This window comes from Peromyscus maniculatus, chromosome 5 (assembly GCF_049852395.1).
Source record: "Peromyscus maniculatus bairdii isolate BWxNUB_F1_BW_parent chromosome 5, HU_Pman_BW_mat_3.1, whole genome shotgun sequence".
NCBI classification, from domain to species: Eukaryota; Metazoa; Chordata; class Mammalia; order Rodentia; family Cricetidae; genus Peromyscus; species Peromyscus maniculatus.
In genome coordinates, this window is record NC_134856.1 from 49,799 (window position 1) to 121,887 (window position 72,089).

Consider the following 72,089-nt stretch of genomic DNA (forward strand, 5'->3'; position numbering starts at 1 on the left):
TACTGTGTTTCCAATAGGGCCAGTACAGTGAGCAAGCTCAAAATAAAAGAACTGTACTTCCTACTCAAACGGGGCATATCTAGTTCAACTCAGTATTAGAAACTAAGTAAAACAGGAGCTTCTCTTCAGTCCAATACACTGTACTTGCTGGGAACAGACGCGAATGCTATTTGCACTGTGTATGGCCAGAATGGCACAAGAGTGGTGTTCTTACCCTGAATTAACACTTGCTGCTAGACTTGAAACTGAATGTGATTCTACTCCATTCTGGAAGTTTAATTGAACCCTAGTTTGCCATACAAGAAAAGCTTCTGCTTTTGAGAAAAGGGCATTCTTGCACTCTACTGTGTTGCTTATAGGGCCAGTACAGTGAGCTAACTCAAAACAAAAGAACTGTACTTCCTACACTAACGGGGTATATCTAGTTCAACTCAGTATTGGAAATTAAGTTAAACAGGAGCTTCTCTTCAGTCCAATACACTGTACTTGCTGGGAACAGACGCGAATGCTATTTGCACTGTGTATGGCCAGAAGTGCACAAGAGTGTTGTTCTTACCCTGAATTAACAGTTGCTGCTAGATCTTGAAACTGAATGTGATTCAACTCCGTTTAGGAAGTTTAATTGAACCCTAGTTTGCCATATAAGAAAAACACTCTGCTTTTGAGAAAAGGGCATTCTTGCACTCTTCTGTGTTTCCTATAAGGCCAGTAAAGTGAGCAAGCTCAAAATAAAAGAGTTGTGCTTCCTACTCAAAGAGGGTATATTTAGTTCAACTCAGTATTGGAAACTAAGTCAAACAGGAGCTTCTCTTCAGTCCAATACACTGTACTTGCTGGGAACAGACGCGAATGGTATTTGCACTGTGTATGGCCAGAATAGCACAAGAGTGGTGTTCTTACCCTGAATTACCTCTTGGGGCTAGAACTTGAAACTGAATGTGATTCAACTCCGTGTAAGAAGTTTAATTGAACCCTAGTTTGCCATACAAGAAAAACACTCTGCTTTTGGTGTCAGAAGATGGCTAGAGAACAGTGGATACGAATGACAGAAACAATATTTTTTGAAAGGGCATAAAAGCCCTCCTCTTCCTGTTGCCTCTTTATAACCCTCCCAAAAATGCAAACATTGTCTGCAATATACTGACAGAGTATCTATGCATACAGGTCAGTAAGGTCCCTCAGTCAATCACCAGTGGTGTATTCTATTTAGAAGAAATTTGAAGGTCAGGGCCACCAGTTTGCCAACAACACAACTGCATTCTGGAACCCAGTGAACCTCTGTGTTGAGCGGTTACTCACAAGGTGTAAGAAGGAAGGCTCATAGGTCTTTAGACTAAAGAGAACACAGCATTACCGCCCACATCCCTGGCTCTTTGGAGTTTTGCGGCAGAACACAGTTACTCCCGGGGCCTGTTTCTCATGGGTGTGTCAGTGGAAGAGGACTAGATCTCTGCACTAAGTGGGGGAGAGTCAGCTGGTCAAGGACTAAGCAAATAGCGAGGGACTTGTTTACTGGAAATGGGTCAGGTTTTCTTTAAAAAAGAAAATGTAAAATCTCTTAGGAATTTGATACTTACATCTCATAGAAATACAACACAAAAGTGCAGACTTATATTTGAGAATTACTGTTAACCCTTTGTGTCTTGTTTGAAGCTTCTTGTATTTGTCTAAACTACAAGCCAGAGTTTTGGATCTCCTTTGATAAGAAGTGTGTATAATATAAAGTAGTTTTGCATATCCCGTGCTGCACATGGGCTGGGTTTTTAGAATTTTTTAAAAGACTTTAAGCAGAACCTTGTAATTTGTGTAAATGACAAGTGTAAAATCCTTCCATAAAATGCTTAAAAATATGCACTGTTTCAAATAAAACCTAGAAATGCAGCATCAAAAAAAAAATGGGAAACAGAATTCTCAATAGAGGAAACTCAAATGGCTAAGAAACAAAGAAATGTTTAACATCCTTAGCCATCAGGGAAATGCAAATCAAAACTACTCTGAGATTTCAGAATGGCTAAGATTAACAAAGCAAATGACAGCTCATGCTGGCAAGAATGTGGAGGAAGGGGAATATTCCTCCTTTGCTGTTGGGAGTGCAAACTTGTACAGCCACTATGGAAATCAGTTTGGCAGTTCCTGGGGATGATGGGAATTGATCTCCCTTAAGATTCAGTTATACCACTCCTGGGTATATACCAAAGCCTGACATCTTCTTTAAATGTTTAACATGTGTCTCATAACTTAGAAATTCTGCTCTAGCTTATAAATCCATAATTTGAATACATGTGATCATATGAAATCATGTGTGAGACTATCCATACAACTTTATTAAAACCCAAACCTGCGATGGGAGGCCAATATCTATAATCCAACCATCCAGGAAGCCATGGCAGTGAGATCATGAGTTCAGGGCCCACCTGGGTTACCTAGAGATCTTGTCCCCCAAAAGAAGAGTAAATAAGCAAGTGAAATGGTTGTGCATAGATTGGGTAAGGGGTTAGAATGTGTTGTGCGCACACCTGGTTGACATTCTACAATAAAAGGAGACAAAACATGATGTGAAGTGACAGGGCTGAAGTGACAAGGCCAGTCACAGAACATTCTACTTACATTGAGTTGGAGATAAGTCCCAATACAGCAAGAAAAAGCAATGTCTTGGTTGCTTTAAAATGGGGCCAAAGGTAGTGAATGACAACAGAGGGGCCTGATGAAAAGCCTTTGGTGGGGGACTGAGGGTTGTTCTGAATCTGATGTGGTGGCAGTTTTGTGCCTTGATTTTATTTATACTAAAATGTGATTTGTATGTTAATAAATAAAGTTGCCTGGGGGTCAGAGCTAAAAAAAAAGAAGAGAATTTTCTCAGACTTACTAAATAATACACCTAAAAGAGATTAATAGCATTGAAACAATCCACAGTAGTCTGAGGCAATAGTTCACAGATAGAGCACTTGACTAACAGGCATAAGCCCCATAAAACAATCCACACTCAAGCTACTAAAATGAGATAATTATTAAAAGTCTAGAACACATTCTGACTCCCCATTGGAAGTTTAGTGTTTATGTACAGAACTGAAAAGCAGAGGCAAGCTAGTAGTAGGAACATCAATAAATGCTCTACAGATAGAGTGGAAACAACCTGCATGGTCATCTCACTAACCGGAGAGAACTGCCCCAAGTTCAGGTCAGCAGGGACATAATGTTGTCCTTGGAATGCCATTGTTTACACTTTCTACAAGGAGACAGCACAATATGTAATCACTGAGATCTCTAGGCAGAGACCTGTTTCTTACCACAGCAAATCTGGACACTGGATTTCTCAATCTACAAAACTGTAATTTGTTACTGCTTGTAATTTACTAAGATTATGGTTTTTGTTTTGTTTCTGAGATGTGGGTCTTGTTATCTTGCCCTGAACTTATGTAATCCTCCTGCCTCAGCCTCCAAACATCTGAGGCCACAGACACTAAGAGCCCAGTTTGTAGTTTCTTATTTATTGGAAACAGCATTGTGAACAGCATAGTCAACAATGCCTGAAGCTTTTGCTTCATTTGAAGAGGGTCTGAGGCTCAGAAAAGAGGAAAGAGAGAGGATGGGGGGAAGATAGTGAAAGGAAGGAAGGAAGGAAGGAAGGAAGGAAGGAAGGAAGGAAGGAAGGAAGGAGGCAGGCAGGCATCTAATCCTAATAAAGTGTTAAAGAGGATGGGGGAACTTATATATATCCATATGATTACAAGAATATTTATTGAGTCTAATAAAATGTGTCCAGAACAATAAGGAACAACATAGAGAGGGTTTGTCATACACAACTGAAAAAGCAAATGCTGAGAATAGAAATGCTTACATGAGTGTTGAAACAAATAAAAATAAATAAATGGACTCTGTAACCTCAGGATGACTCCATTTGCCTTTAACCCCACACATCTTTCTGTCACAAGGCCCTAAAGCTCTGTGTGTTTGTTCTGAGTCCCCTTTAGTTAGTTTAGTTCCTGGATCTTCTTGGGGCAGAGTCTTCACCCAGAACTGCAGCTTTCTGGTCTTCAGAGCTCAGCCCCCAGCAGGAGGGATGTCAGGTTCTGTTCATCATGTGGACCAGTAGTATAGTCCCTCACTGTTGGGGTTCTTATTGATATACTACCCAGCAGGGAATGGTAAGGCCACTCTCATCCAAAGCCTGATTCCTTAATTTGGGTCAGAGTAGTGGATGAACAGGCCAAGGACTTGAGAGGACAGATGGACTGGTGTACTGATATAGAATACAAGTGACAGAAGCAGGCAGGCAGGCCCGGCGGCGGCGGCTGGTAGAGGCAGAACTTGGAACAGGGATGCCTTTAATTCCAACACCCGGGGAAGGAGCTATCTCCATGGAACGGAACCAGAACGGATCTGAACACTCTGTCTGAGGCCAACCCAGAGCCCAGCTGCTGATCTTGTGAAACCCAACAACTTGGAGGTGTTGGTGAGACTACCCTGCTCAGCTGAAATCCATCCAGGAGAGGATTCAGAACTCTACAGTTTGAAGTCAGAGGAAACAAGATCAGCTGAGGAGTTGATGAATGAGCAAAAAGTGACCTGAGAAAACAGAAGAAGGCGCTGCCCAGCCACCGAACCAGATCACCAGAATCATAAGTATATAATTCAACGACTGAGAACAGCTGCTTCCGAAGAAACAGCCCAACAACACCAATTTAACCAAGAACTCCTAGTGAAACAAGACTAAAAATTAGAACAAGAGAGGCACTTTCAGACACAGACACTGCCTGCACTGAGCAGAGGAAGAGAGGAGTAGACGCCAGTGCAAAAATACAGGCAACAACATAAAGACCTATATGGCAACATCAGAACCTAGTGATTCTACATCTGCAAGACCTGAACATACCAAGACAGAAGAAACAGAAGAAATAAATTCCACGACTTTAAGAATGATGACTTTAAGAAGATGATAGAGGCCCTTAAAGAAGAAATAAAAAATTCCCTTAAAGAGGAAATGAAAAACTCCATTAAAGAGGAAATAAAAAACTCCCTTAAAGAAATGGAAGAAAAAATGAACAAAAATGGGAAGAAATCAAAGAAAGCCAAAAAAAAAGCAATTAAACAGATGAAAGAAACAATCCAAGATCTGAAAAATGAATTTGAGACAATAAAGAAAACACATGCTGAGGGAATGCTGGAAATAGACATCCTGACTAAACAAACAGGAACTACAGAAACAAGCATAACCAACCGATTGCAAGAGATGGAACAAAGAATCACTGACACTGAAGACACAATAGAGAAAAGAGATTCGTCAGTCAAAGAAAACACTAAAGACAAAAAAGTCATAACACAAAACGTCCAAGAAATTTGGGACACCATGAAAAGACCAAACCTAAGAATAATAGGGATAGAAGAAGGAGAAGAATACCAACTCAAAGGCACAGAAAATATATTCAGCAAAATCATAGAAGAAAACTTTCCTAACCTAAAGAAAGAAATACCTATGAAGATACAAGAAGCTTACAGAACACCAAATAGGCTGGATCCAAAAAAAAGTCCCCTCACCACATAATAATCAAAACACTAAACACACAGAACAAAGAAGAAATATTAAGAGCTTCAAAGGAAAAAGGCCAAGTAACATATAAATGCAAACACATCAGACTAGCACCAGACTTCTCAGTAGAGACTATGAAAGCTAGAAGGTCCTGGACAAATGTTATGCAGACACTAAGAGACCACAGATGCCAACCCAGACTATTATACCCAGCAAAACTCTCAATAACCATAGGCGGAGTAAACAAAATATTCCAGGATAAAACCAGATTTAATCAATACCTGTCCACAATCCCAGCCCTACAGAAAGCACTAGAAGGGAAAATCCAACCCAAAGAAGCGAAACATATCCATGAAAACTCAGGCAATAGATAATCCCACACCAAAATACACCACAGAAGGACAACACAACCACAAAAAATAACAGGAATTAACAATCACTGGTCATTAATATCCATCAATATCAATGGTCTCAACTCACCTATAAAAAGACACAGGCTAACAGAATGGATAAGAAAACAGGATCCATCCATCTGCTGCATACAAGAAACACACCTTAACTTCAAAGACAGACACTACCTCAGAGTAAAGGGCTGGGAAAAGGTTTTCCAAGCAAATGGACCTAAGAAACAAGCTGGTGTAGCTATCCTAATATCTAATAAAATAGACTTCAAACTAAAATCAATCAAAAGAGATCAGCATGGACATTAAATATTTATCACAGGAAAAATCCACCAAGATGAAGTCTCGATTTTGAACATTTATGCCCCAAATACAAAATCACCCACATTCATAAAAGAAACACTACTAAAGCTTAAAATGCACATCAAACCCCATACATTAGTAGTGGGAAATTTCAACTCACCACTCTCACCTAAAGACAGATCTACCAGACTGAAACTTAACAAAGAAATAAAGGACCTAACAGATGTTATGACTCAAATGGACTTAATAGATATCTACAGAACATTCCATCCTAACACAAAAGAATATACCTTCTTCTCAGCACCCCATGGAACCTTCTCAAAAATTGACCACATGCTTGGACACAAAACAAATCTCAACAGATACAAAAAATTGGAATAACCTCCTGTATCTTATCAGACCACCATGCCTTAAAGTTAGACCTCAACAACAACAAAAATTATAGAAAGCCTGCAAACTCATGGAAACTGAATAATGCCCACCTGAAACATCAATGGGTCAAGGAAGAAATAAAGAAAGAAATTGAAGATTTCCTAGAATTCAATGAAAATGAAAGTACAACATACCCAAACTTATGGGACACTATGAAAGCAGTGCTAAGAGGAAAACTCATAGTTCTAAATGCACACATAAAGAAGATGGAACAATCCCATACCAATGAATTAACAGCACAACTGAAAGCTCTAGAACAAAAAGAAACAAACTCACCCAGGAGAAATAGATGCCAGGAAATAATCAAATTGAGGGCTGAAATCAATGAAATAGAAAACAAGAGAACAATACAAAAAAATCAATGAAACAAAGAGTTGGTTCTTTGAAAAAATCAAGATAGACAAACCCCTAGTCAAATTAACCAAAAGGCAAAGAGAGAGCACCCAAATTAACAAAATCAGAAATGAAAAGGGAGACATAACAACAGACAATGAGGAAATCCAGAGAATCATCAGATCATACTTCAAAAACCTCTATTCCACAAAAATGGAAAATCAGGAAGAAATGGACAATTTTCTGGATAAATACCACATACCAAAATTAAATCAAGACCAGATAAACCATTTAAATAGACCAATAACCCCTAAAGAAATAGAAACAGTCATCAAAAGCCTCCCAACCAAAAAAAGCCCAGGACCAGATGGTTTCAGTGCAGAATTCTACCAGACTTTCAAAGAAGAACTAATACCAATACTCTTCAAATTGTTCCACACAATAGAAACAGAAGGAACAAACCACCAAACTCTTTTTATGAGGCTACAATTACCCTGATACCCAAACCACACAAAGATGCAACAAAGAAAGATAATTACAGACCAATCTCCCTTGTGAACATTGATGCGAAAATACTCAACAAAATATTGGCAAACCGAATCCAAGAATACATCAAAACAATCATCCATCACGACCAAGTAGGATTCATCTCAGGGATGCAAGGATGATTCAACATACGAAAATCAGTCAATGTAATACACCATATAAACAAACTGAAAGAAAAAATCCACATGATCATCTCCTTAGATGCTGAAAAAGCCTTTGACAAAATCCAACACCCCTTCATGATAAATGTCTTAGAAAGATCAGGAATACAAGGAACATTTCTAAACATAATAAAAGCAGTTTATAGCAAGCCAACAGCAAACATCAAATTAAATGAAGAGAAACTTAAAGCAATACCACTAAATTCAGGAACAAGACAAGGCTGTCCACTCTCCCCATATTTATTCAATATAGTACTAGAAGTTCTAGCTAGAGCAATAAGACAACAAAAGGAGATCAAAGGGATACAAATTGGGAAGGAAGAAGTCAAACTTTCACTATTTGCAGATGATATGAGAGTATCATAAGTGACCCCAAAAACTCTACCAGGGAACTCCTACAGCTGATAAACTCCTTCAGTAAAGTGGCAGGATACAAGATCAACTAAAAAAAATCAGTAGCCCTCCTATACACAAATGATAAAAGGGCTGAGAAAGAAGTCAGAGAAACATCACCATTTACAATAGCCACAAATAATATAAAATACCTTGGAATAACACTAACTAAACAAGTGAAGGACCTTTTTGATAAGAACTTTAAATCTCTAAAGAAAGAAATTGAAGAAGATATCAGAAAATGGAAGGATCTCCCATGCTCATGGATAGGTAGGATTAATATAGTAAAAATGGCAATCTTACCAAAAGCAACCTACAGATTCAATGCAATCCCCATCAAAATCCCAACACAATTCTTCACATACTTGGAAAGAAAATACTCAACTTCATATGGAAAAACAAAAGACCCAGGATAGCTAAAAGAATCCTATATAATAAAGCAACCTTTGGAGGCATCCCCATCCCTGACCTCAAGCTCTACTATAGAGCTGTAGTAATAAAAATACATCTTGGTACTGGTATAAAAACCGACATACAGACCAATGGAATCAAATTGAAGACCCTGACATTAATCCATGCACATATGAACACCTGACTTTTGACAAAGAAGCCAAAACTATACAATGGAAAAAAGAAAGTATCTTCAACAAATGGTGCTGGCATAACTGGATGTCAATATGTAAAAGATTACAAATAGATCCATATCTGTCACCATGCACAAAACTTAAGTCCAAGTGGATCAAAGACCTCAACGTAAATCCAGTTACACTAAACTTAATAGAAAAGAAAGTAGGAAGTACTCTTGAACGCATTGGCACCGGAGACCACTTCCTAAATATAACACCAACAGCCCAGCCTCTGAGCACAACAATTAATAAATGGGACCTCTTGAAACTGAGAAGCTTTGCAGGGTGAAAGACACAGTCAATAAGATAAAGACAGCCAACAGAATGGGAAACGATCTTCACCAACCCCACATCTGACAGAGGATTGATCTCCACAGTATACAAAGAACTCAAGAAACTAGACATCAAAATACTAAACAATCCAATTAAAAAATGGGCTAAAGAGCTAAACAGAGAATTCACAAAACAAGAATCACAAATGGCTGAAAGACATTTAAAGAAATGCTCAGCATCCTTAATCATCAGAGAAATGCAAATCAAAACAACTCTGAGATACCACCTCTCACCTGTCAGAATGTCTAAGATCAAAAACACTGAAGACAGCTTATGCTGGAGAGGATGTGGAGCAAAGGTAACACTCCTCCACTGTTGGTGGGAATGCAAGCTTGTACAACCACTTTGGAAATCAGTATGGTGGTTTCTCAGAAAATTAGGAATCGAACTACCTCAAGACCCAGCCATCCCACTCTTGGGCATAAACCCAAGGAATGATGATTCATACCACAAAGATACATGCTCAACTATATTCATAGTAGCACTATTTGTAATAGCCAGAACCTGGAAACAACCTAGATGCCTGTCAACTGAAGAATGGATGAAAAAAAATGTGGTACATATACACAATGGAGTACTACTCAGCAGAGAAAAACAATGACATCATGAAATTTGCACACAAATGGATGGAAATAGAAAAAATCATCCTGAGTGAGGTAACCAAAACCCAGAAAGACAAATATGGTATGTACTCACTCATAAGTGGATTCTAGATATAAAATAAAGAACAATCAGACTACAACCCACAGTACCATGGAGGCTATATATATAGCATGGAGGACCCTAGGACGACTGTGGCTTATAATAAATTTTGGTTTTACTCAATTACTGAGCAAGCCTCAATGAAACATTTCAGTATTAAGATAAGAATACATACTGTATCAAGCTGATAATAGAAAAATAAATAAATTAATTAATTTTAAAAAATAAAATAAACAAAAATAAAAGAAAATTGAAATATTAAACAAACAAACAAACATATTTTACTAAAGTAAAAAAAAAAGGGGGAACTAAGGGACTCATCATTCCTCTCCACATTCTATTCTTTCCCTTGTTTTATATATTTTAAATTTTTTATTGGTGGATTCTGCTGGAGTATCCACTGCAGATAAGCACTGGAGGGCTCCTGTTGCAAATCACCCTCTGGAGCGATGGAAGGATCTTTCTAATGGCATGTGGAGGAGACCCAATCTAGTGTTGATGTGGCCCCGGGGTTCTGTTTATGTCTTTCCTCAGGACAATGAGGTTCCTCTTTGGATGCCTGAGCACTGAACATACCCTGTGGCTGCTGCTGAAGATCTATTGGGTCTTCTTGAAAAACTCTACCCTTCTTATGCCAATGGAGATTGAGAGCCCAATATGGCCAGCTTTCGCAAGCATTAATGTAAGCCTAGGAACTGTAGCCATGAGGTTGGATTCTCCAGAAGAGCTGCCAGCTAAAGTCGTGCTGGGATCAAGAAAAATGGGCCTTGGTGGTTCGTGTTACATATCCATGCCAGTAGATGTCCACATGCTCCAGAAGAGAATTTGACATTGCTGCTGCCGTTGTTGCTGTTACAGCAATGGTGGCCACCTCTGCTACTGTTTCTGGGATTACCATTTCATAATTGCTTACTACAGCTAGCACAGTGGAGACCCTGGTGACAAAAGTAGCTACTGCAGTTAATCTTTCATTCTATTGGGCATGATAAATTTAATTCAATAGTTAGATACATCTCGATTGGCTTTGAAAATTATAAATTTATAAACTCAAGTTCCATTTGCTTTTGGGATACCATCTTACAAGGACTCCAATTTACAGTAAGGCTCATTAATGGCTCAGTTGCCTTTAGCCTACTGGCTATGGGTGAGATAGGACCTCTCTTGGTCTTTTCTGTGTTGTACACACAGATTGCAAGCCCAGTGCCACTTTGAGATCTTTGGCAGCAGTTAACCCTGCAGCTCACACACTATTGAGCCTGTATGATAATGAGTATTCAGAGACGGGTAATGCCTGGGGGCCACTCACCAACCTAAGACAGAGCACCTGTGTGGCCTGGGCAGGCATCTCCATGACGGGTAAGGTGACCTCCCATGCAACCCAAGTTAGAAGCTCATTTTTTAATAAAAGGGGGACCTGTAGGGCCCTGGCCCCCATTTTGGATAACTGTTGCCTTACTTGCTGACCTTGACCTTGCTATCCTCCCTATGCTAATTCCCTGCTGGGTTCCACCCTCCTGAATGCTTAAGGGAAGTTCCTTGTCTGTGTATCCTGCATAATGGGCGTTAGATGTTTAGATGCAAGACTGTGAAACATTGGTAGTGAACTTCTGCCCTCCAGGGTTCTCCCATTGTGCTGTAAGCCTGTATTCAAGACCTCCTCCCTCCTTCAATAAATGACATTTGGCATATATATATATATATATATATATATATATATATATATATATATATAATTATTGAATGAATACTGTGAATGTAATCAATGAAATGCAAATGTGATTAATATCATGAGTGTAATTAATGAATATCATGAGTGTAATTTAAAAAATAAATAAATAAAATAAACAAGAAAAAAAAGAATACAAGTGACACCCACCAGTGTCTGCTTCATATGAAGCAAGGGAAGTTGTCTAGTTTTGTCTCTCCCTCCCAGAGGGAAAAATCTACAGAACAGTACCACAATACTGTGACTCACCCACTCTGTGGGATCAGCAGTAACTACAGCTAGAAGGTATCTGCCCAAGTGTGCCCAGTTTTGGAGAAGACTATGGTATAATTAAGAACCAATGCATGCTCATGAGGCACACCCACATGGGAGGCCAGGGTGGAAATCCAAACATAAGGAGATTGAGGGGGGGTGTGCTCTCACCCTTGTCTTGCAAAGTTAGCCCAGTACTTCATCCTCCTCCTCCTCCTCCTCCTCCTAATCAACAGACACTTCTCCTCAGTGAGATGAACTGTAGACAGAAGGGGACAAGGATGTAAATCCCAGTCACCTTATGCACGTGCCAACTCATATTCTTTTTTTTTTTTTTTTTTTGGTTTTTCGAGACAGGGTTTCTCTGTGTAGCTTTGCGCCTTTCCTGGAGCTCACTTGGTAGCCCAGGCTGGCCTCGAACTCACAGAGATCCGCCTGGCTCTGCCTCCCGAGTGCTGGGATTAAAGGCGTGCGCCACCACCGCCCGGCGCCAACTCATATTCTAATATAGCAACCATAGCCTGAACTCTGAACCATAGCCTGATTTATACTCTCTTTCTTCAGCACTCAGAATTCAGGATTCATCCAAGCCTCTACTTGAATTCTCTCAGGATCACTCCTACCTCAGTGTGCTTTCATTCCTTCCAGCACAAGCTAGACTAGGAAGGTTCATATTTTTTTTGTTAGATCAAAGAGCGTTTATTTTCCAGCATATGTGGGAGTTGTTTACCTGTACAAAATGGCTATGACCCTGAAAGGAGTGTGTAGGCTCCTTTTAAACATAACTAGGGGAATTTCTGGAATAGTTAGGTCATCTCAAATATGATTGGTTAAATAAGCAGCTGTTATATTAGTGCACTTTTAATTTGCTGAGGTTTTATCTTTGGACATACTTGGATAAGTTTCAAGGGGTTCGCAGAAACTGCCCTTGAGACATTGTGGGGCTGACCCAGGTCTTGTTTGGGCTCTCTCCCTCATCCCTGTATGTAATTTGTTGATAAATGTCCCTTTGTTGGGAGAGACACCTGTTTGCTCTTTTCAACGAACTGAAACCTAAAGTCAGTTGTAAAGCAGAAAAGTTTAAACCCTTCATGTGAAATCTTGAAGTCCTTTCTCTGCCTTTCAAATAATCTTTCTTCTGCTGATTCTCCTTAACCAACCACTGCAGAGGCAGCTTCTAGTTGCTTCCTACGGACAGGAGCCCTAGCTAATTTTCACTTTGAGCAGTTTTATTACAGATGAAGCTGACAGATGAGAGTGGAAGGTTCATATTTTAACCCTAGTAGAGTTGTCGGTTTTTTGTTTGTTTATTTCTTTTTAGCTAAGAAATGGGTTATCACTTGATCCTGTTCTCTCCCATAGCCTCAGTTTTCTCAACTGTCCTGAGAGCTCAGTAATCACCCAGGAACTCACCTGGGGCTCCATCCAGCTCAAGGAAAACAAGAAAAATCACATTTCATGCCCCAGGAGTAGGACCCAAAGATGAAGGGAATGTGATTACAGTGGTCAGCCCTCACGTGGGATAGCCTGACATGCTTGATGAAGCTGGGCTGATGCTGGAACTCATAGAAGTAGATGGGTGCATGGGAACCCGGGAGTGAGGACACATGTTGACATAATGATTTCTCACATTTAGCTTTTCCACCTAACCTTTGGTGACAAGAAACCTTTCTCTAAGTTATCTGGAATCACAGTCAGGTGGTGAGCACACAGTATTGAAAGGACAGCAAACCATGGAGATGAATTAACTGGTAGTAAGGACAGGCAATCCCACATTCTGATGACCAGGTCCTCCAAGCCACACAATTCTCCCAACCTGGTTGATAGCCAGAATATCTGCTTTAGTCTTGTCTCATAGGCAACATGCCAGGGCCTCTGAGTCCTTGGCCTCACATCCTGACATGTTGGCCACTGTCTGTAAATAGAACAGGTTCATCCCTCCCAGAAAGGAGCAGATTTTCCTTGATTCCAAGTGGATAATATTGCCCCCAAATGCCACATCCTACTGGGTTTTTTTTTTGTGTGTGTGAAAGGACTTAAGTGGAATTGTTCACATCATCAGTTGCACCTGGCAAGCTTGCCTCCAGTGTTCTTAAATTGAAGGGACAAGAAACACAGGTCTGTCCATGTTCTATTCAGTCCCCTTTACCCAGCCCAGTCACAGGCTTACCTGAAAAAGCTGAGGATACACAAACGATAGTGAATATAACTATTACTATTTCCTTAGTAGCTACCCATATGGATCCATCAGTCATGGAAGCTATTCCTAAAACCAGTCCACCACCATGGATCCATACCATCACCTGGAGACATCAACGCTGATGCCAGGAGGACCACTCTCAGCTCAAGATCAAGTGGACTGCCTACTGGATTATCAACTGTTTGTCTCTGTGCAGGTCAACATACACACAGATTACCTCAGGATCTCAGGAAATGGTCCACGGATGGGGTACTCTAGAACTATAAGCACAGTTCCATTCCTGCTGGGGACCAGCCTCAGCAGTTTCAGGGGTCTGAAGGACGGGATACCTGGAAGGCGCAGTAACGACTCAGAGACAGTGCTTGTGCAAGCTGACACTTTGGGCTTTTGCAGTTGCTAAGTAGCTTTTGCTACAGCTTCTGCTTTTGCCCTGGTAACCTCAGTCTTTTATTTTCATGAGCAAGGGGAAACAGAAAGAAAAGGGGGAAATCACCCAATATGGAATGTTCTCATAATTCCAAAGGTTATTCTTAGAAAATCACCAATATATTCTTCATCATCTTTAATTAAACACAGGAACTATCCCAGACTTAACACCAAAGTAAGCATAATCTATTTTTATTATTAATGATTATACAATCTTCTGAGCACTCGGCCCAGAGGCTAGCAACATGCAATTTCACAAAAAAAGGTAAAAATAAGAACAGTGGTTAATATACCAGACAGTCATTTCCTTCTCACAGCCTGCTCCGACCTCAAGACCCCTGCAGCTGCTTAAGTTCCTCATCTGCAAACACCAAGCCCCATGACTGGTGGGTCACAATGACCTCAGACAAGAAGTCTGTCCCTGCAAGTCAGCGACTTATGTCTTTCTTATCCCGACAATTCCAAGAAAGACCTGATCCAATTTTCAGAGCTTCCGTGAAAGGAAGCTCACCTTTCCTGGTAGGTCTTTTCAATCTAGGAACTCAATAAAACTTGCAGCAATCACTCCAACCATTGCCACATTGTCTCCACACTCCTTCAGGAGAAATCAAAATATCAGGATTAAAGTTGCCATCTCCCTTTCTTTTTCTTTTTTTTTTTTGCCATCTCCCTTCTTTGTGGAGGCCACCATTTTCCTCCTATTCTAGGTTCCCACACTTATAGTTTGTCATCCCATCTATATGTTACTCCATATCCCTTAGGGTCTCAAGTTTTACACAATGCCCTTGGAATATCCTCAGAAACTGAATTATTCATCATGGCCTATTTGCATCCAGTGTGCTGATACACATCATACCATGTGCTATAGTTGACCACACATTCAGTACAGTTTATCCAAGCCTGAAAAGCTTCCCCAGGCTGTAGGTTCTTTCCCATGATGTGCATAACTGCCTTAACCCCAGCCTGGGTGATCATATCTGTATAATTACCCTGTATCACAGAAATTACCATTGATCTAGGAACACAGAACATGAAGATAAGATAGAAGAAAAATACTAGCATTACAAGAAATAATTATATGGAGTAGAACATGACATGTGCATGCCATAAAGCATGACCTTGAGACATGCAGGTATTTCTGCCTTGGCCTTCTAGAGGCATGCTAAGCAGAACATCTGGAGGTGAATACACGGAGGGTTGATGGTCCACAGTCTTGGGTCCCTCATCTCCAATCTCTGCTGGCAGCACATTAGGCATCTTATGTAGCATCTCTGACACATTCCTACCCCCAATCATGAAATTTCAGCATGGATTAGTGGCTCTAGGTCTAAAGTGATGTCATCACCAACCACTCTGAGACCCATCAAAGTGGAACAAGTAGGAATGTCTCCATGAGTGTCTTTCTGGATTGCTATTCAGAAGAGTCATCAGATCCCATTGGCACAACAGATAACTTGCAGCCAGAAATTTTGGTGATGTCAATATGCAGCCATTGATCATCCTCCAGAGTGGGTCTGCCAGGTTCAAGTGATAGAATTATTGGTTTAATCAAAGACCTAGAGCCTCTTACCTCTCTGAGCCCTGCAGCTGAAGGTTTTTCTGTGCTCTCCCAGCACCAAGGACCCCACAGCCGCTTATAAAATAATCACTCAGAAACATATTAATTAAAACTGCTCAGCCATTAGCTCAGGCTAACTATTGAATAGCTCTTACACTTAAATTAACCCATAATTCTTATTTATGTTTAGCCACATGGCTTGGTACCTTTTCTCAGCTCTGCCTTCAGATCTTGCTTCCTCTGTGGATGGCTGATGACTCCAGACTCACCCTTCCTGTTCCCAGAATTCTCCTCTCTGCTTGTCCTTCCTGTACTTCCTGTCTGGCTACTGATGAATCAGCACTTTATTAACCAATCAGAGCAACACATTCACAGCATACACATTGATATCCACAGCAGAGCCTCTGTGTTCTGAGTCACACACCCAGGTTTAAGCAGCTCACCATGGCTGAGATGACCTTCTTGACCCAAATAAGGTAAGACTAATCATGGTCTAAACTACAGTGGAGCTCAGAATTACTTTGTCCCTTCCAGTCTTCCAGAGAAAGAAACATCTTCTCCCCCAGCTGACTGTAGCCTGACACTCAGAGGTAAGTTAGAATCTTCATGGGCATAAGATGGTGTGTAGATATTGAGATACAGGCAGTCCTCAGACATAAAAGTGTGTGGCATGATGAGATGCATCTCCTTTACAACCTGAAAAGTTATCATATCAGTCTGCAGACACCTGGTGAAAATGGAAGACAGTTAGTCCAAGATATGTTATTGTGAAACCTAAATGTTAGCCTACACTTTCTCTCAGCCACCTCCAACTGCTGCTTCTGCAATGCCCTGTCATATCTGACCCCTCTCTAAAGTCCCATCCTACGAATGTAAATCCACTAGCCCTACAGAAATAGAAATGGAGCAAGGTTGGGCGGTGGTGACGCACGCCTTTAATCCCAGCACTGAGGAGGCAGAGCCAGGCGGATCTCTGTGTGTTTGAGGCCAGCCTGAGCTACAGAATGAGTTCCAGGAAAGATGCAAAGCTACACAGAGAAGCCTTGTCTCAAAAAAAAGAGAGAAATGGAGCAACGCTTTCATGGAGGCCTCTGGTTGAACAGTAATATTATGAGCCCTAGTATATGGAGACTTCTGAAATATTTTATGGAAATGATAGCCTTTCTGTACTAACATCCATCCATTCTGCCTGTACTACTTAAATCCTGGTGTAATAGTTAGTTTTGATTGCTTACTGGCACAATGTAGAATCACCTGGAAAAAGAATCTTAATGAGGGTTTTCTAGATCATATTGGCCTGCGGATATGCCTTTGGCAATCTTGATTATGTACATTGAGATATGAATATCTGCCTATTGTAGGAGGCACCATTCCCTAGGAAGGGGCTTCTGGATTGTATAAGAACGAAGTTAGTGAAGCATTAGCAGGTATGCATGTGTCCCTTAGGTTCTGTTCGTGATTAGGGATGTGATATTATCAGTTCCATTGAACTTCTGCCCCTGTGGTTTCCCATCTATGGTTGATTACAACCTGGAAATGTAACCCACAGTAAAATCTTTCTTCACTCTGTTCCTTTTGTTGGGGTACTCCATCACAGCAACAGAAAACAGACCAAGACACTTGGGTATTGGGATTCTGTACCCACATAGAGGTATAGGTATGAATGGACAATACAACAGGGTAGTGATACATTCTTCGTCTCACTCCAGACTCTGAAGGTACCTCCTCCTTCTTCTACATAGTCTCCAGATGAAAGCATGTATATTTGTTCCTTAGTCAATGACACCTAGACAATGGATGGTCACAGTGACTGTGAAGAATGGCCTTAGTCTCTCTCCTCACTGCAGTACCTGCAGCTAAATCCCTGCAGGTGCCAAGCTCTGATCCAGGAGCCTGGCGCAGTTGTTCTTCTCTAATCCTTAGCACATTCACCGGAAACAAGCCTGGCAGACTGCCCTCAGCACAGACTGGAGCTGCTATAGAGCTGAGATGGAGGAGGCACTGCAGTGTGGCCTAGAGCTCAGGCCGGAAGTCCCCTGGGCCCCAGAACTTACATGGCTGGCTGGGAGGTTCCATTTCTCACACCACCCCATGGCTCAGGGGGTTCAGGGGGAGCAAAGCGCAGTGGTCCTACAGGAGGCTTGGCAAAGGGAATTCCCAGGAAGGTATAGACACCAACTTCACTGTCTTTCACATGGACAAGGCTTCCTCTCACCTGCTGTGTGTGTGTGTGTGATCCTGATGGGGCTGGCTGTGTCCTAGACTGTAAATGAAGAGATGCCATCAATTGTGACACTTGAGAATTCCCACCTCATTGTCACTGTGCTACATGGAAGATAACCTGGGTCCTCCCAGTTCAACTGTGGGATGTTGATATGAGGCTTCTGAATTACTTAGGGCTGGAAACCTTGTCCACTGGCCCTCTTGAAAATTGACAGGACACATCTCTAGTGAACACAGTGACAGGTTGAGAGCCACTTGGCATTATGAAGCAATTATTGTCATTATCCAAAGTCAGAAGGAGCTCTAGCCATAACCACACATAGAGGAGGGACATGTCCCCCTTGTTCTTTTGTCCCTGCTGGCTCCTCAGTACATGGTAACCTTACACATCTCTGACCCTGCAAGTACCACAGGGCCCATCCTGTGGGATTTGGTGGGGGCATTTGGGGATGCACAATTCCATACTTCCATCTGTCATTTCTACCAACTTCGCCCTCCCTGGTCCTTCCCTCCCACAAGCTCAGCCTCTGACTTTGCAGAACCGAGTTGCTCCAACCCTGGTCCCCTCTTTTCACTTATGCAGCCTCACAATGCACGTGGAGGAGGAGAAGCAGGAGCCCACAGGCCACAGCATACAGCTAGCCAGGAAATCTATCGAGTGGCATGTTGAATCCCAGGACTAAGTCTGTGCTACTACTGCAAGATGAGTCTCATAACAACAGAAAACAGAACAGATAGGCCTTACCCAGGCAGGAATTTGTGCCTTTTAGGGGTATAGATGTGGAAATTTGGTTGGGGGTTGGGGGAATGTTCTTATTGCAGGAGAAATGATAAGGCAGAAGCCACAGGGAGCCAATAGGCAAAGCCTCCTCTGCAGTTTCTGCTTCTTCCAAGGCCTCTGGCATAGACATAGCATGGCATCTTAAGTCTTTCTGGAATGCCAGGATCCTTGTCCTTGAACATGGAGTCATCATGATCCCTTGTCCTTTTACTCACCACCCAATGTGGGTGTGGGAGTGAAGACCAGGGAACAGAAAGCTGTAACAAGAGAAGCCATGGGGCTTCTACGAGTAGGTACACACTGAAGATGCCACAGATGGATAGAAGTGTAAGGGCAGGAGCTCTAAGTGTGACCTTCATCCTCAAGATTCTTCTGTGCAGTCAAGACTCAAAGAGCAGTGAGTCCACCCTCAGGGTCCCTTGTCCCTTATGGTGATCTTAGATCTGCAGGTCCCCTTCCTGTTAGTTCATGCCAGTCTCATGAAAAGACACTGGAATTCTGGCTCTCCTGCCATCACCTCCATAATGAGGCCACTCACATTGCCAGCTCCTGCTGAGATTATCTTCACAGTCATTTATCTATTGACAAACATTTGACTGTATATCCATTTCCCCCACATTTACTCATGTATTGTGTGCATGTATGTATGTATGCATATGTGTACACAAGTTCTATCAAGTACATGTGGAGGTCAGAAGAAAATGTGTGGTAGTTGTTAGGATTCTGCCCTCACTCCAGCTGTGCACAGTTCAGGCTCTTGCATGTTACATCGTCAGTGTATGCTGGTGACTATGCATGTGCCTTAAAAGCCAGATGCAGACTCCATCCTCTCTCTCTGCTCTGCTCTGCTCCCTCCCCCCACCATCTTTCTCTCTCTTCAGGCCTGGGCTCTCCTCTTTCCCCTCTCTCCTTTCCCTCCTAATAAAGCTCTGAAAACTAATACTGGGTTCTGTCATGACTGTGACTTTTCAATGTGGTAACCAGTGCCACCACCAGCCCAGTTTATCATCATCTCAGTAATCACTTATCTATTTCCAACATATGGCACTCAGGGACAAAACATAGGTTGTCAAGGTTGGCAGCAGACTCCATAACTGGCTAAACCACTTGCCAGTCCCCACCTGACATACGATGGGGCTCTCAAGCATATAAGTCCAGAACTAGGAGTTTCGGAATCACAAAAACCCTGGCAAGCTACATCAAAGAATATACTGCCCAGAGTTCACACTTAGCCACAACTGACTTCCTGGGAATCAGTGGGAATCAACATTGGATAGCCTTTAGTGCTAACTGAGATTGGCCTTGGCTCTATGTTTCCAGCCCTGGATAGTTCAGGGACTCACAGCTCAGCACTGAGAATTCCTCCCCCTTGATATAGTGTCATGCCTCCTATGCATGCTTGTCTAGTCTGTGGTCCCAGCCTTTCCTGGTAGATATTCCACTTTTAGTATTCTGACCCAAGGAACTGCTGAGCTGTGGGGGCTGAAAGGTTCCCAACTCCTTCAATCTCTGGGTCAAGGAACAATTTCTTTATGTTTCTTGGACATTCTGGTGCTTCTTCCCAATTCCAGACTGCTTTACAGTTCAGCTGGAAGAAAGGCCCCACATGTACATCATCATTCAGAGGCCAAAGACATGGTAAAAATGTGGGCTGGAGAAGATGCTCAAGTTCTCTCTCTCATTCTCTCTCTCTCTCCTCTCTCTCTCTCTCTCTCTCTCTCTCTCTCTCTCTCTCTCTCTTAAATTAAAATAATTTAAAATAGATTCTTCTCTCACAATAGAACCTGACCACGGTTTCCTCTCCCTCCACTCCTCCTAGATCCCTCCCATTTCCCTTCCCTGCTAGATCAATTCCCCCTCATTTACCTCTTCAGATAAGAGCAGGCATCCAAGACAGGACAGCCATGCAACTTCTTTTCTGTAGAGGGAGGCAGGCAGACAGTTTTACCATCAGACAGACAGACAGACAGACAGACAGACATCGAAACAGAGATCTAAAAGCAGAGGCTCCAAGCTCATGAAAACACCTTCAATGAGACACCATTCCACACCCATTTCATATATTCATTGTTAGAAAAGACATGGAACAATTAACACCCTTGTACATGACCAGAGGAGATACTTAGGGGTGCAGTCATTTTGAAAGATAGCTTTGTATTTTCTTCAAAAGTTAAACACACACTTGATTGAGCAGTTCTGCTTTCAGGCTTTAGCAAAGGAAATGAAAGTACTGATCACAAAAAACAAACAAGCAAAAAAACCAAAAAAAAAAAAAACAAAAAACAAAAAACAAAAACAAAAAAACCCCATGTTCCAAAAAGTTGATGAGAACTTCACTAACAGCAGCAAAACCAACAACAAAACGTGGAAATCCCTGAGAAGCACATTAGCCAGGGAGTGAGTAAAACATATGTTCATACACAAAGAATGACACTGTCAGTCAGAGGACAGTGCCACACGAATCTCAAAGGCATTATGTAAGGAATGGAAAGAGTCACCAATGATTCCTCTTCCATGATAGAATAGCCAGGGCCTTATGGTTATAAATCCTATGCCATTTCCAAAGCATTCCATCAGAAAGCAATCAATGTTTGCCATGATCAGCAATCAGAAAATGATTAACAAAATAATCCAGGGGACCTCTTTCTAGTGAAAGACACTCTCTCATACTTGAAGTCAGGGTGGTTGACTTCAAAATAGTTCATATTTTATGTGAATTAACCAAGCTATTCACACAAACCATTCAACAGTACATCTTTTCAACAATAAGACTATTGCTCAAAGTCTAAAAATCTCTTTGTCAGTGTCCAGCGCACTTGCAGAAATACCATGTGTGTGCAGCAGAAGCTCAATAATGCCTTCAGGCTCTCCTGGAAATCCCAGGCATCAGCCCTCCTGAACTCAAAGGAAGGGCTTTTCTCTCTTCCCAGCTCCTGAGTCCAGCTGAAACTTATCCTCAACCCTTTCTACTTCCTGTTATTGAAGATTGCAAGATATTGCAAGAATCATCATTTTGGTGCTGTCCTATGACTGGCCTTCAAGTTAGTGGATGAAACCTGTAAGTGCTAGTCCCCAGGATGACACAGGGAGGATCAGGATTTAAAGAAGGAGAGACATAGCCCCTCTTTTAATTCTTCTCTCATATATTACATCCTGACCTCAGTTTCCCCTGCCTCTACTCCTCTCAGTAGACCCCATTCTCTCTGTGCCCAAAATCTACTCCTCCTCCATTTCCCTTCAGAAAAGAGCAGGCCTTGCAGGGATATCAACCTAACAAGTCATAACAACTTGCAATAAGACTAGGCACAAACCCTCAGATCAAGGCTGGGTGAGACAACTCTGTGGGAGGAAAGGGTCCCAAGAACAGGCCAGAGGGTAAGAGACCCTCCTCACTTCCACTGTTAGGAGTCCCACAAGAAAACCAAGTTACAAAACCATAATTTATATGTAAATGACATAGCTCAGACCCATGCAGGCTCTGTCTCTGAGCCCCTATAAGCCCTGCTTATTTGGTTCCGTGGCCTATGTTCTTGTCGTGTTCTTTACCCCTCTGGCTCCTACAATCCCTCCTCCCTTTCTTAGGCAGGAATTCCTGAGCTCTGCTTAATGTTTGGCTGTGAGTCTCTGCAATTGCTCCCATCAGCTTGTGGATGAAAACTCTCTGATGATGATTGGGTTAGGCACTGATCTATGAGTATGACTGAATATCATTAGGAATTATTTAATTAACTTCTTTTTTCCCAGTTGTGTTTGCCTCTATTCTAAGTCTCTGGGATATCCAACCTCCCATTGTATCCAGGCAGTGTCATGTTTGGACTCCCTCTCCTGGCATGGGGCTCAAGTTAGATCAGTTATTGCTTGGCACATGTTATGGACCACCATTTCCCCAGCACATGTTTCATGAAGATCAAATTGTAAGTCCATATGATGGTCCCTTAGAAAATTGGGAATCAGTATACCTCAAGACCTAGCTATTCCATTCTTGGGCATATATCCAAAGGACCCTCTACACTACTAGAAGGACTCTTGCTCAACTATGTTCATAGCAGCTTTATTCATAATATCCAGATACTGGAAACAGCCTAGATAGCCTTCAACTGAAGAATGGATAAAGAAAATGTGATATATTTAAGAATGCGGTATGACCCAGCTGTTAGAAAAAAAAATCCAAAAAAACGACATCATGAAATATGTCAGGAAATGGATGGAACTAGAAAAAAATTATCCTGAGTGAGGTAATCCCGAAGGAGAAAGACAAACATGGTATGCACTCACTGATAAGTGGATATTAGCTGTTAAGTAAAGGATAACCATGCTACAATCCACAGACCCAGAGTAACTAAGTAACAAGGAGGGCTCAAGGGGGATGTAGGGATCTCCCTGGGAAGAGGAAATAAAAAAGATTTTGTGGGTGTGGGCTTGGAAACAGAAAGCATCAGACATGGCTGGAAAGGACAGAAGGAGAGGGTACTCGGAGAGATGCCTGGAATTTGGGGGCATTGGGAAGTAATGTGGAAACATATTGTAGTGGAAACTCCCCGGATTCTATGAATGTGACCCTAGTGAAGACTCCTGTAATGGAGGATATGGAGCCTGAACTGGTCATTTTCTGTAACCAGGCAATGCTTCCAGTGGTGGAACATGGACAGAACCCTTTAATGACAGAGAGAAATGCTTTAAGGGAACACAGAGACCGATTGAGCACATTTTTTTCACCTTTGTATGATGGCATAAAGTGTAAGTAAAAGTTTTTAATAGAGGACACAGAAAAACTTTAGGGACAAAAATAAATTCAGAATAATTTAATAATGTGGGAGATAAAGGAGAATGATTGTGTCCCAAGGAACCAAAGTGTTCACGGGGATCTGTGAAAGTTAGAAATAGCCTTCCATACATGGACAGATACTGGGGGAGACTGGGATAGGATGCTCTACTCCTGGACATTTCTGGACCTTCTGATGCTCCCATCCGACTTCCAGGACACACCTCACAGTCAAACATATTCATAGATGTAAGGAAAATGTAGACATGAACCTCATAGTATCTCCAGGCCCTGGGGTGGGGGAGAAACTTCAACAGACTCCAACACACACCACACCACACCACACACACACACACACACACACACACACACACACACACACACACACTGTCTCAGGCTAGAGGACCTAATGGTCAGATCCAGATATCCTCAAAAAATACATCACTCACTACTTGTGAAATACATAGCTGAGTGGGTGGACTATCTCAGTATAATGATATTAAGAACTGATGGTTATTTCATAGGAACTATTGTTATACATTCTATACTGTGGGAACGACTCCTGCACAAAGGACCCACTTAACAGAGATGGTCTCTGCTCCATGGTCCTGAAACCGGTCCTGGTTGCCCAGCGTGGCCATGTCTTTGACCCAGAAGAGGTCTTGACTCTGAAGAGGCCTTTGGCTGTGAAATGGATGGCTTACCAAAGTCTAAGAGTTGATCCAGTCTGGTAGAGAGGAGATAAAAAGAAGAGCGGCTTCCTGTGTGGCAGGAGAAGCAGCGGGGAAAGCACGAGTCTTATCGCCCAAAGCACCAAGAAGAAAGGTATTTGCTGACACAAACCCTCATCTTTCTCACCAATTGGACTCCCGGAGCTCCACTTGGGGCCTGGCCGTGGATCTCTGCATCCGGTACCCTCAGTCATTGGATGGGGTTTCTAGCATGACAATTAGGGTGTTTGGCCATCCCATCACCAGAGTAGGTCAGTTCAGGCTGTCTCTCGACCATTACCAGTAGTCTATTGTTGGGGTATCTTTGTGGATTTCTGTGGGCCTCTCTAGCACTTTGCTTCTTCCTATTTTCATGTGGTCTTCATTTATCATGGCCTTTTATTCCTTGTTCTCCCTCTCTGTTCTTGATCCAGCTGGGATCTCCCGCTCCCCTAAGCTCTCTTTCCCTTGACCCTCGCCCTTCATTACCCCCACTCATATCCATGTTGTTCATGTAGATCTCATCCATTTCTCTGTCATTCGGCGATCCCTATGTCTTTCTTGTGGTCCTGTTTTCTAGGTAGCCTCCCTGGAGTTGTGAGTAGCAGTCTAGTTATCTTTGTTTTACATCTAGTATACTCCTATGAGTGAGTACATACCATGTTTGTCTTTCTGAGTCTGGGTTACCTCACTCAGGATGATAGCACAGGGACAAATAGCCAAACGAATGGAAACATATGAACTATGAACCAATAGCTTAGGAGCACCCAACTGGATCAGGCCCTCTGGATAAGTGAGACAGTTGATTAGCTTGATCTCTTTGGGAGGCATCCAGGCAGTGGGACTGGGTCCTGTACTCAGTGCATGAGTTGGCTGTTTGAAACCTGGGGCTTATACAGGGACACTTGGCTCAGCCTGGGAGGAGGGGACTGGACCTGCCTGGACTGAGTCTACCAGGTTGAACTCAATCCTCAGGGGAGTCTTTGGCCTAGAGGAGATGGAAATGGGGAGTGGGCTGGGAGGAAGGTGGGGGTGGGGGGGAGAACAAGGGAATCCGTGGCTGATATGTAAAATTAAATTAAATTATAAAATAAAATAAAAAAGAAAGGTATTTGTATCCCGTTAAAAGGTTTCTCTGTCGATGCAGTAAGCCAGATCAAGCTGAATTCATAGTAAATTATTGGTCAAAGAACACCCAGTGACCTTTCCAGCTCCCAGAGGTGAGGCATGGGAAGGGAGCAGGAAAAATGACATGGCCACACTGAAGGAGGGGTCCCGAATACCCTGCAGGCACTGGGTGGGGTGATGACGAAACCTACACAAGCTGGGCCCATGTCCCACCATGGTAGGCAGGGTCCTGAGCAGCTTGCAGCCTTAGGGCAAAAATAGTGGCCATTAGAGCTGGGCGGTGGTGGCGCACGCCTTTAATCCCAGCACTCGGGAGGCAGAGCCAGGCGGATCTCTGTGAGTTCGAGGCCAGCCTGGGCTACCAAGTGAGCTCCAGGAAAGGCGCAAAGCTACACAGAGAAACCCTGTCTCGAAAAAAAAAAAAAAAAAAAGTAGTGGCCATCACAGAAAATGCAGAACTGGGCTCCTCTGGCAGTTATCTGAGACGGCAAGGTCTGGAGAGAGAACTGGAGCTGAGCCTGAGATTACAGCCAAACACCCTTCAGCAGCGAAGCCCACACACCATTCCTCACACAGGGCACTAGAGCTCTTTGTGCATGTTCTGAGACTTCTTTAGCTCCTGGATCTTCTGGGGCAGAGTCTTGGTCCAGAACTGCAGCCTTCTGGCCTTCAGGGCTCGGCCCACAGCAGGCTTGATGTTCAGCTGCAGGTACTGCTCATCATGGTCCAACATGGGCCAGTAGGGTAGACCCTCGCTGTTGGGGTTCCTGTGGATATGCCAGCCAGTGGGGAAGGGTGAGGTCACTCTGATCCAAAGTCTGACCCTCTGATTTGGGTCATGGCAGTGGTACAGTTAGGCTGGTGTTTAAAGTGGCGGATGGGATGAGTGTCCAAATGTAGAGACACAAGTGTCACCCACTAGTTTCTGCTTCATGTGGGGGAAGACTACTTGACCTGTTTTATGTCTACATCTAAGAGGCAAAATCTAAAGAGCTGTACACTATGGCTCATGAGCCTGGTCACTGTGAGATGACCAGTAACTGACACCTACAAAGTAGATGTATACATGTGCTATCTAGTAGAGAAGAGATTGTTATATGATGGAAGATCCGTGAATGCTAAAGAGACAACCACCCCAAAGGGAGACCTACAGGGACTCAAATATCTCTATAACCCATATAGAGAAGGTTGAGAGAGAGGTGTGTTCTCACCCATATCTTGCAAAGTTGGCCCAGTACTTCATCATCCTCCTATTCAATAGCTCTTCCTCCTCAGTGAGGACAACTGGAGTGATGGGAAAAATAAATGTTGAAGTCCATGATGCCACACACAACTGCCAAATCATGCCTTATACTCACAGTCCCAGCTGCTGTCAGAACTGTAACTATCAGCTTTGTTACCTCCCTTCTTCACTATACAATACCCAACATCCACGCATGCCTCTAATTGAATTCATGCCCCAGTGTGCTGTAATCTCCATGACAGGCTAGACTGGGACAGGCCCAGATTCTAATCTTAGTCTGATTTTTGGGATATGATATGGTACAAATTTGATTTCTATCATCTCCCAGAACCTGGTTTTCCTCAAATAGACTAAGAGCTCAGGAGTCCCTGAGGTGTCATCTGAGACCTCCATCAGCTCAAGCAGAATAAGGAAGACTCACGTTTCATGCCAAAGAAGAAGGACCCAAAGACAAAAGGAACCTCATCAGCATGGTCAGCCTTCACGTGGGGTGGCCTGATACTCTTGAGGAAGCTGGATTGATGTTGGAATTCATAGAAGTAGACAGGGTTGTGGGAACCTGGAGGTGAGGATGATGAGTGACTTAGTGGCCCCTCACCTGGAGTTTTTCTGATATGTATTTGGTGACAAGGTACCTTGATCTAAAGTTACCTGGAATCATAAATGTTAAAGAGGAGAGGAAGTTCCAAGCTGGAGCACTAGCTGTGGAAAAGCCCATGGCAAAACACTGCTCATGGCCTTCCCAGCTGAGTGGTTATATCAAGTCAATAGATTATCAGCAACTCATTTTCTCCGCTGTACCTAGATGTCACTCTCTTTAACTAGACATGAGACCTGGATTTTACACTGCTCCACAGTGCTTACCAGTGACCTACATCTCTGAGCTGCTCCCTTAAGCCTTGTTACAGAGGTACTTACGCTGAAAATGTGCTACTTGGAGTGCAGGGATCACAAACATGAAGTCTCCCATCATCTCTGTGTACTGTATTTGGAGGGTCTGGGCATCTTCAGTGTCCCCCATGTACTCTTCCATTAGCAGGTCACCACACTCAGGAGGCAGCATCTACACCAAGGAGATAGGGAATAATGAGGCTAGTAATGTTGTTGGTTAGGTAGGCAACAGTCTTTGGTATGGGAGAACAGGGCCTGTGATCAGATAGGGTGTAGATAAAAAGATTCACGGTCTGAGGTCACCACACACAGAATTACACATATATACTGACCTTCATTAATAGGGATGCTGTCTGAGGAGATATAAGGGACCTTTCTTTTTGGATAGGACCAGATGTATCTTACCATTTGTGCTGCTGTATTCTTCAGAACATCCTGCAGGTTCTCTCTGGTTATTTCCTTTATTGTTTGAGCAGAGCCCATGACCTGGGAGATAGAAATGTGGGATCTGATGGACTTGGATTAGAGATGTATTGAGTTCCCTGTACTTAACATATGAGTCTCCAGACTCCCAGAGGGTTGGAATTGAGTCTCACCATGGGGAGGATCCAACTATACTCATCATTGTTGACACCAATGATGCTGGGGACAGGGTGAAAATCCACAGAGGCCAACAACTCTCTGGGATGCCTGGGTAGGAATACCCCATCTACCACAGCAGGGATGATCTTGAAGACCTGAGAGGCAGTAAAAGTTAATGCTGAAGGTCAATAAAATACATATGCTGATCCAATGAGTTACTACCACCATTTTATCATGTCTTACTAGCCTCAGGGTGCTAAGCTCATTCTGGAAGGGAATCTACACTTGGATTAGCCTATCTTGGTGTTCATATTGTACACAGAACTAATGGACACAAAGTCTGACTAGATATTTTAAGACATACAATTCTACCTACCTTATTAATGACCAGAATCTCTGCTTCACGTTTGCCTCTCAGACAGTGCACCAGGGCCTCTGAGTCCTTGGCCTCACATCCAGATAGGTTGGCAACAGTCTATAAAGGGAAAAAGTGGGGTGAAGAGTTCTCTCGACTCCAACTTGATGTTATTGGACTAACTACCACACTATAGTGTGTGTTGTGTGTGGTTTGTTATAAATATAAATTGTTACCTTTGTGAAAATACTCAAAGCAAGCAGTATACTTTCAACCTGCATACATGAATTTTTTTTTTTTTTGGCCTACGTTAGTTCTGTTTAGTCCACCCATCTTTCTGTGTTTTGTGTATAAGAGAAGGACTAAGTGTGCCAAAGTTTGTATGTGAATGTAAGAGGACATCTCCTTTTTTCACAGATGTTCCCTTATTTGAGACAGGCTGTCTTCTTTTATTACTGCTTCTATGCTAGCTGAAATGCTCTGTGAACATCCAGGGATTCCCATGTTTCTGCCTTCCACCTGACCACAGGAACATTGGAATTACAGATATTACTATCTCCAGCCTTTTGTGGGTCTAGGGATTTGAACTTAGGTTCTCAGGCTTGCACTTCCAGCACGTTAAAAAACCCACAGGGCTACCTCCCAAAGCACACTCCTATTTATTTTCATCAGTAATGTAAGCTGCTAGGAGCAGTTTGCTGTCACCCAGTATGAAGTAGAGGTGAGTAGAGTCTAACCCCTGAGTTTCTCAAATATTACTGGAAAGAAATTGTTTCCCATGATCATTGTTTCCCCCACTGAACAGAAGACCAGAGTACCAGACCATGCAGGCTGAGGGGACAGACTAGGGTGCTGGGGGATGTCTTTCTGTACACTGTAAATATGTGTAGCTCTGATTGGTTGATAAATAAAACTGTTTGGCCAATGGCAAGGCAGAATAAGGTTAGGCAATACATAAAACTGAAAATGGAAAAAAGAAGTATGGAGTCAGAAGAGATGCCAGCCCACTGCCTAAGGAGCAACAAGATGCCAGCAGTCCAGTAATGCCATAGCCATGGGACAACATACAAATTAACAGGAATCGGTTGAATTAAGTTGAAAGAGCTAGCTAATGTAAGCTGACCAATAGGCCATACAGTTTGTAAGTAACATAAGCCTCTCTGTGTTCACTTAGGACCAAGCAGCTGTAGGACTAGGAAGGACACAGAAAAACTTCCAACTACTTAGGCCTGTGATGGTTAAGGGCACTTACAGTGTAGACCATCTCATGGGTGTCAGAGATAAGGCCAGGTAGCAGGACCACTCCACTCTCCATGATGGCTCTGTGGAAGAGTCCTTTGGACATGGGAGACACCACATGTGAAGACACACTTGCACCACCTGCTGACTCGCCAAAAATAGTGACCTGGTCAGGGTTGCCTCCAAAGTGGGCGATATTCTGCTGGACCCAGCGTAGGGCGGCCACTTGGTCCAGGTAGCCCCAGTTGCCTCTGGCATGCTGGTCTCCAGTGCTGTGAAGTAGAGGGGCATGGATCAAAGGGCTGTCTAGGTTCTTCTCAGCTGCTTCTGTTTAGCTCAGCCCTAGGCTCACCTGAAAAAGCCCAGAACACCTAGGCGATATTGGATATGGACCACCACGATATCCTCTGAGGCTGCCAATATGGATCCATCAGTAATGGAAGCCATTCCTCCAACCAGAGCACCACCATGGATCCACACCATCACCTGGAGAAGTCAATAGAGATGCCAGGAAGCTCCTAGCTAGCCAAAGCTCTGCAGGACTGTTTACTAGACTATCAATCAACTTCTGTGCTTCTGTCTAACTATACAAATACATAGAAATCCTCAGCACTTCAGAGCTTTGGTCATGACTCAGGGCCTCTAATAGCCCCATTGGGTTGTTTCTAGCCCCCCTCAGTTTGAATTAGCAATTCTATGTATACAGTAATGTTATCATTTCTCAGGCTCTTCATAGTGAAACAAAGAGGGGTATCTTCATGGATATTTCTCCAGATTAAAAATGGAAAGAATCATTAACTCTCATCGGCACAACAGATATCCTAAAGGAAGGAATGGGTGACCTCAATGTGGAGCCTTGAGCACCTAAGCAGTTCTGCAGGGCTCGGGTTGGAGAATGAGTCCTGGTTTTTTCAAATAGCTAGAGCCTTTGATCACTCAGTGCTTCAGTGCTTTGTGTCCCTTACCCAGGTTTCATCTGCATAGTGTGGCTGAGAAGGCCTATTTTTTACCCAAAGAGGGCAAGGCATTTCAACAGAGTCCATACTGCAATGGAGCTTTTGTTCCTCCCTTTTTGTTATCATCATGAAAAAATACCCTGTCCCCAAGCTGACCATAACTTGACACTCACAGGTAGATTAGAGCCCTCATGGGCATGAGCTGGAGTGTAGATGTTGAGATGCAGGCAGTCCTCAGATATAGAGATGGGAGGCAATGTTAGTTTCATATCCTTTAGGCCCTCTGCATTCATCATTTCAAGGCTTTGCAGACACCTGATGGAAATAGCAGACAGATATTCCAAAACCAAATGTGTGTCTGAATTTTTTCTCAATCACCTTCACTTGCTGCTCTTCATGATGCCCTGTTAACACATATTCCCTCTCTAATAGTAGCTTCGTCCCCTAAGTTCCTTTTGCCAGTATTTTATTACATCAAAGACAACAAACTAAGATTGCAATATTGGAGTGTTATATCCACAGGTACTAGAGGATTCAGTGGACATACTGCCTAAAGGGTGGTGAAAAATTCTTCATCCCCTGAATATAGAATCTCAGGGAACTTCTTTTTCCTACACTGTCTCCAGAGGCAATTAGTTACATATCCTTACTCCTTTGTCAGTGACACTTGGCCCTTTAGGTTGTCATAGTGACTGTGAGTGTGGGGTTTAGCAAGTATTCATAATGCTACACTCCTCAGGATCTGAAGTGTATTCTACTAGATTCAGGGGCACTTTCTGCTTAATAGGTCAAAACACATGCCTAGAGATCCCTCCCATTGTGGCAGAGAACACTGGGCTCAATTTGAATCTGTGAACAATTTTATCTTTGTTCCTGTCTATAGTCCCTGCATCCAACTCCCTATGCCAAGCTCTGCCTAAGGAGATTGGCAAGGTTGTTCTACTCAGTTTTACTACATGTATCAGAAAAATGCATGGGGGACACCCCACAATGGGAGAAAACTGCTACAGAGCTGAGATGGAGGAAAGACTTCAGCATGGTTCAGAGCTCAGAGCAAATCTTCACTCTAGGGCCAGACATTTTTTGGGTCCAGAACTTACATGGCTGGATGTGAGGTTCCATCTCTCACACCACTCCATGGCTCAGGAGCTTCAGGGGGAGCAAAGCGCAGTTGTCCTATAGGTGGCTTGGCAAAGGGAATTCCCAGGAAGGTATGGACACCAATTTTGGTGTCCTTCACATGGACAAGGCTGCCTCGGACCTGGCCTGTGTGTGTGTTTCTGATGGGGCTGGCCTCTGATGAGTCCTGACCTGTGGGTGGAGAGATGCCATCCGGGTTAGTTTTGTGCAATCAGTTACCACAGGTTGTGAGAGTTCCTATCTCGCTGTTACCAGGGCACACAGGAAGGAAACCCAGGACCTCCCAGTTCAGCTATGAGGTTTTATTGAGTATAGGAGCTCCCCTATGAAGGGTTCACAACACGCCCCCACGGTCGCATATACCAGGTGGACACTTCCGCCTAGCCAATTCCAGGTCAGGATAGGCAGTTCCGGGTCAGGGCGTCTCTCCTAACCAGGATACCCGGCGGACCTGGACACCACCGCCTAGCAAGTTCCGGGTCAAGGCATCTCGCTTAACCAGGTTCTGTGACGTTACATGGCTACGTAAGCGCGCAACGTGACCATGTGATCTACGCACACGCGTGGGTAGTGACGTGACCTGGCGATGCCCCCAGCCCGTTTTAAAGTGGAGCACCATGTTCCCAGTCCCCTCTTCTTCTCCACGCACGTGTCTCTCCCACAGGCCTGTGCACTCTCTATCCCTTTATCTCTAATAACCCTTATAAGCGGATTCTGTCGTGTTTTGTGACACTTCCTTGCAGGGTAAGAACACAACGCAGCTAAATAACTAACACCCTATCCTTCAGGGCCAGGAACCTTTCCTATTACCCCTTTGAAGGGTGTGAGAGCATTTCTCTGGCCAAAGAGGTCACACACTCTGAGCCATTTGGCCACATGAATTTATGATTTTTGTCATTCTTATCCAAAGGTCAGTAGAAGTTACAGTCATAGCCATATACTAAGGAGGAAAAATATCTTCTGATCACTTTCCTTAGAATTGTCTAGCACTCTCCAGAGCTCCTTACACTGAACTGTCTTCTCAGTCTGGAGTGATCTTAGACATCTCTGATGGTCTGGGTGGACCCACAAAAATCAGTGGGCTTTGGTTAGGAGATTGGGAGGCACCTGTTTCTCACGCACCCACCCCCACCCTGTCCCATGTTCCCTGGGCCATCCCTCCCACAAACTCAGCCTCTGATGCTGCAGAATTTGGCAGCTCTGACTCTAGTCATTCCCCATTGCCAGCTTAGTGAGCCTCACCCTGCACATGGAGAAGGAGAAGCAGGAGCCCCAAGACCACAGCATTCAGCCAGCTATGAAGTTGATTCAGTGGCATGACAGCTCCCATCCTGAGTCTGTGCTGCTACATAGGACACCAATGTTTCAAAAACAGGAAGCAGAATCTGTGGGCCTTGCCCAGGCAGGAATTTAAATCAAAAGGATGTAGGCGGGAACTTGGTGTGGTGGGGCAAAGTTCTCATTGTTTAAAAACTGCTTAGTCAGAAGTGATGGGAGCCAGTGGCAGGGAGTTACTGCAAAGTCACCTCTTCTATTTCCTTTTCCTCCGACCTCCTGGAAAGGCACAGCATGGATTCTGAAGCTCTTCTGGGATACTAGGAACCCTGTCCTCACTCCTGGGCAGAAATCTGTAACAGGAGGAGCTAGAGGGCTTCTATGAGTAAGTATTCACTCAAGATGTCACAAGAGAGACAGGCAAGTAAAGAAGCTCTGTGACCTTCATCCTCAAGACTCCTCTGAACTGGAGCCTGCTCCAGGGTCCCTAGTACCTACAATGACCTTAGAGTTAGACACCTCCATGTTAGGTCACAGTTGTTTGATCAAAACACAGTGCAATTCTGTTCTTTTAAAGTCCACAGCCCCTGTTTACTCCATCCTCATGATGTGTCTCCTCTAGTAGACAACTCTTGTCAAGATCAGCTTCACAGTTATTTATCTATTTAACAAATGTTTCATTGTTTGAGTTTATTTATTTACTGTGTTCTTGTTTCTTTCTTTCTATTTATTTTTATTGCATGAAAAATTTATTTTCTTTTTTTATGAAGGAATTTTTTATTCATTTTTACACCAACCACAGATCCCCCTCTCTTCCTTCCTCTTGCCTCTCCAGGCTTCCCCCTGCCCAACCCACCCCCTATTCTCTCCTTCAACAAGATGATGTATCCCATGGGCAGGTACAAAGTCTGCTACATTCAGTTGAATCAGGCCAAGACCCTCCCCCTGCATCAAGGCTATGCAAGGCGTCCCACCATAGGTAGTGGGCTTTAAAAAGCCAGCTCATGCACCAGGGATGGATCCCGATCTCACTGCCAGGGGCTCCTCAAGCAGATCAAGCTACACAACTGTCTCACTTAAGAAGAAGGTCTAGTCCAGTCCCATGGAGGTTCCAGAGCTGTTGGTCTAATGTTGATGAGTTCCCATCAGTTTGGTTTGGTTGTCTATGTAGGTTTCCCCATCATGATCTTGATGCCCCTTGCTCATAGATTCCTTCTTTTCTCTCTTTGACTTGACTCTCAGAGCTTGGTGTGGTGCCTGGATATGGATCTCTGCATCAGCTTCCATCAATTACTGGATGAAGGCTCTATGATGACAGTTAGGGTATTCACTGATCTGATTATTGGGGTAATCCAGTTCAGGTACCCTCTTACTGTGTTCATGTACATAAGGGATAATTTGTGTAAGTTCCGTCCTCTGTATAAGTTCCTCTAATTCCACCATATGGAACCCAAAGTGGAACTTGGGTCATCAGGGTTAGAGAAAAGTTCTCTTACCACCCCTTGATCAATATTACAGGTAACCATATGACAAACACTTAATGGGCTTTGATAGCTTCAACACTGGGGTCAATCTGATGTCTCAGAACCTATGATAAACCTGAGATAAAAGTCTATAAATAGAGGTTCCAGAATCACAATAAAATGCTGACATGATATACCAAAGGATGCAGGATCAGAAGTCCATATTCAGTCCAGACTGATTTCCTAGAGGAAGTGGTGTGAGGATCAGTGTCCATCGCCTTTAATGCCACCTGAGAATTGACCTTGGCTCCAAATTATCTTCATTATTATCTAAATAATAGTCTATAGCCTAACAGCATGGCATTGTGGGACTTCCTCTTTGGTGTCTGGCTGGCTGTTTACCTGGCACAGCACAGCTCAGCTTTTCCTGCCTCCTCTAATCAACAGGGGCTCCCTATATTTCATGTCACCTTTTCAGTGTACTCTTGTCCTCTCTGTGGTCCTAGCCTTTCTTGGAAGATGTTTTCTCTACTCCAAGTTCCCAACCAAAGGAAGATCTGGACAATGCAAGCTGCGAAGTAGCCAGTTCCTTGAATCTCAGGATGAAGGAACTAGATTCCCAATGTATCATGGACATTGCTGTGCTTCTTAATCCAAGACATTTTTATAGTTCAGCTAGGGAAATCCCAGTGTGCCCTGCTACTCACTGCACCATCACTCAGAGCCCCTGTGTTGATGATGGTCATGACCACAGTAAAAATGTGAAATGAGGAAGATACTCATGTTCTGTCTTATGGAGCGAGGCTGGGAGCAAGTATGGAGATAAAGAGAGAATGAAAAAAGAGATGAGATGAGAAAGAAAGAAAGAAAGAAAGAAAGAAAGAAAGAAAGAAAGAAAGAAAGAAAGAAAGAAAGAAAGAAAGATAGGGAGAGTAGAATGTAGGTGCTCAAGTCCATGAAAATTTCTTCAATGAGATACTACTATACCCTTGCTCAATAATCAGATTTAAGACTCATAAAGTCAAGTGTTGGCAAAGACATGGAGCTACTGGCACTACATACACCACTGGAGGATTACAAAATGATATGATCATTATAGACATCAGTTAGACAGTTCTTTTTAAAAGCTGAACACATTTATCCTGTGATTGAGTAGTTCTACTCCCTGGTCTTTAGTTCAAGGAATTGAAAAAAACAATTACAAAGCCTCATACTTCCAAAGTTCATAAGAGCTTCAATAAAAGTAGTGAAAATCAGGTCACTCAGGTGTACATCAACTAGGGATTGGGTAAAATATGTTGTGTGAATATATGGAATGACACTGTTAACCAAAGACAGCACACTTGAACCTTAAAGACCTCTTACTCAGTAACAGGACCAGTCACATAGGAATCCTTTTCTGAGATAGGATAGCTAGGACTCTGATGTTTCTAAATTATATGCAGTTTCCAAACTGAATCATCAGAAAGTGGTTGCCCTGGAGCAGAGTTCAGGCAATGACTGACAGAGAGAACCTCAAGGGAACTTCTTCCAGTGAAAGCAGGAGTCTCATACTTATGTGAAAGTGATTTCTTAGATCATAGTTTTATGCAAAATTTACCCATCTATGCTAGAACGTAGGCAAATTTGGTTGCATAGAAATCATTGGCATAAGAGATTCTAAAAGGTGACACTGGGGATGAGGGGGCAATAGAGGGTAAAGTATGGAGGAAGAGAACATAAGGGAATGGAATGGTAGAGCTGGAACAGGGTCGGAGTGGGAGGGTAATGAAAGAGATAGCATAATAGAGGGAGACATCATGGGGATAGGGAGAAACTGGGTGCTAGGGAAGTTCCCAGAAATCCACAAGGATGAGCCCAGATTAAACTACTAGCAATAGTAGAGAGGGTGCCTGAACTGGCTTACTATAGTAATCAGATTGGTGAATAGCCTAATTGTCATCATTGAGCCTTCATTCAGTAATTGATGGAAGCAGATGCAGAGATCCACAGCCAAACACCAGGCTGAGCTCCAGGAGTCAAAGATAGAGAAGAGGGAGTCTATGAGCAAGAAGCATCAAAATCATAATGAGAAAACCTACAGAGACAACCAAACCAGACTAGTGGGAACTCACGAACATGAGACCAACAGCTGTGGAGCCTCCATGGGACTGGACTAGATCCTCTGCATAAGTGAGGCATGGTGTAGCTTGATTTGCTAGAGGGGCCCCTGGCAGTGAGATTGGGATCCATCCCTGATGCATGAGCTGGCTTTTTGGAGCCCACTACCTATGGTAGGACACCTTGCACAGCCATGATTTGGTGGGAGGGGCTAAATGTATAGGGCTCTGCTGACTCCCCATGGGAGGCCTTATCTTGTTGGAGGAGGAAATGTCAGATGGACTGGTGGGGGGAAGGCTAGAGAAATGGGAGGAGGGAAGAGAGGGGGATCTGTGGTTGGTAAGTAAAATGAATAAAAAATTTCTTAATAAAAATAAATGACACAGCTACTGAAAGTCTAAAGATCATTTGGTGAAGTGTCCTGTAACGGGTCCCGGTTGCCCAGCGTGGCCACGTCTTTGACCCAGAAGAGGTATTGACTCCGAAGAGGCCTTTGGCTTGAAATGGATGGCTTACCAAAGCTCAAGTGTTGATCTGGTCGGGCAGAGAGGAGATAAAAAAAAGAGTGGCTTCCTGAGTGGCAGGAGAACCGGCAGAGGGAGCACGAGTCTTCTTGTCCAAAGCAGAAAGATGAAAGGTATTTGTATCCCATTAAAAGGTTTCTCTGCCTATGCAGTAAGCTGGATCAAGCCGAATCCAGTAAAAGACCATGTTTATTGGGCAAAGCACTCCCTGGTGACCTTTCCAGCCCCCAGAGGAGAGACAGGGGAAGGGAGCAAGAGAAATGACATGACCACACTGAAGAAGGGGGCCCAAATATCCTGAAGGCACCAGGTGAGGTGATGAGGAAACCTACATAAGCTGGGCCTATATCCCACCATGGTAGGCAGGGTCCTGAGCAGCTTGCAGCCTTAGGGGAGAATTAGTGGCCATCACAGAAAATGCAGAACTGGGCTCCTCTGGCGGTTCTCTGAGAGGGCGAGGTCTGGAGACAGAACTGGAGCTGAGCCTCAGATTACAGCCAAACACCCTTCAGCAGCGAAGCCCACACACTATTCCTCACACAGGGCACTAGAGTTCTTTGTGCATGTTCTCAGATCTATTTAGCTCCTGGATCTTCTGGGGCAGAGTCTTGGTCCAGAACTGCAGCCTTCTGGCCTTCAGGGCTCGGCCCACAGCAGGCTTGATGTTCAGCTGCAGGTACTGCTCATCATAGTCCAATGTGGGCCAGTAGGGTAGACCCTTGCTGTTGGGGTTCCTGTGGATATGTCACCCAGGGAGAGGTCACTCTGATCCAAAGTCTGACCTCTTGATTTGGGTCATGACAGTGGAACAATTAGGCTGGTATTTAAAGGGGCTGATGGATAACGTGTCCTGATATAGGGATACAAGTGTCACCTACTAGTTCCTGCTTCATGTGGGGGGAAATTACTTGACCTGTTTTATGTCTACATCTAAGAGGCAAAATCTAAAGAACTGTACATTATGGCTCATGAGCCTGGTCACTGTGAGATGACCAGTAACTGACACCTACAAAGTGTACGTATAAATGTGCTATCCAGTAGAGAAGAAACTATAATATAATGGAAGATCCGTGAATACTAAAGAGACAACCACCCCAATAGGAGACCTGTAGGGACCCACATATCTCTATAACCCATATAGAGAAGGTTGAGAGAGAGGTGTGTTCTCACCCATATCTTGCAAAGTTGGCTGAGTGCTTCATCATCCTCCTGTTCAGTAGTTCTTCTTCTTCAGTGAGGAAAACTGGAGCCATGGGAAAAATAAATATTGAAGTCCATGATGCCTCACCCAACTGTCAAACCATGCCTCACACTCACAGTCCCAGCTGCTGTCAGAACTGTAACTATCAGCTTTGTTACCTCCCTTCTTCACTATACACTACCCAACATCCACACATGCCTCTAATTGAATTCATGCCCCAATGTGCTATCATCTCCATCACAGGCTAGACTGGGACAGGTCCAGATTCTAATCTTTATCTGATTTTTAGGATATAATATGGTACACATTTGATTCTATCATCTCCCAGAACCTAGTTTTCCTCAAATGAACTAAGAGCTCAGGAGTCCCTGAGGTGTCATCTGAAACCTCAATCTGCTCAAGGAGAATAAGAAAGACTCACATTTCATGCCAAAGAAGAAGGAGCCCAAAACAAAAGGAATCTCATCAGCATGGTCAGCCTTCACGTGGGGTGGCCTGAGACTCTTGAGGAAGCTTGATTGATGTTGGAATTCATAGAAGTAGACAGGGTTGTGGGAACCTGGAGGTGGGGACAACAAGTGACTTATTGATCCCTTACCTGGAGTTTTTCTGATACATATTTGGTGACAAGGTACCTTGATCTAAAGTTACTTGGAATAATAAATGTTAAAGAGGAGAGGAAGTTCCAAGCTGGAGTACTAGCTTTGGAAAAGCCCATGGCAAAACAGTGCTCATGGCTTTCCCAGCTGAATGGTTATGTAAAGTCAATTGATTAACAGCAACCATTTCTCTTCTGCACCTAGATGTCACTCTCTTTAACTAGACATGAGACCTGGATTTTACACTGCTCCACAGTGCTTACCAGTGACCTATATCTCTGAGCTGCTCCCTTAAGCCTTGTTACAGAGGTACTTACGCTGAAAATGTGCTACTTGGAGTGCAGGGATCACAAACATGAAGTCTCCCATCATCTCTGTAAACTGTATTTGGAGGGTTTGGGGATCCTCAGTGTCCCCCATGTACTCCTCCATTAGCAGGTCACCACACTCAGGAGGCAGCATCTACTCCAAGGAGATCAGGAGGAATGAGGTTAGGCATGTTGTTGGTTAGATAGGAAAGAGCCTTTTTGGTATGAGGAGAATGTGGTCTGTGATGAGATAGAGTATAGGCAAAAAGATTCATGGTCTGAGGTCACCCCACACAGAATCACACATATAATGATCTTCATTAATAGGGTTGCTGTCTGAGAATGAGATATGAGGGACCTGTCTATTTGGACAGGACCAGAGGTATCTCACCATTTGTACTGCTGTATTCTTGAGAATATCCTGCAGGTTCTCTCTCATTATTTCCTTTATTGTCTGAGCAGTGCCCATGACCTGGGAGGCAGAAGTGTGGGATCTGATGAACTTGGATTAGAGATGTACTGAGTTCCTACTGCTTAACATGTGGGTCTGAATTTCCCAGAGGATTGGAACTGAGCCTCACCATGGGGATGGTCCAACCATTCTCATCATTGTTGACACCAATGATGCTGGGGACAGGGTGAAAATCTACAGAGGCCAACAACTCTTGGGGATGCTTGGGAAAGAACACCCCATCCACCACAGCAGGGATGATCTTGGAGACCTGAGGGGCATTAAATCTAATGCTGAAGGTCAATAAAATACATATGCTGATCCATTGAGTTACCACCACCATTTTCTCATTTCTTGCTAGCCTCCGGGTGCTCAGCTCACTCTGGAAGAGAATCTACACTTGGATTAGCCTCTCTTGGTATTCATATTATACATAGAGTTAAGGGACACAAAGTCTGATTAGATCTTTCCAGACACACAATTCTACCTACCTTATTAATGATCAGAATCTCTGCTTCACTCTTGCCTCTCAGACAGTGCACAAAAGCCTCTGAGTCTATGGCCTCACATCCAGACAGGTTGGCCACCGTCTGTAAAGGGAACAATTGCGGATAAGAATTTTTTTCAACTCCAACTTGATGCTAAATACCACACTATAGTGTGTGTTGTATGTGGATTGGAATAAATATAAATTTTTCCCTTTGTCCTATTTCTCAAAGATGACAGCCAGCAAGAAATATCCTTTCTATTTGCATATTTGTTTTTTGTTGTTGTTTGCTTAGGTTCGTTCTGTTTACTTCATCCATCTTTCTGTGTTTCATGTATGAGAGAAGGACTAAGTGTGCCAATGTTTGTATGTGGATGATAGGGAACAAAATCTTCTTTCTTCACAGAAGTCTCCTTATTTGAGACAGGTGGACTTCTTGTTTTACTGCTCCTACACTAGCTAGGCTGCTCTGTGAATATCCAGGGATTCCTGTGTTTCTGCCTCCCACCTGACTACAGGAACATTGGAATTACAGATACATCTCACTATCCCCAGCCTTTTGTGGGTTCTGGGGATTAAACTTAGGTCCTCAGGCTTGCACTTCACGCACGTTAAAAAACCCACAGAGCCATCTCCCAAAGCACATACAGTTTTTTTGTATTTGTTTGTTTGTTTGTTTGCTTGTTTTTTTGTCAGTGATGGAAGCTGTTAGGAGCAATTGCTGGTGAGATAGCCCAACCATCCAGTATGAAGTAGAGGCTAACCCCTAACCCCTGTGTTTCTCAAAGTTAATGGAAAGAAACTGTTTTCCTGATTATTGTTTTCCCCACTGAACAGTAGACCAGAGGACCAGACCATGAAGGCTGAGGGAGAAGACTAGGGCTATGATGGTTGAGGGCACTTACAGAGTAGACCATCTCATGGGTGTCAGAGATAAGGTCAGGCAGCAGGGCCACCCCACTCTTCATGATGGCTCTGTGGAAGAGTCCTTGTGACATGGGGGACAAAACAAGTGAATACACACTTGTGCCACCTGCTGACTCGCCAAAAATAGTGACCTAGTCAGGGTTGCCTCCAAAGTGGGCAATATTCTGGTGGACCCATTGTAGGGCTGCCACTTGGTCCAGGTAGCCCCAGTTGCCTCTGACATGTTGGTCTCCAGTGCTGTGAAGTGAAAGGGACATTGATCAAAGGCCTGTCTAGGTTCTTAACTGATTCTTCTCAGCTCAGTTCTAGGCTCACCTGATAAATCCCAGGACACCCAGCTGATACCAGATATTAACCACCACCACATCTTCAATGGCTGCCAGAGTAGATCCATCATACATGGAAGCCACGCCTGCAACCATCCTGCCACCATGGTTCCACACCATCACCTGGAAAAGTCAAGAGAGATGCCAGGAAGCTCCTATCTAGCCCCAGCTCTGCAAGACTACTTACTAGAGTAGCAGACAACTGATGTGCCTCTCTCTATGCAGTTCCACAAATACATAGAAATACTCAGCACATCAGGGCCTTGGTCATGGTTAGGAACTTCTAGTAGCCTCATCAAAATGTTTCTAGTCCTCATTCCCACCATGTATCTCAGTTTGAATTAATGGCTCTACATATAGAGTAATGGTATAATTATTCAGACTCTTTATAGTGGAAGAAGGAGGGGCTGCCTCCATGGATTCCTCTCCAGATTAAAAAAGGAAAGGATCACCAGCTCTCATGGGCACAACAGATAATCTAAAAGTAGAAACTAATAACCTCAATGTTGAGGCTTGAGCACCTAAGTGGTTCTGCAAGGCTCAGGATGTAGAATGAGTCCTGGTTTTTATCAAAGAACTAAAGCCTTCAGTCACTCAGTACTCTAATGCTCTGTGTCCCATACCCATGTTTCAGCTGCATAGTGTGGTTGAGAAGGCCTTTTTTTGACACAAGCAAGAAAACAGTTTTCAACAAAGTCCACACTGCAATGAAGCTCAGGATGCTTTTACCCCTTCTAATCATCTTGAAAACCATACCCTATCCCCAAGCTGATCATGGTCATATACTCACAGGCAGTTTAAATCCCTCATGGGCATGAGGTGGTGTGTAGATGTTGCGATGCAGACAATCTTCAGACATAGAGATGGGAGGCAGTGTAAGTTTCATATCCTTTAGGCCCTCTGCATTCATTATTTCAGGGTTTTGCAGACATCTGATGGAAATAGCAGACAGATACTCTAAGAGATGTACAGTGGTCAAAATCAAATGTGAGTCTGGATTTTTTTCTAAGATACCTGTAGGTGCTGTTCTTCATGATGCCCTGTTAACACATATTCCCTCTCTAAAGTGCCTTCCCACTAAGGTAAAGGCCACAGGCTCTATGAAAGTTGGGGTAGAGCCAGATTTCTAGGGAGGACTCCAGTTGGCTTGGGCCTAAATGTTGTTTTTTTCTGAGCCTGGGATACAGAGAGTTCTAGGTGTCTCTATGCAAATTATTGGCTGTATGTGTGATATTTACTGAATTATATAAGAATAGAAAACTGAAGTAAGCATAGCAGGAATACAATCTTTTTCTACTCTTTGTTCCTGGCTGTAGATGTGATGTGACCATATCTTGTAATTCTCTTTCACTGTGAATTCCCCCACATGACAAATTGCAATCTGGAGCCTCAAACAGTAGCTTTCTCCCCTAAGTTGCTTTTGTCAGTATTTTGTTACAGCAACAAAAAACAAACTAAGATTGCATTATTAGAGTGTTGTATCCACAGGTAGTGGAGAAATCAGTGGATACTACTGCCCTAATAATACAGACTCGCAGGGAACTTCTTTTTCCTACACTGTCTCCAGGGGGAATTAGTTACATATCCTTGCTCCTTAGACAATGGTGCCTGGCCCTATAGGTTGTCACAGTGACTGTGATATTGGGGTTAGCAAATATCCATCATGCTGCACTCTTCAGGATCTGAAGTGTATTCTACTGAATTCAGGGTCACTCTTTGCTTAATAGGCAACATAACTCATTCCTAGAGATCCCTCCCACTGTGGCAGAGAACACTGAGATTAATTTGAATCTGTGAACAATTTTATCTTTGTTTCTCTCTATAGTATCTGCATCTAACTCCCTGTGGGTACCAATCTCTGACCAAGGAGACTGGTATGGTCGTTCTACTCAACTTTAGTACATGGGTTAGGAAATGCATGTGGAACTCCCCACAATGGAAGAAAACTGCTACAGAGCTGAGATGGAGGAAAGACTTCAGAGCTCAAAACAACTTTTCACCTCAGGGCCAGACATCCTCTGGGTCCAGAACTTACATGGCTGGATGTGAGGTCCCGTCTCTCACACCACTCCATGGCTCAGGGGCTCAGGGGGAGCAAAGTGCAGTGGTCCTACAGGTGGCTTGGCAAAGGGAATTCCCAGGAAGCTGTGGACACCAACTTTGGTGTCCTTCATATGGACAAGGCTGCCTCGGACCTGGCCTGTGTGTGTGTGTTTCTGATGGGGCTGGCCTCTGATGAGTCCTGACCTGTGGGTGGAGAGATGCCATCAGGGTTAGTTTTGTGCAATCAGTTACCACAGATTGTGAGAGTTCCTATCTCACTCTCACTGTTACCAGGGCACACAGAATAGAAACCTGGAACCTCACAGTTCAGCTCTGAGGTTTGAGTATAGGAGCTTCTCTATCCCTTAGGGCCAGGAACCTTTTCTATTACCCCCATTGATAGGTGTCAGAAGTGACAGGAGTCAGTGGCAGGGAGTTAGGGCAAAGTCACCTCTGCTGTTTCCTTTTCCTCTTTGTCTTCCTGGAAAGGCACAACGTTGATTCTGAAGCTCTTATGTGATACTAAGAATCCTGTCCTCACTCCTGGGCAGAAAGCTGTAACAGAAGAAAATAGAGGGCTTCTGTGAGTAGGTACTTAAGATGTCGCAGAAGAGATAGGCCATTAAAGGAGCTTTGAGTGTGACATTCATCCTCAAGACTCCTCTGTGCTTTGAAGACCCAGGTTACTGAGGCTGCTTCCAGGGTCCCTGGTTCCTACAATGATCTTAGGGTCTACTATGACACCTCCATGTTAGGTCACGGTTGTTTGATCAAAACATAGTGCAATTCTGTTCTTTTAAAGTCCACAGCCCCTGTTTATTCCATCCTCATGATACATCTCCTGTAGTGGGCAACTCCTGCCAATATCAGCTTCACAGTCATCTATTCACTTAACAAATGTTTAATTGTTTGAGTTTATTTACTATGTCCTTTTTTCTTTTTCTTTCTTTATTTTTGTTGCATGAAAAATTTATTTTCTTTTTTTTTTTTTTTTGTTTTTTTTTTTTGTTTTTTTTTTTTTCAAGACAGGGTTTCTCTGTGTAGCTTTGCGCCTTTCCTGGAACTCACTTGGTAGCCCAGGTTGGCCTCGAACTCACAGGGATCCGCCTGCCTCTGCCTCCCGAGTGCTGGGATTAAAGGCGTGCGCCACCACCGCCCGGCTATTTTCTTTTTTTTAATTAATGAATTTTTTATTCATTTTACATACCAATTAGAGATCCCCCTCTCTTCCCTCCACCCACCTGTTCAGCTTTCCCCCTGCCCAGCCCACCCAACTTCCCTCATCCAACAAGATAAGGCCTCCCGTGAGGAGTCAGCAGAGTCTGATATATTCAGTAGAGGATGATCCAAGTACCTTCCCTTTCATCAAAGCTATGCAAGGTGTCCCATCATAGGTAGTGGGCTTCAAAAAGCCAGCTCATGCACCAAGGATGGATCCCAACCTCACTGCCAGGGGCCCATCAAGCAGATCAAGCTACACAACTGTCTCACTTATGCAGAGGGTCTAGTCCAGTCCCATGCAGGCTCCACAGCTGTTGGTCTAATGTTCATGAGTTCCCACTAGTTTGGTTCGATTGTCTCTGTAGGTTTCCCCTCAAGATCTTGATTCCTCTTGCTCATAGAATCCCTCTTCTCTCTCTTTGACTGGACTCCCAGAGCTCTGCCTGGTATTTGGCTGTGGATCTCTTCATCTGCTTCCATCAATTACTGGATGAAGTCTCTATGAGGACAATTAGGGTATTCACTGATCTGATTACTGGGATTAGCCAGTTCATGCACCCTCTTACTGTGTTCATGAACATATGTGTGTGAATGCTCCCAGGGCATGACTCACAAATGGAGGTGATGGGATGATTTGTGTAAGTTCCTTCCTCTGTGTAAGTTACTTCCTCTAATTCCACCATATGGAACCCATAGTGGAACTTAGGTCATCTGGGTTGGAGGAAAGTTCTCTTGCCACCTCTTGATCAATATTACATGTAACCATATGACAAGCACTTAATGGGCCTTGCTAGTTCCAACACTGGGGTCAACCTGATGTCTCAGAACCTATGATAAACCTGAGATAAAAGTCTATAAATAGAAGTTTCAGAATCACAATAAAATGCTGACATGATGTATCAAAGGATGCGGGATCAGAAGTCCATATTCAGTCCAGACTGATTTCCTAGAGGAAGTGGTATGGGGGTCAGTGTCCATCGCCTTTACTGCCACCTGAGAATTGACCTTGGCTCCAAATTATCTTCATTATTATCTAAATAATAGTCTATAGCCTAACAGCATGACACTGTGGGACTTCCTCTTTGGTGTCTGGCTGGCTGTTTACCTGGCACAGCACAGCTCAGCTTTTCCTGCCTCCTCTAATCAACAGGGGCTCCCTATATTCCATGTCACCTTTTCAATGGACTCTTGCCCTGTCTGTGGTTCTAGCCTTTCTTGGAAGATGTTTTGTCTACTCCAAGTTCCCAACCAAAGGAATATCTGAACAATGAAAGCTGTGAAGTGGCCAGTTCCTGGAATCTTGGAATGAAGGGACTAGATTCCCAATGTATCATGGACATTGCTGTGCTTCTTAATCCCAGACATGTTTATAGCTCAGCTAGGGAAATCCCTGTGTGCTCTGCTACTCACTGCACCATCACTCAGAGCCCCTGTGTTGATGATGGTCATGGCTACAGTAAAAATGTGAAATGAAGAATATACTCATGCTCTGTTCTGTGGAAGGAGGCAGAGAGTGAGTACAGAGAGCAAGAAAGAATGAAAAAAGAGATGAGATAGATAGATAGATAGATAGATAGATAGATAGATAGATAGATAGATAGGGAGAATAGAATGTAGGAGCTCAAGTCCATGAAAATTCCTTCAATGTGATATTACTATATCCTTGCTCAATAATCAGATTTAAGACCCATAAAGTCAAGTGTTGACAAAGACACGGAGCTACTGGCACTACATACACCACTGGAGGATTACAAAATGATATGGTCATTATAGGTGTCAGTTAGACAGCTCTTTTAAAAGCTAAACACATTTATTCTGTGACTGAGTAGTTTTACTCCCTGGTCTTTAGTTCAAGGAATTGAAAACACCAATTACAGAAACTCATACTTCCAAAGTTCATAAGAACTTCAATAAAAGTAGTGAAAATCAGGTCACTCAGGTGTACATCAACTAGGGACTGGGTAAAATATGTTGTGTGCATATATGGAAAGACAGTGTTAACCAAATACAGCACACTTGAATCTTCAGGACCTCTTACTCAGTAACAGGACCAGTCACATAGGAATCCTTTCCTGAGATAGGATAGCTAGGACTCTGATGTTTCTAAATTATATGCAGTTTCCAAACTGAACCATCAGAAAGTGGTTGCCCTGGAGCAGAGACCATGCAATGACTGACAGAGAGGAGCTCAAGGGAACTTCTTCAGGTCAAAGTAGGAGACTCATACTTATGTGAAAATGATTGCATAGCTCATATTTTTATGCAAAATTTGCCCATCTATGCTGGTAAGTAGGCAAATTTGGTTGCATAGAAATCATTGACAGAATCAGAGATTCTAAAAAGTGACACTGGGGATGGGGGCAATAAAGAGTACAGAATAGAGGAAGAGAACATAAGGGAATGGAATGGTAGAGCTGGAACAGGGTTGGAGTGGGGGAGCAATGAAAGAGATAGCATTATAGAGGGAGACATCATGGGGATAGAGAGAAACTGTGTGCTAGGGAAGTTCTAAGGAATCCACAAAGATGACCCCATATTAAATTACTAGCAATAGTGGAGAGGGTGCATAAACTGGCTTACTCTAGTAATCAAATTGGTGAATACCCTAACTGTTATCTCAGAGCCTTCATTCAGTAATTGATGGAAGCAGATGAAGAGATCCACAGCCAAATACCAGGCAGAGCTCTGGGTGTCCAGTCAAAGAGAGAGAAGAGGGATCCTATGAGCAAGAGGCATCAAGATCTTGATAGGGAAACCTATAGAGACAACCGAACCAAACTAGTGGGAACTCATGAACATTAGACCATGAGCTGTGGAGCCTGCATGGGACTGGACTAGACCTTCTGCTTAAGTGAGACAGTTGTGTAGCTTGATCTGCTTGAGGGGCCCCTGGCAGTGAGATTGGGATTCCTCCCTTGTGCATGAGCTGGCTCTTTGGAGCCCATTACCTATGTGGTGAAACTTTGTACAGCCTTGATTTGGGGGAAGGGGCTAAGAGCTGTCTCAGCTGAATGTACCAGCCTTTGCTGACTCCTCATGGGAGGCCTTGTCTTGTTGGAAGAGGGAATGTGGGATGGGCTTGGGGGGAAGGCTAGAGGGGCAGGAGAAGGGAAGAGAGGGGGATCTGTCGTTGCTATGTAAAACGAACAAAAAATTCCTTAATAAAAAAGTGTCATAGTTACTGAAAGTCTAAAGACCATTTGGTTAAGTGTCCTGTATGTCAGCAGAAATGGAGACCTCACAGATGCATGGGTGCAGCAGGAGTTCAATAAAGTCCCCTGTAAAAGTATCTGGCAACTGTCCACCTAGACTCAAAGGAAAGAATCTTCGCTGACCATCTACTGATCCAAGGCTAAAAGATAGTCTTGTCTTTCGTCTGTTCCCTGGTGTTTGCTATGTGGAATATAGTAATCATCCCACCCATAAATGCTATAGATTAAGTGTCTCCACTCCATACTCCATGTGTGTTCAGGCCCTGCTTAGGCAGATGTTCTCTCTGTCCTCAACTCCCTTTCTGGTGAATGTCTGGGCTTTGGAAACTGAAAGGACCACTCCACCTGATTCTTCCAAGCTCAAAAACATGGGAGTAGCTTTTTTTAATGTTATCAGGAAGGCCTGGTGTGTCCTCTTAATCCTTGGCTGCTGTGTAGCATGATTTGGGGTAACATCCCTATGTGCTCTGTCACCCAGTGCACCATCATTCAGAGGCCCTTCATTGATGATGGTGGAGACCATAGTGAACAGGTAGAATGAAGAAGACTCTCAAATTCTGTGTGTGTGGTGGAAGGGGTGGTCTGCAACCTTTCATTTGTAGGTCAGAAGACGGAGATGGACTGAAGCCTACAGAGTCCTCTTCATGGAGTTATTACTGCATATGCACACACTCAGTGTTGGCAAGGACAGGGAGCCACTGGCATGCTCACACGTGAGAAGATGTAAAATGGTGTAGTCCTGTAGAAAGACAGGCTGACCTCTTCTTCAAAGGTTAAACACACTTGTGCTGGGACTCAGCAAATCTAGTATTGTTAATATAGCCTACTTGAATTACCAGCATGCCTTTTTTTTAGCATGAATCTTAGCAGGTCTTACTAATAAAATCAAACCTGAGGCCAGTTATTGGGGTGAACACTGGAAGAACAGAGAGACAGAACAAGCCACAGCTAACCTCACTTGACCAACTTCTCAGCTGATCTTGTTTCCTCAAACTGGATGCCTCTGAGTCCTCATCCAGAATGAATCTCAGCTGAACTGCTGCTCCAAAGCCTGAAAGCTTAACCAGCCAAATGCTTAACCAGCCAAATGCTTCTAGTTTCTGGTCGTCACGCCTTATATACCTTTTTGCTTTCTACCACCACAACCTGGGATTAAAAGTCCACTTTCTGGGATTAAAGATATGAGTCACCATGCTTGGCTGTATCCTTGAATAGATGGATTTCTGCCTCTGGAAAGCTAGGATTAAAGGCGTGTGCTACCCCGCCTATCCTAAGTATCTAGTGGCTTTTCTGTTCTGTGACCCCAGATAAGTTTATTAGGGTACATAATATTTTGGGGAACACAATACCACCACACCTTTTCCATTCTGTATCTGACCTTGTCCTCTGCCTCTATGGCATCTATTATCAGGTCAGCTCAAACCTGAACTCTACAATGAGGACATTAAGAGTATGGCCACAAGGAAGCTCACATCATGAGCATCATTCTTTGTTCCATCAGCTCAGTGTAACCAAAAAGAACAATCTTTGGATGAGAAAGCTAGCCCTCAATATATAGCATACCCGATGGTATCTTAATTTTGGAATTCATGGTCTTCAAAATTGTGAACAAATTCCTATTGTTTTTAAGTCATATAGGTTATGATATATATAAACTCATGTATGTATATTACATGTGGTGGTATTTTATTTGTGCTGAAATATTGTGTTATTTTATTTGTGCATTAATAAATAAAGCTTGCCTGGAGATCAGGCGTAAAAGGCCAGCCATTTTAAGTAAACAAGAAGTCAGGCAGCACATGCCCTTAAACCCTTAGCAGGCAAGATCTCTGTGTGTTCAAGGCCACACTAGTGAACAGAGCCAATTGTGGTGACACAGGCCTTTAATCCCAGTACCAACCATAGAGACCTGGAGGTCTGCATAGACAGAAAGACAGTGACAGAGCTCTGTAGGAAGAGGAAGTGAGGTAGCTGGACTAAGAGCCAATGAGAGGGCAGAAAAGCAAGGCATATAAGCCTGGGTAGACAGGAATTTGTGCGCTTTGGAACCTGCCAAGTTGGTGAGGCGAGGTAAGCTTGTGGCTTTCCATATTTTCCTGATACCTCAAAGGCTTTAATCCAAATTTCTGGTGTTTTTTTTATTTAATCAGACCTTTTAAGACTCATGTTACAGTTACATGTATCAATCTATGCATATATGTAATTGTGATGCAGTGTGTGTATATGTTACAAGCTGACCTTTAACTTTTGAGCTCATAAAATCCACCTGCCTCTGTCTTTCTAGGAGCTGAGCCACATGTGTCTGCCATAGACCTGAGCTTGTAGCTTATGATAATTTTTGTTATGGTCACATAAACTTTCTAAGGTATCGGGGCTGTGGAAAATCAAAGTTTTTATAAGCTACTTATATAGATGAGAATACTTAGGGCTTGCTAACAGATGAACATGATATTTTGACATTCAATGACCTCTGGTGTGTCAGTTTCCCCAAACATCTGAAGTGGAGACAGAATATTGAATCCAGGCTCTTATACATGTGAGACAAATGCTCTGTCTCTCAACTATATATCCAGGACATGTATTTTAATCTTTGATATTTTCATACACAGATACAATGTATTTAAATCATGTTTACTCCCCTACCTAGACCAGATCCTTGCAAATTCCCACACAATTCATTCCTTCACCCCCCACAACCCCCCCATCTCTTTCCATCTCAATATAATCCACATAAACTTACCACATCCATTTAGGTGTTTAGAAACATTTCATATTCCACATCTAATAGCTGGTCCACAGTCCAGAGTCCTGTGAATGTTAACAATCTTGCTTCTCATAAAAATAGATCAAGTTGAGCTCAAAGGCCTCTCATAAAAATAGATCAAGTTGAGCTCAAAGGCCATGTGGGTTGGTTTCTGTATTTCTTTACGTTAAGACAATGTCTTGAAATGTAGTCACTAACACTCTAACACTCCTGGTTCAGCCTCTGAATGCTGGGATGAAAGATGTGCACACTAAACTTTTTGAATGATATATACTTTTTAATGAAACCCTTAGGGCTATCTTCAAGCATAATTTTGTGTGCCCACATGCTTCAGATACCTCTGAATGAAAGTGAAAGCAATGAAATGAGGAGTTTGTGACAAGCCTGTGATTGTTTAACTTAGAAAGACTGTGCTAATCTGTCTTCCAAAACAACGGCATAATTTCTTTCCCCCCTACACTTGTATGCAAGTGCTTCCCACCCTCACCTGTGCTGGGACTTTGCCGATCTTCAGTATGGTTGCATTGGGTGGCCATCTGCTTATGGAGGAAGATGGTAAGGATAACTGTAGCCTGGGCTACATAATGAGTCAAGGAACATGACTTCTCCCAACCAAAGAAGAGTCTTACTTAACATGGAAGTGACTCAGGCTGCAGATGCTGAGGGGTAAATGGAGCTGAGACTCTGCAATGACAGGAGGGAATCTCAAGGACGTTATGCTGGATGGCAGCTAGTCTCCAGTGGTTCCTCTTATAGGACATGACAGGAAGAGCTACAGTGTTTCTAAACCATAAGCAGGTGCAAACTACAGCAACAGAAAGCAGTTTAGGAGGGAAGGGAGGGATTCTTGAGATGGGGGATGGTATCCATGAGCTCAGCTGCTGAGCCTCTGATTAGCATTCCCCTCATCTGTGCCCTGGTGTCCAGGACAGACAACACAGAAGTCTCTACCTTCATGCATAGGTCATGGTGCCTTATGGCTGGTATTCAGTGCAGTGACTGAAACAAGGAGTCCTTGCCTGGGTAAAGTGGAGAACAAAGAGGACATGTTGGTCAAGGGTAGTGGGTTGTGCAGGTCCCAGAGAACCTAAAGAAAATGTTTGGGAAAACAAAAGGCACATCGAAGACAATTTGGTATCATTGCAAATGACATAAAATACAAAACACATTGAATTGATGGTTGTGAGAAGTTTAAGTGCAACACTAACAAAGAGAGGTCTAAGAGTTGAAATCATATGAAAATTCATCACATGGAACTTCGAGAATAGTCCCTATGGTTGAGGAGGATTTGTAGAAAAGAGGAAGACACACCACACATGGAGAAGCCATCAGTTAGGGTGCCAGGGACCGGAATGTCTTCTGCTAGATAAGCCTCCCCCACCTTAGACCCTTGACACACACCAGAGCAAAAGATCTTCACATTCCTTACAGGTCCTGAACTCTGGCCCAGGAGACTGGCAAAGTTGTTCTACTAGAAGCCTTAGCCATGTATCTGAAAATGCATGGCAGACTACACATCACAGACAGAGAACTTCTATGGGGTTGGGATGAAGGAAGCACCTCATTCTGGCCCAGAGCTCAGAGCACATTCTCACCTCAGGGCTGTAAGTCCTCTGAGTCCCAGAACTTACATGGCTGGATAGGAGGTCCCATCTCTCACACCACTCCATGGTTCAGGGGCCTCAGAGGGTACAAAGCACAGTGGACCTACAAGTGTCTTGGCATAAGGAATTCCCAGGAAGTATGGACACCAACCATGGTGTCCTTCACATGGACGAGGCTTCCTCTAACCTGCCTTGTGTGTGTTCCTGATGGGGCTGGCTGAGTCCTGGCCTGTGAGTGGAGAGATGCCATCAGGGTTAGTTCTGTCCAGGCAGCTGCCACCACACTATTGTTTCCCACCTCATTTTCACTAGGGTACATGGGGAAGGGATTCAGGTTGTCTGGGTTCAGCTGTGGGATGTGGGTGTAGGACTTCCTTCCTTCCTTTTTTCCATCCATCCTTCCATCCTTCCTTCCTTCTTTCCTTCCTTCCTTCCTTCCTTCCTTCCTTCCTTCCTTCCTTCCTTCCTTCATTTGTTTTGTTTTTCTAGGCAGAGATGGTATTCTCTGTATACCCTTGACTGTCCTGGAACTCATTCTATAGACTAGGTTGGCCTCAAGTCAGGGAGATCCTCTTGCCTCTGCCTCCTGAGAGCTGGGATTATGGTGTGTTCATTCACTCCCTGGCAAAGGTAGGAGTTTCTTTATCCCCACCATGACCAGAAAGATTGCCCATGCCCCTTTGAGTGGTGCCCATGCACATCTCTGGTCAACAAGGAGACATCCTCAGAGCCACTTGGCAGCAGGAATGCATTATTTTCATTGTTATCCAGAGTTCTGTAGCAGCTACACTCACACGCAGAGGAAGGAAATGTCCCTTTTGCTATCTTTCCAGCTGATCTGCAGGTCTAGTGTTGCTCAGATGTCCTTACATTAGAGTGGCTTTTTTAGTAAGGGCTGTCACAGACAGAGAGACCTCAGACTGTGACCATTAAAGTGATCTTAAGATGTACATGGACCCCTTAGCCACATTCCACCATCTCTATAATTTGCCTTCACTCTGGCTTTCCAGACCTCAATAATCTTTGCACCATGGCCTAGCACTGCAGAACTTCCTCTTTGGTGCATTTCTGTTTTTCCTACCATGACACAGCCATACATTTTTCTATCAAAACTCTGTATTGTTTCACTGTAGGGGCTCCAGTGTATTCCTGTCCAGTCTGTTTTCCCAGCCTTTAATGGCAGCTGCTCTCCCTATTCTCAATTCACTGACCAAAGGTACTGATGGGATGCAGGGTCTGAGATGTCTTCAGCTCCTCTTTATTCAGGGTCAAGAAATCAGCTTCTTCATGTGTTCTGGACTTCCTGCTTCTTCTTCTTGATACAAAACTTTCCCCCACCTCAGCTGGTGTGATAATTAGAATGTGAATGGCCCCTATAGACTCATATATTAGAATGTTTGCTTCCCAGCTGGTGGACTGTTTGGAGAGATTAGGAGGTGTGGTCATGTTGGAGAAGTGTGTCTCTGGGGGTGGGGTTTGAGGTTTCAAAAGCCCATGCCAAGCATAGGCTAATCCTGCTGGTAGATCAGGATGTAAGCACTCAGCTACTGTGCTAGCACCATGCCTGCTGCCATGCTGCCCATCAGGAAGGTGGTCATGGTCTTATCCTCTGAAACTATAAGGAAATCCCCAGTTAAATGCTTTCTTTTACTAGTTATCTTTGCCATAGTGTCTCTCCACAGCAACAGAGCAGTAATTAAAACAGTTGATGTGCACTGGATAGAACTCCATCAGGGATGTGGTACTGTAAACAGGTTTACTGTCTTCCTTGTGAGGTTTCCAGAGCATTGTAGCATTACATCTGGCAGAGGAGTAAAGCCGAGCATGCTTAGGCCTGCAGCACAATGAAAGCTCTTTTAATACTGCTTTAAAACATCTGTCTACAAAAGGAATGTTGCCTTGATGTAGATAATCTGCAGGGAAAGCTTGTGTAGGTGTTCTTGTGTTTTCTCTCAGCATATGCTAATGACACATAATAATGGGTTTCATTATGACATTTTTATACATGTGGATGAGGCATTTGCTCATGTTCATTCCCCTATTACTCTCAATTGTCCCCTTTCCTTTCTGCTTTTAACTAGTCACTCTTCTTCTTTGTTGTCTTTTTCATTATTGTTGATCATTCAATAAGTTTGCTTATATTAACTAATTGGGTGATGGTTTATTTACAGGAGTATGGGTAGTTAATTTATAGCAGGAAATGTCTCTTTCCTCCCCAGTATCCATCACCCACCTAGAGATGCTGAAGAAGGGATGGAGCCTCCTGAGCCTATGTGCCTGAGCAACCCTTCATTGCCTGAACATCCACAAGATTTTCTTATATGAACAGATTCTTGCCAAATTGCCAGACTTCAGTTGTACAGCCTTGTATTTCCTTTGCCTCAACAGTGCTGGATTGTAGGGCACATTTCACCACAACCCGCTCACCCCTACCTTCTTAGGTCATCCTGGGGAGTGTGTGTTGGACACTGTTACCTTGATGTCCCTGTGGATGAGGCAGTTCCAGGTGCCATAGAAGAGGATGGGATATAACTCTGTGCCTTCTTATAGTTGTCTGTGGTTCAAAATTCTGAACCAAGACTGTTCAGAAGAGCAGCCATGAATGAGCATGTTAGAGCTTCTTGCCTATACAGCTGGGTAACCAGTAGAACCCAGGAAACTGCAGACAATGGTCACAAGCTGAGGGAAGTGTGGCTTCCTTAGAATGGCTCTGACTGAGGCATGGCAGGAATTAGTCAGAGTTCACAGTGGACTGTCTGGAAATAAGAGGCATCAAGGTTTGTAGACATGCCCTGTCCTTGTACTCTCTTGGCTCAGCTTCTGATAGGGGCTGGAAGACTGTTGCAGGCCCAGACCACATTCTCTTTGCCCTAGAAGCCAAGTTGTACCTTTGTCCAGGGTCAGACACAATGGGACAATGTGGCCCAAGGGAACCTGGGCCTCTCATTTCAGCAGTGTGGTGTGAAGTTAGAGAGTTATAGTTCAGTTTTGGGCTAGGAGATTTTCCAGAGTCTTTTTGGGGGTACCTGGGTAATTCTCTGACCTAAGTGGTGAGTCATAGGAACCCAATGATGTCATGAAGATGTTGATAGTTTCATTGTTATCCAAGAGTCCTCAGCATCAGCAACACAGTCTAACCACAGCCACACATACAGAAGGGAAATGTCCCATCTGTTCCTCTGTTCCTGGACATCTGTCTGGTCTTCTGACCTCCAGGCCCAGCACTCAGCAGAGCCCATCACACTATTCTTCCCCTAAGTGCTAAGTGACCTCAGGCATCATTGACCCTGTGTGTGCTGCAGGACCACCCTGTGAGCTCTAGTTGAGGCATTGCCCCTCACTGCTGTCTGTCATCCCCATAAGCTCCTCCCTCCCTCCCTGATCCATTGCCTCCTGCCCTTCCAGTCTCTGACTCTGCAAAGGTTTGCAGCTCTGACCTTGTTCCCATCTTCCCCTTTCAGAGTCTCACACTGAACACACAGGAGGAGAAGCAGAAGTCCACAAGCTATGGCCTTCAGGAAGTCATGAAGTTAATTCAGTGGCATGGTCAGCTAGCTCAGTGGTTCGCACCCTTCCTAATGCTGTGATCCTTTAAGACAGTTGTGGTGACCCTGGACAATAAAATTATTGTGTTTCTGACAACCAGGGAGCTTTCTTGGAACTGACTTAGGCCCTCTGCATATATGTTATAGTTGTCTGATTTGGTCTTTATGTGGGACTCTTAACAGTGAGAGCAGGGGATGTCTCTGTTGCCTGCTTTTGAGACCCATTCCTTCTGCAGGATTGCTTCATCCAAGCTTGGTGGAAGAGGAACAGAAATAGTGGAGAAGGAGTGGATGGGGTGGGAGGTGGAAAGGTGGGGGATGACTGGGAAGATGGGAAGGCAAGGAAGCTTTGGTTAGGATGTAAAAACAAGAAAAAAAAACTCAAAAAATCATTGTGTTGCTACTTCATTCATGTAATTTTGCTACTGTTATGAAGTGTAATGTAATTATCTGATATGTGGGATATGGGGTATCCCACGCCAACCCAAAGTGGTTGCTACCGACAGGTTGAGAATCATTCAGCTAGCTTCTGGGTCTGAGTTTGTGCTGCTGTGGGATATATTTTTTTTCTCAACAGGAAGCAGTTGTGGGCCTCACCCAGGTAGGAATTTGTACCCAAAAGGTATAGGTGGGACCTGTATGGGCCAGTCAAGATAGTGTCACAGGAGACCTGCAGTGACCAGGCAGTGGTGAGAAGAGCCTGTGCTTATCAGGCTGATAAAGCCACCTATCATTTTGCTTTTTTATTGCTCTCCCCTTCAGAAGGCACACCATGGACTCTGAAGTCATTCTGAATATCAGTAACCCTCACCCCAAACTTCACCCCAAATCATGGTAACTCCCTTGTCACAGACACAGCATGGGTGAAGGAGTTGGGAGCAGGAAGCAGAAGGCTACACTGGAGAATCTGGATCGCTAAGCAGGTGTGTGCAGAGGATCCCACAGATGGAGAAAGCACAGATGGAGAAGGGCATCCACATTTGAAATTTATACCCTGGGACTTAGGCCTGCAGATGCCCACCCTATGGCCTGTCAGATCTCCCTTGGGATTTTGACTGCTCTCAAAATCTCAAAATTTGGCTTTGCATTTGTTTCCTTTTCCTTTTCATTTGATTCTTGGAATTTTATTTTCCCTCATTAGTTTCTTCAATGAAACATTCATCATTCAACAGTGTGTTGTTTAATCTTCATGAGACTCTGTGTGCTCTATAGTTTCTCTTGCTGTGGGTGTGTAGCTTTATTCCATTGTAATAAAAATAGGACACATTATCAATGTTTCTATATTTGTCAAAATGTGTTTTGTATTTTTTTTTTGAGACAGGGTTCCTCTGTGTAACTTTGAGACTTTCCTGGAACTCACTCTGTAGCCCAGGCTGGTCTAGAACTCAGAGATCTGCCTGTCTCTGCCTCCCAAGTATTGGGATTAAAGGCGTATGCCACCACCGCCACGCTGTTTTTTGTATTCTAATATATTACCTATTTTATAGAAAGTCCCAGGGCCTGCTGAAAAGAATGTGTATTTTGTAGTGTTTGGATTCAATTTTATGCAGGTAGCTGTTAAGTCCACTTGTTCTATAATATCATTTAAATCGTATTTTTCTATTTTTGTGTGGTTTCCTTAAGTGCCCATCTCCTATTCATCCCTTTTCCATTCTGTACACACACTAGTGCAAGCTCCCACTGACATCAATCTCAGAGACATTTATATCCACCTGACAAACAAACATTTTCAGGTCCTGTCATTTCCAACACTGGGACTCTCTGGGCTCTCACAGCCTGTGATAAAGCTGAGATACTGGCCCATGAACAGGAGTTCAGAATCCCAGGGAACACTGCCAGGATACACAAAGAGTACTGGGCAAAAATTCTGAAACAGCCCAGTATGAACTCCTGGGTGATGTGGTGAGCAACCTCAGGCTTCAGGGACACCTGAGGACTGGTTGACCTTGGCTCCTCTGTCCAGCCACTAAGTCTAGTACATCCAAGACCAGTACAGTAGACTTTTCTCTTCAGTGGTTTGCAGTGTTTCTACTGGCATGGTATATGGTTTCACCTGTTTCCTTCAATCAGTAAAGAATTCTATAGATTCAGCATCTCCATATAACACTCTCTGTGTTTCAGAGACTATTGTGTTTTCAGCCCCTACTAGGGAAAGATGTGCCATCCTCTCTCTCACACACCCCAGGAATGACTGGACTATGGAGGATACCCAAGTTAAAAATTGTGGAAGCAGTTTATTTTTATTAACTTGACAACCTGGTGTGTCCTCTTAATCCTGGGCTGCTATGTAGCATAACTTGGGGGAAGGTTACCCGGTGAACCTTCATACAGAGGCCTTTTGTGGATGATACTGGATAAGAGTTTGTTGTTGAAATTCAGCTTAAAGTCATGGCAGTCAGATAGTATTCTGGGTGTTATTTCAATTTTTTTTTTTTTTTTTTTTTTTTTTTTTTTTTGGTTTTTCGAGACAGGGTTTCTCTGTGTAGCTTTGCGCCTTTCCTGGAGCTCACTTGGTAGCCCAGGCTGGCCTCGAACTCACAGAGATCCGCCTGGCTCTGCCTCCCGAGTGCTGGGATCAATTTTTTAAAATATTATTTGAGACTTGTTTTTTGTCTAAGTAATATTGGTCAATTTTGGAGAAAGTCATGAGGTGCTGAGAAGGTATATCCTTTGTGTTTGGGTGAAATGTTTGGTAACTATCTGAGAAGATGCGTATTAGAGAGATCCACATTAACAAAATTAGAAATGAAAAGGGAGACATAATAACAGACACCGAGGAAATCCAGAGAATCATAAGAACATACTTTGAAAACCTGCATTATACCAAAAATAAATGGATAATTTTTTTTGATATATACCCCTTACCAAAGTTAAATCAATATGAGATAAGCAATTTAAAAAGAACTATAACCCCTAGTGAATTAGAAGCATTCATTAAAAGTCTCCCAACCAAAAGAAGCCCAGGGCCACATGGTTTTAGTGTAGAATACTACCACACTTTCAAAGGAGAGTTAATGCCAATACTCCTCAAATTATTCAACAAAATAGAAACAAAAGAAACATTGTCCAATTCATTTAACAAAGCCACAGTTACTCTGATACCCAAACCACAATTTTTGTCATAAACATGGAATTCAAAATTATTTGCAAATTGAAACCAAGAGCACAGCAAAAAGATTATCCACCATGATCAAGTATGCTTTATCCTAGAGATGCAGGGATGGCTCCACATAGACAAATTGATAAATGTAATCCACCACATAAACGAAATGAAAGACAAAAATCACATGATTATCTCATTAGATGCAGAAAAGGTCTTTAACCAAATCCAATACTTCTTCATGATAAAAATCTTGAAGAGATTAGAGACATGCCTCAGCATAATAAAGGCAATTTACTGCAAGGCCATAGCCAATACCGACCTAAACATAGAGCAATTCCACTTAAATCAGGAATAAGACAAGGCTGTCCACTTTCTCCATATTTGAATTCTAAGATAGTGCAATAAGACAACTGAAAGAGATCAAAGGGATATAAATTTGCAACAAAGAAATCAAAGTATCTTTATGTGCAGATGATATGATAGTATGTATAAGTGACATGAAAAATTCTACTAGGAAATTCCTCTAGCTGATAAACATTTTAGGCAAAGTAGCTGGATACAAAATTAACTCATGAAAACCAGTGTCCTCCTCTACACAAAGGACAAATGGACTGAGAAAGAAATCTTTCACAATTGCCTCAAATAAAATAAAATCTCTTGTGGTAACTCTAAGCAAGTGAAAGGGTTGTATGATAAAAACTTCAAGTCATTGAAGAAAAAATGAAGACCATATTAGAAGATGGAAGGATCTCCTATGATCATGGATCAGTAAGATTCATACAGTAAAACTGTTATAGTAAAAAATAGTGTAACATGTATAATAATAGTATAACAGTTCCATCCATTTGCCTTCAAATTTCATGGTGTCATTGTTTTTCTCTGCTGAGTAGTACTCCATTCTGTGTATGTACCACATTTTCTTAATCCATTCTTCTGATGAGGGCATCTAGGTTGTTTCCAGGTTCTGGCTATTATGAATAATGCTGCTATGAACATAGTTGAGTATGTGTCCCTGTGGTATGATTGAGCATTCCTTAATATATGCTCAAGAGTGTAGCTTGGTCTTGAGGAAGATTGATTCCCAATATTCAGAAAAAAACACCACACTGATATCCAAAGTGGCTGTACAAGTTTGTACTCCCACCAACAGTGTAGGAGTGTTCCCCTTGCTCCACATCCTCTCCAACATAATCTGTCTGGTATGTACCCACTCATAAGTGAATACTAGAAGTAGAGCAAAGGATAACCAAACAACAAACCACAACTCCAGAGAAGCTAGCTAACAAAAAGACCCAAAGAGGGATGCATGGATTGCCCTGGGAACGGGAAATAGATGAGATCTCCATGAGCAAAATGGGGGTGAGGGGTGGGCAATGGAGGGTAGGACATGGGAGATGAGAACATGAGGGAATTGGATGGGGGATGGTCGAGCTGGAGCAGGGATGGAATGGGAAAGAAATGAGAAAGATATCTTTTTTTTTTCTAGACAGGATTTCTCTGTGTAGTCATGGAGCCTGTCCTGGAACTCACTCTGTAGCCCAGGCTGGCCTCAAACTCACAGAGATCTGCCTGTCTCTGCCTCCCGAGTGCTGGGATTAAAGGCATGCACCACCACCGCCCAGCAAGAAAGATATCTTGATGGAGAGAGATATCATGGGGATAGGAAGAAACCCAGTGCTAGGGAAGTTGCCAGGAATCCCCAAGGATGATCCCAGCTTAGACTACTAGAAATAGTGGAAAGGGTGCCTGAACTGAACTGGCTTGCCCCAGTGATCATATCTGTGAATACCCTGTCATCACAGAGCTTTTCTCCAATGACTGATGGAGGCAGATGCAGAGATCCACAACCAAACATTAGGCAGAGATTCATGAGTCCAGTCAAAGAGAGAAGATGGATTCTATGAGCAAGGGCATCGGGATCATGAGGGGGAAATCTGCAGAGATGACCAAACAAAATTAGTGGGAACTCATGAAATTTGGATCAATGGCTGTGGAACCTGCATGGGACTGGACTAGGCCCTCTGCAAGGAGAGACAATTGAGTAGCCTGATTTGCTTGGGAGGGGGGTACCCCTGGCAGTTTAGTCAGAATTCATCCCAGGTACATGAGGGGGCTTTTTGGAGCCCATTACCTATGATGGGACACCGTGTGCAGCCTTGAGGCAGGGGGATGGGTTTGGACTTGCCTCTACAGGATATGCCTCCCCCTGAGAGGTCTTGCCTTCTTGTGGGAGGGGGAATACGGGGTCAGTTAGGGGGGGAAGGCTGGGTGGGCAAGAGGAGGGAAGAGGGGGACTTCTGATTGGTGTGTAAAATAAAAAAATTCTTAATTAAAAGAAAATGAAAAAAAAACCAAAACTACAAAAAATAGTATAATATATGGTCATAGTGAAAATGACCATCCTCCACTCAATGCCGATCAGTTCAAACTTTCAACACAATACTTCACATTTTCCACATACATATGGAATCACAATAAAACCAAGCTAAAACAATCTTGAATAATAAAAGAATTGCTGGAGGTATCACCATTCCTGATTTCAAGTTATACTACAAAAGCTATAATAATAAAAAGAGCATGGTATTGGCACAAAAATAGACATATTGATCAATGGAATCAAAGTGAAGACCCAGACATAAGTCCACACACCTGTGGACACCTGATTTCTGACAAAGCAGTCAAAAGCACACACTGGAGAGAAGACAGCATCTTCAACAAATGCTGTGGTCAAGCTGGAGGGCTGCATATAGAAGGATGCAAACAGATCCATACCGAATAAAACTCTACTCCCAGTGCATCAGAGATCTCAACCTAAACCAGATACACTGAACCTGATAGAAGGGGAAGTGGGTAATAGCCTTGAAATAACTGGCACAGGAAAAGACTGCTGAACAGGACACCTTTAGCTCAGGCACTAAGATCAGCAAGTAATAAATGGGGCCTCATGAAACTGAGAAGCTTCTGCACAGCAAAAGACACTGTCATTCAGACAAAGAGGCATCCAGCAGAATGGGATCAAATTTTACCAACTATACATCTGGTGGAGGGTTAATATCCAAAATATATAAAGAATCCAAGAAATTAGATATCAAAAGAACTAATAGCCCAATTAAAAATGGGGTACAGATCTAAACAGAGAATTTCCAATAGAGGAATCTCAAATGGCTGAGAAACACTTAAATGTTTAACATCCTTAGCCATCAGGGAAATGCAAATAAAAACTACTTTGAGATTTCAACTTACACCTTTCAGAATGGCTAAGATCAATAAAACAAGCCGGGCGGTGGTGGCGCACGCCTTTAATCCCAGCACTCGGGAGGCAGAGCCAGGCGGATCGCTGTGAGTTCGAGGCCAGCCTGGGCTACCAAGTGAGCTCCAGGAAAGGCGCAAAACTACGCAGAGAAACCCTGTCTCGAAAAACCAAAAAAAAAAAAAAAAAAAAAAAAAAAAAAAAAAAAAAAAAAAAAAAAAAAAGATCAATAAAACAAGTGACAGCTCATGCTGTTGAGGATGTGGAGTAAGAGGAATTCTCCTTTATTGCTGGTGGGAGTGCAAACTTGTACAGCCGCTATGGAAATCAATGTGGCAGTTTCTGGGGATGATGGGAATTGATCTTCCTCAAGATTTGGTTATACTACTCCTGGCATATACCCAAAGCCTGAGAACTTTAAATGTTTAACATGTGTCCCATGTCTTAGTAATTCTGCTCTATCTTGTAAATACATAATTTGAATACATGTGATCATATGAAATCATGTGTGAGAATATCCATACAGCTTTATTAAAACCCAAACCTGGAATTGGAGGCCCACACCTATAATCCAACCATTAACAAAGCCATGGCAGTGAGATCATGAGTTCAGGGCCAGCCTGGGCTACATAGAGACCTTGTCTCCCAAAAGAAGAGTAAATAAGCAAGTGAAATAGTTGTGCATGGATTGGGTCAGGGGATAGAATGCATCATGTGCACACTTGAATGACATGACATTCTACTATAAAAGGAGACAAAAACATTATATGAGGTGACAAGGTCAGTCACAAAACATTCTATTTATGTGGAATTGGAGACAAGCCCCAGTATAGCAAAAAAAAAGTAATGTCTTGAACTTTGAAGCATTCCCAGATGAGTAGTTTTGACAAGACACTGAGTATAAGTAATATATTTCCTCCTCTGGATCTGCATAAGATGACACTCTTTTCCAATAGACAAAAGGAATTAATGAGATAATTGACTTCAGGTACCTGGTATCAGAGACCTGATGAAGACATGGGTCAGGTATTGTATGCATGTATACATGTATCATTTGTGTATTTAAATTCTATCAAGTACATGTGGAGGTTAGAAGCAAACCATTTGTGGTAGTCAGTTCTCTCTTTCCACCATATGGGTCTCAGGGACAAAACTTAGGTTGTCAAGGTTGGCAGCAGACTCCCTAACTGGCTAAACACTTGCCAGCCCCCACCTGACATACGATGGGGCTCTCAAGCATACATGTCCAGAAGTAATGGTTTCAGAATCACAACCCCCCCCCAAAACTGGCAAGCTACATCAAAGCATATACTGTCTGGAGTTCACACTTAGCCACACCTGACTTCCTGGGAATCTGTGGGAATCAACATTGGATAGCCTTTAGTGCTAACTGAGATTGGCCTTGGCTCTATGTTTCCAGCCCTGGGTAGTTCAGGGACCCACAGTCCAGAAGTGAGGATTTCCTTCACAGCTATGGCTTCTCCTGCCTCCTTGATAGTGTCATGCCTCCTATGCATGCTTGTCCAATCTGTGGTCCCAGCCCTTCCTGGTGGATATTCTACCTTTAGTATTCTGACCTGAGGAACTTCTGGGCTGTGGGGGCTGAAAAGTTCTCAACTCCTCCAGTCTCTGGGTCAAGGAACAATTTATTTGTGTTTCTTGGACATTCGGGTGCTTCTTGCTAATTCCATTCTGTTTTTTTACAGCTTAGCTGGAGGAAAGTCCTCACATGCTCTGCCTTTCTGTGCATGATCATTCAGAGGCCAAAGACATGGTAAAAATGTGGGCCAGAGAAGATGCTCAAGTTCTTTTTTTTATGGAAAATATATTCTTCTCTCATACAATAGATGCTCAAGTTCTTTTTTTTATGGAAAATATATTCTTCTCTCATACAATACATTCCAACCATGATTTCCCCTCCCTCCACTCCTCCTAGATCCCTCCTACTTCCCCTCCCCAATAGATCTACTCTCTCAGTTACCTCTTCAGATAAGAGCAGGCACCCAAGTCAGGACTGCCAAGCCATTTCTTTTCTGTAGAAGAAGGCAGGGAGACAGTCTCACTGACAGACAGACAAAACAGACAGACAGACATTGAAACAGAGATCTAAATGCCAAGCTCATGGAAACACCTTCAATGAGACACCGCTCCACACACATTTCATATATTTATTTTTGGCAAAGATATGGAGCAATTGACACCCTTGTACGTGATTGGAGGAGATACTAAAGGATGTAGTCATCTTGAAAGACAGGTTTGCCATTTCTTCAAAAGTTAAACACACACTTGATTGAGCAATTCTGCTTTCAGGGCCTTAGCAAAAGGAAATGAAAGAACCTGATCACAAAAAAACAAACAATCAAAACAAAACAAAATACTCATGTTCCAAAAAGTTGATGAGAACTTTGGTGGCACAACTCACCACTTAGCTAAATAGAATGTATGATTGTTGTTTGGCTAAGGAGACTGCGTGACAAAGTTTGAGTTCCCATAACTTAGCTAAAGAGAGCATATGACTGTTGCTTAGCTCAAAAAACTGTGTGACAAAGTTCCAGTTTCTGGTTGGATGGACACAGCCCCATTTCCTCCTTTAGTTTTATTACTTAAAAAATAAAATCATTTGTATGGTAGTTTTTGGATTTACTGATTTCTCCCCTTTTGCCCTCAAATACTGTTGGTCTGAGATGTTTGGGAAAGGAAATAAGATGAATAAAGTAATATAAAACCTCTAAATTTGAAAGTATTAATATTGATGAAATGGCTGAATAGGATGTTCTAACTGGACCCCAGAGATGGAGTTGAAGACCAAGATTGTGAAAGTATATAAAAAAAAACCCACAGATGATTTTGGAAAGATTTTCTCCTTATTTTGTAGTGAAGATATTAATGCTTTTGTAGATATAAAATGCAAATTTGAAAATTAAGAATCAAGAAAAAGGATATGATTTCACATTATGAGTTAATTATTAGAAGATTAATTAATTATAAAAATAAGAAAGATAGGAATGTTGCAGAAATTATATAGATATATAAATTAGGATATATATATATATAAAGGTTTAAAATACATTATAGCATAATTTGACAAGAATTTTTGTTTTGCTTATTGTAAGTTAAGAATTAGCCTTTTAGATTCTAATTGTCTGGCAATGGTGACCATGAGGAAATAGTTTTCTATTAAGAAACTTTTATTCATTTTACAAACTAATCACAGATGCCTCTCTTCCCTCCTCCTGCCCCTCCAGCCTTTCCCTGCCCAACCACCCCTCATTCCCTTCTACAAGAAGGTAAGGCTTCCCATGGGGAGTCAGCAGAACCTGGAACATTCAGTAGAGGCAGGTCCCATCCCCTCCCCCTGCTTTAAGGCTGTGCAAAGTGTTCCCCGTAGGTAGTGGGCTCCAGAAAGCCTGCTCATGCACCAGGGATGGATCCTGATCCTACTGCCTCTTAAGCAGATCAAGCTACACAACTGTCTTGCTTATGCAAAGGGCCTAGTCCAGTCCCATGGAGGTCCCACAGGTGTTGGTCTAAATTTCATGAGTTCCTACTAGTTTGATTTGGTTGTCTCTGTAGGTTTCCCCATCATGATCTTGATGCCCATTGCTCATAGAATCCCTCCTCTCTGTCTTTGACTGGACTCCTGGAGCTAGACCTGGTGTTTGGCTGTGGATCTCTCTCTGCATTTGCTTCCATCAGTTATTGGAGAAAGGCTCTATGATGACAGTTAGGGTATTCACTGATCTGATTACTAGGGCAAGCAAGTTCAGGCACCCTCTCCACTATTGCTAGTAGTCTAAGCTGGGGTCATCCTTGTGGATTCCTTGGAACTCCCCTAGTACCCAGTTTCTCCCTACCCCCATGATGTCTCCCTCTATCATGGTATCTCTTTCATTGCTCTCCCACTTCATCCATGTTCCAGTTTGACCCTCCCATTCCCTTATGTTTGACCATGAGGAAACATTAAAGGCCTCTCCTCCCTTGCCTAGATAAACTTTTTCTACCTGCTCCAGGAACTGTGATCATTGAATTTTATGATTATGATTTTCTAAGGATCTTTTGATCCTTTCATGTTAGGAAAAAGTCACTTAATAGTTATATTTTGAAATGCAAATATAGACTGATGTAATCATTGTTGTAAGGTATAAAAATAAACTCTGTGGCCCTGGGAAGAGAGAGAGATACATATACAGAAGAGAGATATACACATATGTTGTCTCCTATATACTGCCTCCAGAGCATAGTAACAAATAAGATATTCCTAGAGGCTCAGAAAAAGATTCAAACTGGTGTCTGGTGCAACTTCTTTATATCGCCTGCTATATCCACCTGTCTCATGTCCTGATCTCTGTTGGAGCTGGTCCCAGAAGAACTTCATTAATAGCAGCAACAACAACAACAACAAAACAGTGGAAACCACTTAGAAGCGCATCAGCCAGGAGTGAGTAAAATATGTGTTCATATGACACTCTCAGTCAAAGGACAACTCCACATGAATCTCAAAGACATTATATAAGGAATGGAAAGAGTCACCAATCATCCCTTTTCCATGATAGAATAGCCAGGGCCTTCATCTTTAAAATCATATGCCATTTCCAAAGTATTCCATCAGAAAGCAGTCAATATTTGCTATGATCAGCAATCAGAAAAAGAGTAACATAAAATTACACAGGGAACTCTTTCCAGTGACAGAAACTCTCTCATACTTGATGTCAAGGTAGTTGAATAGCTCAGATTCTGTGAGAATTAACTAAGCAATGCACACACCATTCAACAATAAAGCTTTTCAATAACAAGACCACTATTCAAAGTCTAAAAACCTCTTTGGCAGGGTCCAGAGCACTTGCAGAAATGCTGGGGAAACCTTGAAGGGGAAACATCAGTAGCCCTCTTGAGAGTCGGCCCCCTTCTGAAGGCTGATCTATAGGTGAATTCAGAAGCTGACCAGAAGTTTAGAGCTGACCTGAGATTGAACTCACGTGAAAATGGGGCTGGAACAATAAATCTAAATGTAAATATCCTGGACTCAGCAAACAGGATATAGGGAGTAAAAAAAATTATGTCTCTGTAGATACCCTGAATCCTATCAACCATTAGTAATTTCACACTTATAGTTCAGCCAGTAACTTCAAAGAACTACCTCACCCCTCACCCCCTCATCCAGTCCTGAGATATATAACCTACTGCTTGTAAACTTTTCCTATATAAACCCCTTGTAATGAGTGCTCAGGGCTTCCTTCCTCCCTCATGGTAACAAGGTGTCAGCTGAGGTCCCTGCCCAAGCTTGGTTTGAATAAAGAAAACTTTTGTTCTTGCATCGGTATCTGGCTCCTTGGTGGTCTTGTTGAGGGGGAGCTCCCAACTCGGGCATTAACAACCTCACAGAGGTATGTGCAGCAGGAACTTAATAATGCCTTCAGGCTCTCCTGGAAATCCTAGTTATCAGCCCTCCTGCACTCAAAAGAAGGGCTTTTCTCTCTGCCCAGCTCCTGAGCCCAGCTGAAGCTCATCCTCAACTCTCTCTGTTTCTTGGTGTTGAAGACTGGCATTGCAAGAATCATCATTTTGGTGATGTCCTATTTTTGGCCTTCAAGTTCATAGAAGAAACCTCTAAATACTTGTACCGTGGGATGACATAGGTTAGTTATATGGAGGAGGTAGGAGAGGATCAAGTTCTAAAGAAGGAGGGACAGAGCCTCCCTTTCAATTCTTCTCTCATACTTTACATCCTGACCTCAGTTTCCCCTCCCTCCACTCCTCCCAGGAGCACCTCCCCCCATATGCCCCAGATCTACTCCTCCTCCATTTCCCTTCAGAAAAGAGCAGACCTGCCAGGGATATCAAGCTAACAGGGCATAACAAATTCCAATAATACTAGGCACAAACCCTCAGATCAAGACTGGGTGAGGCAACCTAGTAGGAGGAAAGGGTCCTAAGAACAGGCCAGAGAGTCAGAGACCCTCCTCACTTCCACTGTTAGGAGTACCACAAGAAAACCAAGCTACAAAACCATAATTTATAGGCAGAGAACCTAGCTCAGACTCGTGCAGCCTCTATGATTGTCGATGCAGTCTCTGTGAGCCCCTATAAGTCCTGCTTAGTTGATTCTGGGGGCCATGTTCTTGTGGTGTCCTTGACCCCTCTGGCTCCTATAATTCTTCCTCCCCCTCTTCAGCAGTGATCCCTGAGTTCTGCCTAATGTTTGGCTTTGAATCTCTGCAATTGCTCCCATCAGTTTCTGGTTGAAGCCTCTCTGATGATTGGGCTAGGCACTGATCTAAGCGTATAATGGAATATCATTATGAATCATTTAATTTGCCTTTTTTCCAGTTGTATTTGCTTCTATCCTAGCTTTCCAGGCTATCCAACCTCCTCTTCCTGGCCATCCAGGCAGTGTCAGGTGTGGGCTCCCTCTCGTGGCATGGGCCTCAAGTTGGATCAGTTATTGCTAGGCCATTTCCACAGGTTATGTACCAACATTACCCCAGCATGTGTGGCAGAACAAGTTGTAGGTCCATATGGTGGTTCCTTAGAAAACTGGGAATCAATGTACACAGCTATACTATTCTTGGGCATATACCCAAGGGACCCTCCACCCGACCACAAGGACACTTACTCAAATATGTTCATAGAGGCTTTATTCATAATATTCAGAGATTGGAAACAACCTAGTTTTCTCTTAACTGAAGACTGGATAAAGAAAATGTGGTACATTTAACAATGGAGTACGACTCAGCTGATAGAGAGGAATGACATGATATTTGCAGGCAAATGGATGGAACTAGAAATAATTGTGCTGCATAAGGTAATCCAGAAGGAGAAAGACAAACATGGTATGCACTCACTGATAAGTGGATATTAGCTGTTAAGTAAAGGATAACCATGCTACAATCCACAGACCCAGAGTAACTAAGTAACAAGGAGGGGTTAAGGGGGATGTATGGATCTCGCTGGGAAGGGGAAATAGAAAAGATTTTGTGGATAGACAGGGAGTGTGTGGATTTGGGAACAGAAAGGATTACATGTGGCTGGATATACAGAAGGAGGGGGTACTGGGAGAAATCCCTGGAATTTAGAGGTACTGGGAGGCAATGTGGAAACTTATTGTAGTGGAAACTCCCCGGAATCTATGAGTGTGACCCTAGTGAAGACTCCTAGTAATGGAAGATATGGAGCCTGAACTGGTCATTTTCTGTAACCAGGCAATACTTACAGTGGTGGGACAGGGACAGAACCCTTTAATGACAGAAATGCTTTAAGGGAACACAGAGACCGATTGAGCACATTTTTTTTTTAACCTTTGTATGATGGCATAAAGAGTAAGTAAAAGTTTTTAATAGAGGACATAGAAAAAGTTTAGGGACAACAATAAATTCAGAATAATTTAATAATATGGGAGATGAAGGAGAATGATTGTGTCACAGGAACCCAAGAGTTCAGGGAGATCTGTGAAAGTTAGAAATAGCCTTCCATACATGGACAGGTACTGGGGGAGACTGGGATAGGATGGTTTTCTATTGGAAATTTCTGGACCTTCTGATGCTCCCATCCGACTTCCAGGACACACCTCACAGTCAAACATATTCATAGATGTCAGGAAAATGTAGACATGAACCTCATAGTATCTCCAGGCCCTGTGGTGGGGGAGAAACTTCAACAGACTCCAACACACCACACACACACACACACACACACACACACACACACACACACACACACACACAGTCTCAGGCTAGAGGACCTAATGGACTGGTCCAGATCTCCTTAAAAAAGTGTCACTCACTACTTGTGAAATACATAGCTGAGTGGGTGGACTGTCTCAGTATAATGATATTAAGAACTGGTTGTCATTTCATAGGAACTATTGTTATACATTCTATACTGTGAGAACGACTCCTGTACAAAGGACCCCACTGAACAGAGATGGTCTCTGCTCCATTGTCCTGAAATGGGTTCTGGTTGCCTGGTGCAGACACATCATTGACCAAGAAGAGGTCTTGACTCTGAAGTGACCTTTGGCTCTGAAATGGATGGCTTACCAGAGCCCAAGAGTCATCCGGTCTGGGAGAGGGGAGATAAAAAGAAGAGCGGCTTCCTGTGTGGCAGGGGGATGAGCGGGGAGAGCACTAGTCTTCTTGGCAAAGCAGCAAGATGAAAGGTATTTGTACCTTTAATAGGTTTCTCTGCCTACACAGTAAACCGGATCAAGCCGAATTCACAATAAAAGACCAAGTTTATTGGGCAAAGCACTCCCTGGTGACCTTTCCAGCCCCCAGAGGTGAGACAGGGGAAGGGAGCAGAAGAAATGACATGGCCACACTGAAGGAGGGGTCCCGAATACCCTGCAGGCACTGGGTGGGGTGATGACGAAACCTACACAAGCTGGGCCCATGTCCCACCATGGTAGGCAGGGTCCTCAACAGCTTGCAGACTTAGGGGAGAAGTAGTGGCCATCACAGGAAATGCAGAACTGAGCCCCTCTGGCGGTTCTCTGAGAGGGCGAGGTCTGGAGAGAGAACTGAAGCTGAGCCTGAGATTACAGCCAAACACCCTTCAGCAGCCAAGCCCACACACCATTCCTCACACAGTGCACTAGAGCTCTTTGTGCATGTTCTGAGACTTCTTTAGCTTCTGGATCTTCTGGGGCAGAGTCTTGGTCCAGAACTGCAGCCTTCTGGCCTTCAGGGCTCGGCCCACAGCAGGCTTAATGTTCAGCTGCAGGTACTGCTCATCATGGTCCAACATGGGCCAGTAGGGTAGACCCTCGCTGTTGGGGTTCCTGTGGATATGCCAGCCAGTGGGGAAGGGTGAGGTCACTCTGATCCAAAGTCTGACCCTCTGATTTGGGTCATGGCAGTGGTATAGTTAGGCTGGTGTTTAAAGGGGCTGATGGGATGAGTGTACAGATGTAGAGATACAAGTCTCACCCACTAGTTTCTGCTTCATGTGGGGGAAGACTACTTGACCTGTTTTATGTCTACATCTAAGAGGCAAAATCTAAAGAGCTGTACACTATGGCTCATGATCCAGGTCACTGTGAGATGACCAGTAACGGACACCTACAAAGTGGATGTATACATGTGCTATCTAGTAGAGAAGAGATTGTTATATGATGGAAGATCCGTGAATGCTAAAGAGACAACCACCCCAAAGGGAGACCTACAGGGACTCAAATATCTCTATAACCCATATAGAGAAGGTTGAGAGAGAGGTGTGTTCTCACCCATATCTTGCAAAGTTGGCCCAGTACTTCATCATCCTCCTGTTCAATAGCTCTTCCTCCTCAGTGAGGACAACTGGAGTCATGAGAAAAATAAATGTTGAAATCCATGATGCCACACACAACTGCCAAATCATGCCTTATACTCACAGTCCCAGCTGCTGTCAGAACTGTAACTATCAGCTTTGTTACCTCCCTTCTTCACTATACAATACCCAACATCCATGCATGCCTCTAATTGAATTCATGCCCCAGTGTGCTGTAATCTCCATGACAGGCTAGACTGGGACAGGCCCAGATTCTAATCTTAGTCTGATTTTTGGGATATGATATGGTACAAATTTGATTTCTATCATCTCCCAGAACCTGGTTTTCCTCAAATAGACTAAGAGCTCAGGAGTCCCTGAGGTGTCATCTGAGACCTCCATCAGCTCAAGCAGAATAAGGAAGACTCACGTTTCATGCCAAAGAAGAAGGACCCAAAGACAAAAGGAACCTCATCAGCATGGTCAGCCTTCACGTGGGGTGGCCTGATACTCT

The 72,089-nt window shown here is 43.2% G+C and overlaps 2 protein-coding genes, 1 long non-coding RNA gene and 1 pseudogene across 4 annotated transcripts in view; all 4 read right to left on the reverse strand.

The window, feature by feature from the left end:
• Positions 1-14,999: 14,999 nt before the first annotated feature.
• LOC102903334 (uncharacterized) lies at positions 15,000-20,843 on the reverse strand. Its single transcript, XR_013051116.1, has 2 exons — positions 20,790-20,843; positions 15,000-16,646 (listed from the first exon to the last, which is right to left on the reverse strand). It is a non-coding gene; the product is annotated as an uncharacterized LOC102903334 (long non-coding RNA).
• Positions 20,844-25,966: 5,123 nt separating this feature from the next.
• LOC107400228 (acylcarnitine hydrolase-like) lies at positions 25,967-33,265 on the reverse strand. Its single transcript, XM_076571594.1, has 12 exons — positions 33,172-33,265; positions 31,890-32,100; positions 30,963-31,104; positions 30,186-30,319; positions 29,847-30,105; positions 28,616-28,714; positions 28,254-28,394; positions 28,063-28,143; positions 27,685-27,829; positions 27,188-27,325; positions 26,735-26,807; positions 25,967-26,290 (listed from the first exon to the last, which is right to left on the reverse strand). Exons 1-12 carry the CDS (start codon positions 33,257-33,259, stop codon positions 26,104-26,106), a joined length of 1,698 nt encoding a protein of 565 aa, XP_076427709.1. The 5' UTR covers positions 33,260-33,265; the 3' UTR covers positions 25,967-26,103.
• Positions 33,266-37,636: 4,371 nt separating this feature from the next.
• Positions 37,637-55,979, reverse strand: LOC102904370 (acylcarnitine hydrolase-like; annotated as a pseudogene).
• Positions 55,980-70,545: 14,566 nt separating this feature from the next.
• Positions 70,546-72,089, reverse strand: part of LOC143273227 (acylcarnitine hydrolase-like) — a 7,458-nt gene continuing 5,914 nt past the window's right edge. The window contains exons 10-12 of one of the 2 annotated variants that reach the window (XM_076571592.1): positions 72,006-72,089; positions 71,553-71,625; positions 70,546-71,108 (exon numbers count right to left, since the gene is read on the reverse strand). The exon at positions 72,006-72,089 is cut by the window's right edge and continues 54 nt beyond it. In XM_076571592.1, the coding sequence (XP_076427707.1) occupies positions 70,922-71,108; positions 71,553-71,625; positions 72,006-72,089 (344 nt within the window). In that variant the 3' untranslated portion in view covers positions 70,546-70,921. The remainder of the gene's footprint in view (positions 71,109-71,552; positions 71,626-72,005) is intronic. The other variant, XM_076571593.1, reaches the window with a different exon arrangement.

Bases quoted from the DNA above. Each gene is read 5' to 3' on its own strand.
- LOC107400228 (XM_076571594.1), bottom strand. From the start codon at position 33,259: ATGGGAGCTGTCATGCCACTGAATCAACTTCATAGCTGGCTGAATGCT. The intron at 27,326-27,684 runs GTAAGTACCTCT...CCTCACCTCCAG, and splicing joins CCAAGTAGCACATTTTCAGC to GTTCCCACAACCCTGTCTAC. The intron at 26,291-26,734 runs GTGAGAACACAC...GCATATCCACAG, and splicing joins GCCAACTTTGCAAGATATGG to GAACCCCAACAGCGAGGGTC.